This window comes from Opisthocomus hoazin, chromosome 11 (genome assembly GCF_030867145.1).
Source record: "Opisthocomus hoazin isolate bOpiHoa1 chromosome 11, bOpiHoa1.hap1, whole genome shotgun sequence".
Taxonomy (NCBI): Eukaryota; Metazoa; Chordata; class Aves; order Opisthocomiformes; family Opisthocomidae; genus Opisthocomus; species Opisthocomus hoazin.
Window position 1 is genome coordinate 13,661,039 of NC_134424.1, and position 69,954 is coordinate 13,730,992.

General features: G+C 51.6%; 1 protein-coding gene across 3 annotated transcripts; it reads right to left on the bottom strand.

Annotated features, from left to right (window-relative positions):
- Positions 1-28,166: 28,166 nt before the first annotated feature.
- Positions 28,167-45,788, bottom strand: GATA2 (GATA binding protein 2). 3 transcript variants are annotated; one of them, XM_075432929.1, is made up of 6 exons: positions 45,722-45,788; positions 38,693-39,112; positions 37,428-38,027; positions 34,671-34,849; positions 31,597-31,722; positions 28,167-30,754 (listed from the first exon to the last, which is right to left on the bottom strand). In XM_075432929.1, the coding sequence occupies exons 2-6, from the start codon at positions 38,919-38,921 to the stop codon at positions 30,455-30,457; spliced, it is 1,434 nt and encodes a 477-aa protein (XP_075289044.1). In that variant the 5' UTR covers positions 38,922-39,112; positions 45,722-45,788; the 3' UTR covers positions 28,167-30,454. The 3 variants fall into 3 exon arrangements, with proteins under 3 accessions (XP_075289044.1, XP_075289045.1, XP_075289042.1); XM_075432930.1 differs by lacking the exon at positions 45,722-45,788 and adding an exon at positions 39,565-39,760 and having other exon boundaries at positions 34,671-34,816; XM_075432927.1 differs by lacking the exon at positions 45,722-45,788 and adding an exon at positions 39,565-39,760.
- Between the last annotated feature and the right edge of the window lie 24,166 nt (positions 45,789-69,954).

Below are 69,954 nucleotides of genomic sequence, written 5' to 3' on the forward strand. Positions count from 1 at the left end.
GCACTGGCAACACTTGAGATCCCTACCCCAAAAGTGCTGCCCCGCCTCTTGCTGTTCCTGAAAATCACTGGCATCTCTGCAGCACAAGAAATTTGGTGTTGGAGAGGTGACAGACATTGCTAAAGAAGGGCAAGCAAAGGGGAAGCTGTGTCCTTTCCATATTTGGCTGAATCCATCTTCTCTGGAGCTTTAAGACTCTGGTGCAGTTCATGGCAGGGATCTTATTACCTCTGAGGCTTAAAGTCCCTAAGTCCCCATCTGGCATCGACTGATGCTTCTGACAGCCTGTGCATCCCTCAGCTTTGCTGGGATCTGTTCCTTCCAACTCCGTGTCAAAGGGACCAAAATAATTTGGCACATCCTGGAGCTGGAGACTGGTTGGCCTTGCTCACTCCTCTGCAAAGCTGTGCCAGGGTTGTACGCTGCTGGAGGAACCCGAGGCACTCAGGGGTTTGGTGAGGGCCCAGCAGCCCTCTGTGGTTGGTCACAATTTTCTCAGGCCTTTGGGTCTCTCCCTAGAGCAAAATCTCCCTCTCTCGTCTCGGAATCCTGGTCACCAACCCTTTGCTGAGCTGTTTCGTAGAAGAACACAGGGCTGTAACATGGGGTGTCTGTGCCCACACACATTTTTGGCTTGCCAAAATGGTGGCTCTTGCAAGTAGAAGGTCCTGTGCAGTGGGATTTTGCATTGCCCCAGACTACTGTAGCACAGTGACTTCTGCAACTATTAATAGAAGCTTGAAGACGTAAAAAAAGTTACTTCTCTTTCTCCTTCAAGCAGGGGAGCTGGAAGAAGTGGAAAGATCTCTGAAATCTTCTCTGAGCTGTCTCAGAACAGTGACTGGACCAGCCCGAAGGCCCCCGGAGGCATGGCTCACCAGCATAGTTTGGGACCGGAGCATCCCCTACCTACTATGGCCAGCAATGCTGTGGGATGGAGCAGGTAAGCAGCTCAGAGTGAAACCTTGCTTGGTTTACCCTGTTTGTCAGGTGAGAAGGGCTGGATACCCTGGGGAACTGGCAATATTAAGCCAACACCACCTCTCAGTGCTCTGCTTTGGTCAGGAGCCAGCCAAATGCACAGCCACTATGGACCAGGTCTGCTAGTTCACCATGCAAGTGGTCAGAGCAGCACAGGCACAGATCGATCACTCTACCCAGAATTGGCTCTTGTGTGCTCCCAGATCACTAGTGCAGCGCTAAGTGGTATTTCCACTCATACAACTAACTTGTGACCAAACAAAAGGGACCCCTTAGCAAAAAGCACCCCTGCTCTCAAAACGCCCTTCCAGTTCAAAATGGAAACCAAGTCCAGGTGAATGTCCAGGTATTCCAGACCAAGGTGGCACTGAAGGTAAATCACAGCAAGCCAACGAACCCCATATCAGTTTACTTATCACCTAAGATTTGGTTTTTTATAGTTTTGAACAGCTCACACTGAGGCAAAGCATCACAGATGGAAAATTTGATCAGGGTATTAGTTTTTACTTCCTTCTTCACAGTTGATACACATAATGTGTGCAGTTCTGTGATTGCATGTTTGATAAATACAGCAGCAGTTTTACAAGGCTGGTTCCATTAGAACAGCTGATGACATGAGCTAAAATGACTGGGAATTACCATCTAGAAGTGGATGTAAAATTATCAGACTTCAAGAAACTCGGGAGAAAACCTGTCCTGTAAAACACTGGTGCTTTGTTCAAAAAATGCATCTCTCTTCTCACTGCCCTTCATTCTTCACCCCACCCCCTTCTTTCTCTCATTTGAAACTCAAATTTACCTCTGTTCAATTCCCTCTCTGTTGCCCACAGCATCTTTTATTTTCACAGCAGCTTGGCAGTGCAGATTTTGAGACTAAGACCTAGAGAGACACACCTTGCTATAGTAATGTATCTGCATTGTGGCTGCACAGCAGCCTTAAGCCTCTTGCTGCCTCTGGGGCTCACTGGATCCTGCTCTGAGCCTGCTCAGGATGCTGAGCAGCAAAGTCATTTTCGGCTGGGTTAGTTTTATGCCAGCTCAACATGTTGAGGCAATTCTTTACATGGTCAAGTGAGAAAGGGAGTGGGAAAGAGGGAGACGGTGTAGGACAGCAGTGCTCAGCAGAGAGGTTGGCTGGGGATGCTGCAGAGCTGCTGCCTCCAGCCCCATTTTTTAAATGCTGGTAGCTATATATCTTGTGTGGATGTTTGTCCCGGTTCTTGCTCAAGACATTGACCTGAACATACTGTTTAACAGCAGTTCTCCACTTAGTCCCATCTCAGTGAAGACCTATGTGGCTTCTGTATTTTAAAGCCCATGTAATTTAGGTCTTCCATAAGCAAGACTGTTTTGATAGAGCTGGGGAAGTGATGACACAAATAGTTCAGAACACAAATAGTTGTGCTGGCAGATCAGAAAAGGTGGCAACCTCTGGATGGGAGCCATGAAAAGCAGCTGTGGACAGACACCTCTGTACAGAGCTCAGCTGCAGCTGAAGCAGGATGCACAACCTAGGGCTTCACTCACCATTTCACCAGGTCAAAGGAAGGGGCAGGGTCAATCAGTCCAGAGCAAATGAAAACTCTTCTGAATGCCTGCACGTAACACCAAAGGGATTTTTTTTTTTGCTGAGAATTGAAAAGATTTGGCTAATCTTTGGCTAATCCTCCACCATTCTGTTATTTCTGTTGTCAGCCTAGTGCCTGGTTTAAGTCCCATCCCAGACAAAAGCAGAAATGCTGGGATACCACAAGTAGCTGTTGGTCTCTGTAGCTCTTCAGGCCAGGTAGAAGCAGAAGTAGCGGGGATTTCTCATGAATTATCCACCCGGTTTCTAAAAGTGTGTCTGTACAGTCTTGAGTGTCTCAACCTCTTCTAGAGCAGATACTGTAAGGCACTGGCAATAGCAGCTTTTCTGACTAATTGACTCTGATTTGGCTGCAACATCTTAAATGCCTCAGATCCTCTGAGCTCTTGAGAGATATAACCTCTGCGCATTGCTTCAGATCTGACTGAGCATTTATTGGAAAGAGAAGGTAGAGTGAAGGGGAAACACCCTATGTGACACAAGGCAAGGAATGAAGGCAGGACTGAGCAAGACTACAAGATGCTATGTGATGGCAATTCCCAATGACTGTAACAGCCCTCAGGAGAGCTGCTACGAAGTGAAATAGTTTGTAACAGCCCTGAGGGACCAGGGTCAGAGCAAGGGACCTATCAGCCGGCTTTGTCCCCCTCACAGGACTGAAGCTCAGCAGGACTTGGAAAGCAAAGGATCTGTTTTTTCTCTCTGAAAAATGGGGATCTAAGGATGCCAGCTGATTAGGGCTCTTCTGATGGAAAGTGCAAGACAGGAGCATCACGTAAGCCTGTGATCTGCTCACTATTAATCCAGTGATCACTTTTTCTTTTAGACTCTTCTTCTGTCCCTCCTGGATGGAGCCCTCACTTTTGCAGAGCACTAGCGATGTGATACCGTGCTCATGGACGCCTGGAGGAGCCTTGCTCTTTCCAGTGCCACCATCAGGAGGAAAACATGCCCTTTCTCTTCAGCCAGCCCAGCCCTGGAGAAGCCCTCAACCCTCAGGCCACTGGTGACAGCATGCCTGACATCCACCTATGCCTACAAGCATGCGGCGATGATGCAAAGCCCCTGTGGCTGTGTGCTGCTATGTGGGGCATCCTCCATGCTCTTTGCATTTCAATCCCATGCATCTACATTCAATCATCTGGGAATCTTATCGTAAATCGCATAAAGTCCCCTCTGCTCCATAATTACAGGGGCCAAGCTAAGAGGGTCCTTAAACTGTTTGTGAGTCAGGTGATCAGGATGCGGCCTAAGGTATCAAAACTTCCAGCAATAAAGGGGATATCATCATTAGCTAACCCCCTTCAGGGGCTGGTATGTGGCAAGCACCGGAATGCGCCACTTTTCTTAGTCTTGCTCGATATAATTACTTTCAGTGTTATTTAAAGCTCTGACTAATCACATGGCAATGGCAAGGTTTATAATGCAACAGTGTGTAGCCTGGAGCAAATTCTGACATAATTACACTGTATAAATTCCCCCATTAGAAATGACACTGCATTGGCATTGTGTACAAAGCAGCCGTGGTCCAGTCAACAGCCTCTGTGAAAATCTGCCTGACAATTGTTTACCCTGTTGGTATCTTATTGACACTTCCTACAATGATGAAACTGTTACATGACATCGAACGGGAGCCAAAAGCCTGAACATTGTCTCTGTTTCCCCTTGCTCGCTTCAAGTGCAGTGCGAGCGGTCGTTTTCTTGCCTGATTTTCTCCGGACGAGGGCTTGCTCAGTTCTGATCACTCTGGAATGGAAAGAGAAGTATATGGTTATGGTACGAATTGCAAAAGCTCACAGAAATCCTGGCGGGGGTTGCATCATTTGCCACAAGGAGCAATTACTCCCCCAGGCCCTGTCTCTTCACTTCAGTGTGATTATGGGCCATTTTCAGATTTGTTCCAACCTGGCACTGCCTTGCACCATGGCAGGGTTGGCGGGAGCCAGGCTGTGTTCCCAGTGCTTTGTGGCACGTGCCAGCGGAGCGGCAGGGAGTTGCGATGGGCTAATTTGTCAGACCCTGGCGTGTTGCACTGCAAAATGATCGCATGGTGTATTTGTTTCCCACTGCAGCATCAGGGCTGTGGCACGTTTGAATGGCCTGATGAGAGGGAGGATGTCCTCCTTGTTGGGAGGAGGATGAAACTCTCAGGGCTGTCGCCAACGCTATTTGGGCAAAGCAAGCTAAACTCATTTCCAGTTTTGGAGCACTGATTCAGTGTAGAACAAGGAAGGATTTTGTCCTTTTCAGTCATTATCTTGTCTAAGGATAGCAGAAAAAATAATTGGAAAATAGTAATCTAGATAAATTCAATGAATGCTATGAGTATTGATTATGAAAACACAAACTCCTCCAAAGGCAGTTTTGTCACCTCCTTGAGGAAGGTTCAGGAGGAATCCACTAAAAACATGTCTTAGACAACAGGCTTACTAGCAATAGAATAGCAACAAATGGTGATACAGTTCAGGGAACAGAGAAGTGTGATTCCAGTCTTCCTCTAACCTGGGAAACCTGAGATAATTTGAAGTATGGGGGATGGGACCTGAAGCATTTCCAGATTTTCAATTTCAAGCTGGCTTAGGAGATGAGGGGGCCTTCAACACAGGAAAACTTAAGACAGAAATGGAGAGGGTTTTTTGAGTTATAGCTGAAAAAGAGGGAGAAGTTGAATAGCTGCATCCCTACCTGTAGAGGACTGTTCCTTGCAGTATGTTGTCTATACCAGTTAATTTACAAAATCCTGAAAGACTGAGTTTCTTCATTTCCCTATGGAATAGAGTATTCTTTAAAGGAGGTATTGTCATGTCCATTTGGAAATCCTTGGGGTATTGTGCAATACAAGTAACATTGGTAACAGTTGTCCATTTTCACTCAGTAAGAGCTGAAACCCTTAACCCTCCTTAAACCTGTAGAAAACCCCATGTCTTTTTTTAAATTTGTTTTCAGCATCATCAGGAAAGCTGCCACCTGAATGTCGTACACAATCTCCTTCCTAAGCAGTAAGTAAAGCCCCTAAGACAGAGATTTTTCCTGATGGTGTTCAGAGGCTGGAGCAAAGTACTGAGATGCTGTTGCATGTATGGGAACAGCAGTGTGGTCCTCTGCTCATGTTCCCAAATCCCAGTGTCCCCACACTGAGCTGGGTCCCTATGGGAATACAGTGTTTTTCCCCAGTCCCATTAGCGGTTCTGTGGGACCTGAGCAGTCCCCCGCCGCTCTGGGGTGCATGCATGGAAGAAGTTAGCACTGCTGTTCCCTATAGCAAACTAAGCTGTGGCTAAAGGAGTATTTGGATACCCTGGGCTGCCAATTGAGAGCTTTCCTAAAACCAGCAGTAAAATTTTCCTCCGATTCCTTTTTAGGGAAAGAAGGCTGTAGTATAAAGTCACATTTTCTAGGCATTAAAAGTTTACAGCCCTCACCATCAAAATCAGCATTCTATGTCAAACTTAATGTTTAGTCTTCAGGAACAGCTAGGAGGAAAAGGGAAGGTTCCCTGTTTGTTCTACAAAACAGGAAAGTGGTTGCTTTCTATACTGTAAATATGCATTAGAAATCTCTTATAGGCTCGTGCTGGGGATTTGATGTTTTTAACTGACTACATTCCTTACATTTTTGTATAACTGCCAAGAAAGCTAAATAAAATGGCTTTTTTAGTGTTTTCTCTAAGAATAGCCCTGCTTCTTTGTAAATATAGCAAAGGAATTGTTGATAATAATTCTTTGGAAGAATATCTGGTGTTATTGCTGTTAAAAGTAGAAAGATTGCTGTTTCTCTGTCTCAGAAACACAGCTAACCAAGTGGGCTGGGACTTCAGAAAGCCTGAGCATTCCTTAGCCAATTACTGAGATTAGACGGGTTTCATTCCTCTGCCAGAAGGTGTAGAAACAGTGAAGACTGGCACTGAAGCTCAAGTGAAAAAAAAAGATTTGCATTTTCTTTCAGAATGCAAAACTGAACTTTTTCCCTCCTTGTTTGCATTTCTCAGTTTGCAGATGGTTCTGCCCTCTGCCAACTTACCCTGAAAAGCTGGGGGTTAATCTACTCAGTCTGACTCAAATATGCACAATTAACACTTGGGCACCCCTAAACCTCTGCAGCGTTAGGTAAAATCCCGTCCTGCTGAGCTACCAGCAGGCAAAGGCTGTCATTCTCATCTAGCAGTTGACACGTTGGGCCATATTTTAGACTACAGGCCCCTGACTGTTGCTGGTTTGATGCCCTTCATATGCCAAGACTTTAGATGTTTTTTGTAATGCCCTATGATAAACTAGCAGTGAAACCAGGATAGCAGCGTAAGAATTTGAACCAACCTATGCCGTGCTCTGACTGCTAAATATTGCTGTCACCCAGGATTGGTGGAAGGCTCATAACCTATTCATATGTCACTTTCAGGACACAAAAAGGCTAAAAATTATTTTTTAGGGTTGACTGGAAGCATCTGCCTTCCTTACAGTTGAGGCAACCTCCCACAAAAGTTCTCTGTCATTAACCAGACCTGCACTTCAGTTAAGCATGCAGAGATTTGGTGCTTGTTCAGGCACCTTGTCAGGGCTGGTAGCCCTTGTTAGGATTATTTTTCAAAACAGAGACTCAGTGGGGCCAGGCTGTAGCATACACTGCCCAGATGCTGCCTCCTGTTTGTTCTGACTCTGCCTCCTCCTAGTTCCCCCAGTTGCTCCCTACCTCTGACGGAAAAGGTAGCCAACGCCAACGGTTGTTCCTGATTCACCTTTGCCAATGCCACTCAGCAGTTCATAGACCTCTATTGTATTCTTTCATTTCTTTTCTTCCCAGACTGAAACGCCCCAGTCTCTTTAGTTATTCCTCATAGCAATATGGTAGGTACAAATAGGATAATTTTGGGAAAAGAGGTAACTTGTCAGTCCTGTCATGACTTTTTTTCTCTCTGTTGTTGGTTTGGTTACCTGCTCTCCTTGTCAGTGATGCCAGATGGCATTTGAGGCCAAGAATCCTGGCATCTTTTGAGCCAAAGGAATCATTCTGTGTTTCACCTTCAAGCCTGTACTTGTGCCACAGCTTTGATAATATTCTCTACCCAAAGATATGATACATAGAATGACATCAAAATTCATGAAGCATATAAGGGAAAGGGGTGTCATCATCTCTATGAGTGACTTGTGCATGTGAGGTGAAGAAGGCTGGAAAGCAGAGTTCCCACCCTGTAAGGATTTGCAAGATTCAAAAAATTACAACAGCCCCCAGTCATCCCCTTAGCTAACAATATTAAAAAAAAAAAAAAAAGCAGCACCCAAACTAGTTTGTTTTTATCAAGATTGAAAGATGCCACACAGGCTGACTACAGCATTAATGAGCTTGTCTGTGGTGTAGGAAAATCAGATTCAGATCCTTCACCTGTTATCTCCAGTATGCATCTGTGCTGTTGGCTTCTCCGAATGTATTCCTAGATCTCATGTCGTCACTGCTAGTTCCAAATTTAGGTTGAATCTCAAGCAGGCAGGACCTTGTTGAGGTCCAAATAGCAGCCAATTTACCAGGCTCACAGAACTTCAATCCTGAATGTGGACAAAATTATGAAAATTGGTTGTCCTATGAGATTTCCGTCATTCAAAGCCAAATCCACACACTAAACTTGATTTGTCTATTCCTTTTACTGCTCTTTGGAAAAGTCTGAGCACTGTGACAAGTACTGTGTGGAGTACAATGAGAGAAGAATAGGTTAAACGTTGCAGATGTGCTCAAATCAGGATTAAGGGAGAGAACCCAATGGGAGAAGTAGTCTGGGATACAAACCACTTTGTGACTTCTGTGTAACTGGAGAATTGAACTGTAATGGGATGCAGAGCATCTGTGTGTTTGCCCATGACAGCCACAGCTTCTTTTAAATTGCCTGGACCACAGGCCCCAAAAGATCTTGTACTAACTATAGGATAAAATAACTGTTGCTTCCCTGAATCCCTTCAAGCGCCTAAGTAAGAGAGATGTGACTGAGGGCTGCGTTCCCAGAGTGGGTGCTGGGAGCACAGTGTGAGAGCGTGCAATGCTGTGCAGAAACACAGCTTGAGGTCAGACTCAGCTCTAAAGCTTCCCCAGAATCGCAAATCCTCTTTTTATATGAGTTTCACTCAAACACAAACAATTAAAGAATTTCATCTTCTTCTAGTATGGTGGGAAAGCCTGGATGTTCCTCTGGTCTCCAAACTTCATTAAATAGCTCCAAAGTGTTCCCCAGATGAGGGTCCTGCTTTTGGCTTCAGACAACCCATATCTTTGTGTTTGACGCGAATAAATTGGTCACTGATGCCAGTTGGCAGTGGGGAAGAGAAAGAGCACAGCCTGTTGCAAGTAAGGAAAACAAGGGGGAATAAAAAGGGCAGCTATGAGCCTCTTGTCTGCTTGTAGGATTGGAGTCATCGGACAAGGACTCCCATCAATGGCAGCTTGTCAGAGACCTCAGCGTGGACTGTTGCACATCTCCACTATCTGCCTCCTTTTATGTTTCCCCTCCTAAGCACAACGCCCATGCCAGCTTTCCAGCTTAAGCACCATACGTTCTGACACCTGCCTGGAGCACAGGGAGACGCTTTTTGTAGTTTTAATTTTGGAATTTGCCCCATTAATAGCAATGGTCTGGTGGAATGGGGAGAAACTTCCCCCTGGGCTGGATTGCTCCAGACGCCAGCAGCTCTCTCATCGCCAGGGGTTTGTCAAAGCGTGCAGTATGCTAACATCCTGCCAGCTCACCTTTCGCAAGCTGAGTAGAAAGCATTAGGCCCACCAGTGCAAATAAGGCGTCTGCCACATGTCTGCTGGTTTCTTCCTGGTGCACTGAGGCAAAGCAGCCCTTCCTTGTCAGTCATTGACCAAAACTGTTGATTCTGGAACAGCTGACTCTGCTGGTTGTAAAGGATGCCAAGACCTCTTGAAAGCTGGGATGCAAAGGTGTTTTCTTTTTAAATGAATTAAGCTGTAGAAGGAATTTCCCTGAGAGCTTGTTTGATATCTGGAGTAGGAATGGCTTTCCTTCTCCATCTCCAGCTACTCAACACTCAGAGTCACATCCAGAGAGCCTTTAGACACGTTTCTCCTCTCTACACTCCCTGCACTGGAGTTCCTCTGCATTGATTTCCAGACAGCTGACGGATATTCCAGGTGAGTCCAACCTGAATTTGCTTGCTGAGTTAGTGCAATGGACTTAGTTCAGGCTAGGGAGAATATGGCAGTTGTAGAGCACATTATCTGTCATATCAGATATTTCTGGCAGGGCTGAGCTGAAGGAAGTTTGGTCCGGTTTGGTTAAACTGTCTGTTAAAATCACAGCCAGTTCCTGAACTGCTTGTTAAAGCTGGGGCTTGGTACATCCCACTTTACATAGGCGTTCTCTGTTTTCCTGGGAGCCACCCCTGCCCAGTTTAGCCAGCAGTTTCTGCCCCCTTCCCCTCCCCAGCAGCAGGCTGAGAGGGGAATTACGGCGAGCTCCAGGCCCCGGGGTCACCCAGATATGTCCCGACCCCCCTGCCTCCCGTGAGAAGCAGCTGTGCAAAAGGAAAGCACACCCCAAGACCCGCGCACACCCAAAGCAGCATGGCCCTGTCGTCCAGCTAAACGCTGTCACGTGTTGTGTGATTGCGGCAGAACCTTGCAACGCAAAAGGCTTTTTGCAGACACATAGGAGAGCAACCCCACGATAAGAGTGGCTTTTAAAAAACAACTCATATTGAGAGGAGCGGTAAGCCCAGCTCTACCTGTACCTAAAGACACAGATAACACCTGGTGGCACTGATAAAGCAGTGGAACTGTGAGCTTAATGCCCCTTGGCTCCCGTAGCAAACAGGACCTCTACCAGCATCCGTAAATAAAAATCCCCCTGTGTCTTTACACACTTAAATACCTTGGCAAACCTGGCTCCTTGCCTGTTTCCCCGTACTCGGCCGCTGCTTCTTTACTTTTGCACAGCAGCAGGAGCAAGGAGCTGAGCTGTAATTTGGGGTTGTGTTGTGCTAAATGCTGTACAGGCACAGAACAAAAGACTTCTGACCGCTTCCCAGCATCTAGCTCTTGTTGTTTTAAAAACAGCCCTCCCTGGTTCTTTTTTTTTTTTTTTTTTTTTTTTTGTCTTTTATTCATTGTTTTCTTGTTTCCTTTATATTCCTGGTGCCTCCAAGCTACAATACCTTTGCTGAGCTCCCCAGTGAGTCAGGCCAAGCTGGCCACACGGAAAGGACTTCTTACCTGTGTCCCGCTTATCTGCAAGTGGTAAGTGTGGCTGGAGTGAAGCTCCAAGGGTTGAAATGAAGGGTGTTAGGGGTAACGCTGCACAACAGTCTTAGTGCTTCAAGGTTCCCCCTGGGATCAGGGAACATAAGCACTGCTGGGGAAAAAAAACCCAAAAGTTTAGACCACGGAGAACTGAGCAGATGCAAACATGTGACACAAAAGCAAAAAGCAGTGCTCCAAGAGAGGCAAATGTGCCCCAGCTGCACCTGGAATGGGTGAGCCGTGCTTTTCCTGTGCCCAGGCTGTTCATTCGACAGCAACTACCAAGATGAGATTTCCTCCAGGTTTACGTCAAGGAGCTTAATTTCTTGCATCTTGGCCCTTAACTAGGTAAAAGTTGTTGTATTATCAATCAACCTTGGGTTCCTGCTCTGAGTGACAATTTGCATCCGTCCCCAAGTTACATAAATTAAGCCAACATATTTTAAAGAAAAAGTTCTTGAGCTGGTGTTTCTTGTGAAATCCCAGTGGGAGAAGTGTGTTTTCTGGGTGCTTTGATGCATTTCATGTTCCTTTTGGGGCTCTGCAATTCAAGGCAGCTGGTTCTCTGATTATTTTATATTAAGGACCAACTTCCAGTAACATCAGTGTGAGCAGGATTTTAGCTCTAAAGCTATTATTAACTAATGCAGCACAACAATGCCTGGCTTTCGTTCTGTTTTGTTTTCTCCCAGGGTCAGAACGTGTGTGTATCCCATTAACTCTGTCCTCGCTGCTCTCAAGATGTTCCGCACAAATGATTTTATTTTTTTTGTAAGAAAATATATTTTACTAGGCAGTTTTATGAGAGCTGACAAAATGCCTCATAAATAACCCAGCAGGAAATATGGGGTAAATAAAATTTTTACAACTTTATCATAAACTTGAGAAGTCTTTGGTTCCTTTTTGAAAGGAATGAGCAAGGTATTTCATTAAAGGAAAAGACATGCACTCTAAAGACCAACAATTATAGACACAATGCCTTTTTAACCCGCAATTCAGTCAAACAGGTTTGGTGGCAGTGGAAAATGTTAAAGGCCCTGTTTTGGCACTTTGGGTCATGTTCCCCACAGATCAATTTATGCTGTAGGTTCCCTATGCAGGAGAGCTGGAGAACTGGCATGTGCCTGACCTGTCCCCAAAGTATCCAGGACCTCTAGGGAAACACGCACCTGAGGGAACATGCCTCAGACTGGCTGAGGTTTTCTGTTGCCTTTGTACATCTCCTAGCACAGGGGTCTGCGGCTGGGCTCCTAAGTGCAAAGGCAGTACAAACAAACATGGTCCTCAGGTCTTCAGCACAAGCCTGAAACGCGATGAGTTGGTCAAAGACCAGAAGTCTGAAATAGAAACGTTTGGAACAAGCCTCAGTCCTTGAACTTTGCGTGAAGGGGGAATTCAGGTCTCAGCAGGAGAATCTTTGACACGTGATATTTTGGTACAGTGGGAAGATGGGAGGGGGTGTCACTTTTAAGTCCTTTGCACTTGTAAAAATCATATTGACATCCATGACTATTTTCTACTTGCAGTGAAACAGAAATTTGGCAAAATACAACCTGTTCGTGGGTAAGAGGTATGGAAACTACCTCCCAAAGGGAGTGATAAAGTGCCATTGTATGCCTACTTGGTCTGATGAAATACCAGAGGAAATGATCTGTAGTGAAGGTCTTTGCTATTTCTCACACCCCTGGTTCTCTGATCCACCCTATTTGTGTCTCTAGGCTGGCTAAAAAATGAGAGAGAACAGTTGTGGAAAGGCTGAACTTCACAGAGTTGGAGACGTTCAGATATGCATGTTATCTTCTCCGAGAGCAGGGCTCTCAGACTCATCAGAGGAAGACCAGAGTGGACTCCACCACCCAGGCCTCAGCTTGCTGGCACCATAGGTTGTCCTGCACAGCTATGGCCCCCACCCATCCTCCAGGGCATTATTGCATAAAGCCCACCACCCAGGGTGGTATGGGCCCCACCTGCCCTTAGAGGCACTGTTGCATTCCCCTGCCTTCCCTCCCAGTCCCTCCCTGCTAGATAGCCCTTCCTCGCCCACCTACCAGATCACCTAGGTCCTCAGGACATGTATGGCAACTTCCTACAGGAATGTCATGTCAGGAAAGCATTTAAAGCCTTTGTAGCTCTAATGCCATGTAAACAAGGAGGTAAGCCCTCCCCACCCCACCACTCCAAAGCCCTTTTGATGTTGATTTCACCTATGGCCACCAGCTGCACTTTGGGAATAGGTCAGCTACAGGAGAGCTGGTCCCTGCACCTACAGGTCTGCAGTCCTGCAGCGTGATCCTGCATCATGCCGAGTACTCAGAGCCCTAGCTGACTTTCAAGCCAAGTCAGGGTGTCCCTGGGAGCTTTGCCTGTATAAGGGCTCCAACCTCTGGCACGTTGTCTGGAAAGCGCTGTGTAAATAGGAGAGACAATTATTGCAGCCCTTTCCCGAAAGGAAATTCCATATTGGCACCAAACAGCACATTAGTATGGCAGAGCGCAGCCCTGATGGAGCAGGCTGGGCTGCATGCAGGGCTCTGCTCTCCCCCGGCAGCAACTGACAGCGCATCAAAGGAAACTGGCTTTTCGGTGGGACATGCTGCTTTAGTAACAGCCCATATGTTTCTGAGTTATCTGTTCTGAATCCCCTGTATTATCCCTACGCCTCTGCCACCCCCCCCCCGCCTCTACCCTCCCCTCAGGCCCCCACCCCGATGCAGAGGTTAAATAAAATATCATTTCCTTCTGATTTAGTCTTTGTCTTTGGCAATCAAAATGCCCTTCAGGCCCCTGTGGATTCAGCCTTCCAGGTCAGGGTAGGACATGGGAAACCCCTTCCCAGGCATCTCACTGTAGATAATGTCATGGCTGATTCATGAGATCATTCAAAGCTCTGTCTTCCTCCACGGCTGCTGCTTTCGGTGCTGGTGCTTCTTGGCTTGAGCTCTACCTCCTTTTCCCTCCCTGCAACACCACCTCTCCTTTTGGCTGGGTCTTACAAACCATCTCCTGGGTGGTTAGGAGGCACGGAAGGGGTGCTCAGTTCGAGAAGGAAAATAAAGGGCGGGTTAGGTCTGCTGCAGCAAGCCTCGCTGCAGGGGAGGAAGGGTGAGCCGGGAGAGGTTCCCGGAGGGTCTGACCCAGGGATTGCTCCTGCAGTCCTGCCGCTCCTGGGTGAGCCCCCATGCCAGAGTGTGCAGAGGAAGCGTTGAGGGCTCCTGGTGTGATACTGCTGGGCAGATACAGCAAGAGATGGAGGGATATATGAATACCTGCCTATAGAAGCATTACCTGTGTGTCATTCCTCAGGTTGAGGGTGCTGTACAAAACAATGGCACTTATTTTTATTTATTATAGCTCTTCTAATCTCCTGCTAATCTTCCTGGAGATTCCCTCTAACACCCAACAGAGATCATGTGGTAAAAGAACTGATGGTGTAAGGGGAAGACCTACAAAGGACAGTATATCACCTGTCTTTTATTATGGAGTGCTGTTATTTTAACCTCTCCTTCCTTGTGCAGTTCTACATACTTATGTTGAAAGTGCAAAGAGGCAGTAGGGAGTTGGTGAAGTCAGTGCACTCTCTGTGATGTGCAACACAGGTAAAAAGGGAGGAAGCTCGACTGCTTTTCATTATTTGTGTGGTCTCCAGGGCAAGCAGAATGAGCGTGGAAAGAAAGTCTCCAGCACTGGTGTCCTGTGTGTTTTGCTGAGTGGGTTTGCCCATTTCTGAAGCGGTTGAGTGTGCAAATGCATGGCTGGGGAGGAGCATGCTGCTGTCATGGGTGTGCAGCAGGTATACACATGGATGCACTCCAGGTGAAAGCCTCTGTGAGTGCAGGGCTTTCATCCACCTCCCTGTCTGATCAAAACTACACTGGTTCAGCCCCATGCAGGGACACATATTGGTAGAAATCGTGGTAGTGAAAACTGTCCATGAGTTCTCAGCTGTTGTCCCCAAATCAGTGTCTACCGGCACTGCTTGATTAGGGATGTAACTGCCAGGTCTGTCCTAGGACTCGGCCCCAAGCGTCTCCTCACTGTCTGCTCTCTGTAGGAGACCAGGTAGGGATGAAGGAAAAGGCAAGCACCGAGAAAAGGACAAGGTATGGGTTGTGTGTGTGCATCCACTTTACCATTTGTCCATGGGTCAAAGCACCCTGTATCTTTGGTGAATGGAGCTGTAGGGAATTAGAGCACGGGAGTCTGGGCTTTGAGGCTGTTCCCTGCTTTTCCTTGCAGAAATAGAGCCTGTTTACCTATCTATTTATTTCTTTTTAATCAGCAGCCTGCTAAATAACTATCTAGAGCATTCCAAAAAGCCAAGCTGGCAAGACATGAAAATCAGAGGGAGACAGCAGGTAGAGGAAACTGCCTGAGAGCCGGGAACAGAGGACAAATGGCCCCCGCCCCAGCAATGGTCCCAGCCCCCCATTCTCACCCTGCTAACACCCCTCCCTTTGGTAAACAGAGACAGGCAGGTTGGCACCTTGTCTGCTTGGACAAAGGAGCTGACCCTTTGTTTCACTGTGTGACTCCCTGGCAGATGGGGGCTGGAGGGTGCCTGAGGGGTCTTGTTCAAGGAAAGGCTCCAGTATGCAAAACGTGCCCACGGGCAGACAGGAGAGCAATGGGTTTCCTCCTGTGAAAGAGCTGGGCAAAACAGTTTCTTTCTCCTGACAGTTCTTTTTTGACTTTGGGAAAACATAAATAGTCTGTAGTTTTCCTAACTGAGCCTCTTGTTTTTACAGGAACTGAGAGGGAAACCTGGGATTTGGAGCCAAACTTTACTTCTGGAGAGGGAGAAAGCCAAAATCCTGACGGCAGGAATGTGTGCATAACAAATATTTTAAAATTTTTGCACAAAATTTCTTAGGAGGTGAGAATCTGGCCCACAAATCAGTGAGATGCAAGTTTTGCAAAGTCTTAGTACTTGCCAATCCCTGCTTCCAGCCCCAAGGCATTTACCGGGTTTTACTCTTGTTGCTTTCAGGGGGGTAAGCGAGGCAGACAGAGAGGAAATAACCAAGCCAAGGCACAAGAGTTGATGGGAAGCCCATAGCTAGTTGGTCAGTTAGTCTTTCACCCGCTTGTGTGGTTTAAACAGGTCTTCTTCCAAGCCCACTGCACCACTTATGTGGCCTAACCTTGGTGTATGTGCGTTTTCCAGCCTCCTACACCACAAAAATCCAGGCTGAGGCAATTAAATTACTGAAAATATATGTAATTCTTCAGGGAAGGTGTCAGGCACTACATGGAGAGACTCGTGGCACGTTACCATACCCAGCTCTACTGTGATGGCAGCTCAGATCTGTCCTTGCGGATGGGGGGTCTCTCGGTTGAAACCAATCTCAGTCAATGGGCCTTTCGTGCTGGCTTGGAGGTCTTGGACGGGCTGGTAACAGGAAGATGCCAACACTGCTGTTGGCATGATTTGTCCCCTTGTTTCATTATTTTCCTTCCCCACTCTGACCTATTATTAACAGACCCACCTTCTACCTAGTGCTTCTGTTTCCCCTGATATATTTGTAAAAGGCCTCTTATTCTCCTTAATCCCTTTGGCTATAATTAACTCATTCTGCATTTTTGCTGCCCTTATCTTTTCCCTGCAAGCCTTAACTGACTGAATATTCTTGTTTGGTTGCCTCCCTGTTTTCCATTTCTACTAAAGGTTTTCTTTTTAATCCTTAGATCGCTGAGCAGGCTTTGCACACTCTAATTTCTTGCATTCTTCTTCTTTATTTACTCTTCTTTTTCTCTCCCACTTTACTTATTGTGCATGTAAGGGCCCCTACCTGCCTTACACAGGGGTAGATTTCAGGACCACCTCACATGGTACCTTACTTGCTCAATTTCTTAATTCCCTTCAATGCATTCACTTTTTTCCTTTAGCATCATATGATTTTCTTGGCAATGTTGAATTTGTCCTTCCCGCTTGGGAGACTCCCACCTTCTCAGGCAGTTCCTTTCTTTCACCCAATACTTTTTGTTCTACAGAAAACATGCAAAGTAAGAAATATGTCTTTTTAAAAAATTATTATTTGTGCATGGTTTATTTTTGACCCAGAAAACTAGAAGGCTGAATGTGTGCTTAGTACTATTCAGGAAAGTGGATCTTGGCTCTTGGGGTCAAAAATGTCTTTAGAGTTTGGGTCTATTATGACATCCCAGTGTCATTTCCCGATGGGACTCTCTGAACAGCCCTTTCCTTTGTGCCTCTCAGTCCCCAGCTTTTCCACCCTTCCCCTCAGCTGGTTTTGCCTTTACCGTGATGGCTTTGAGCAAATTTTCTTTTCTTCTGATGCATTTGGCCTCTCCGAGGGGGCTGCACTCCTGCTGCTGGGGCTCAGCTGGGGTCTTCCCCCACACTCCGAGGAGAAGACCTGTGGCACATGATGGGGATCCAGTGTGTTTACCTGAGGGGAAGGTGCCAGGGGCTGCAATGACACTGTGTCATTGTGGGCTGGGACAGTGAGAGCCCATGGGGGACAGTGAAGACCCGTTTGCCATTGCGGGGCTGAGGCAGCCTGTCCTGGCCGCCATTTTAGGCATCAGAAGGAGGGGGCCTGGGCCACCCTCTCGCTCCTCGGCCCGCTGCTAACACCCACCTCAGGAGCAAGCATGGTGAAAGGAAACTCTTGCTGCTAACAAAGAGGTGTAAACGGAAGCGGGATGTCCAGCCATGCCTTTCCTCTCCCTCCTGCAAGCACTGCCTGGGGACCCGGAGGAGTGGCCGCTGGGCCGGACAGGTACGCTGTGTAATTCAGTGCATGGGGATGGTGACAGGTAGCCCATTCTTTTGTCCCTGCTATTGTGGAAACAGAGGCTAAAAGAGACCCCCTTGGAGGAGAGTCACTGGTGAACCTGTCCCGTGTGGTGTCAGCGCCCAGGAGGCTGCCAGGGTGGTCGGTCAGGGCTTGGCCTGGCCGCCATCTTCTCTGTGAGAGAACAGAGCCGCCTGAGCCCAGCAGCCCATGCTGCTTGCCCTGCAAAGGGCAATGTTTGAAGACGGGGAAAAGGACGACTAAATTGACCATTTTTACCCCACTGCCAGCTCCCTTTCTCCCTCCCACTATGTTCCCCCAGGGCCTGGGCCCCCATAGAGGCAAGGGCTGCGCTTCTTGGACAGCAGGATGGCAGCAGGGAGGAGGGAGGTTTATGAGGACCAGCGTGCGGCTGCCTTCCCTCCTCAGGTTCTTCCCTGCCTGGTATCAGGCAGGTCCTGCCAGAGCAGGCAGCCAGCTGCCCGCTCTGGCCCATGCTCCAGCCCAAGTGAGGGCAGCAGCAGCTTCAGGCGGCCATGCCCATGGCCAGTTTTGCCGGCCGTGGGCCCCAGCATGGCTCTTTGCAGCAGCCATGGACTTTTTTTGCGCTCTTCGCTCTCCTCCAGTTTCAGGCTCTGCCGCTCCAGCACTGTGGTTCGGAAGGGAGGGGGAGGGAAGGAGGAAGAAGTGGGGGGGGGGTGGCTGTGTTACGTTAAAAAGAAAAAAAAGTGAAAAGGCAGTCATCTGGGGCCTGGGCATGCTGGTGGTTTTGCTGCTTCCGCTGCCTGATCCACCTTTTCAGACACGCATGAGGAGATTTCTGAGAAATGGCCCTGGGCTGGCCCTGAGCGCTGCAGCGTAACCGTGAACACGTGTGTGTGCAAACCCACGGCCCTGCATGCAGGCTTGCATGCTGGGAAAGAGCCAGCGAGGCCGGGCTTCTCCCCAGCATGCACTCACGCATGCACACCTACCATCCTTCCACAAAAGAGGTTTCTTTCATTTCCTGTGAGAGGAGGAGGTGGGAGAGAGGGAACTTGAAGGCTGCAAATTCCTCAGCCACATATCTCGCCTCCCTCTCCTTTCCTATGCCGCCTGCCAGCTCCACGTTCAGGAGCTGCGGCTCTCGCTTCCCATACAAATAGGCAAGGTTGAACAACTGTGCTTTTAAACCTTGTGAGACATTTCTGTTGCTTTGTGGGTTGTTGGGGTTTTTTTCCACAGCATTTGTGTTCTTTGCCTATCAGAGCCACCTCAAGGCTGCTCTAACTCTATGGGGCCAAGCTGCAGTTTAGCTGGTTAGGAGCATAGGCATGCCTTGTGCTGTGGTTGAACCATTTTTTCCCCACCAAGCTGTCCCCTTATTGCCCCCAGCCAACCCCAGGAAGCTTGTCTTCATGCATATTGACAATTACCCTGTGCCAGAGCAAGGCTTTTCCAAACCCTGAGCAGTATACATGGCATTTCAAAGGCATATTGCTGTCAAGCACCCAGCTTCTCACAAAACTGTGAGCTGGAGCCACTAAAGCAGCAGGCGGTACCCAGGTGTGTTAGGTTAATGCTCAGCTCTCCTAAGCCAGAGTTACTTTCTCTCAGGAGTAACTAGAACAAGCACAGGAGCGGCAGAGAGTGTTTCTGTTTCACAGGTATTTGGTACTTCTCCCTTGTTTTCTCCAAGGTAGGTAGTATTGCTTCTCCCTTGTCATGCACAGAGACTTTAAGGATAGCAAGTAAGATCTTATTCTCTCCAAAACTATGGCAAAGCAGCCTATACCAGCCACCCCAAGGCTGCAGCGGCTGTGAGGTGGCGTTTCTTAGCCTGTTTGGAGCATCCTGATTCAGTATTGTGACTCAGAGCTGCCGCTGACGTAGGAGGGAGTCCAGCTGGCTCTCCTGTTTCTTTGCCTGATGCTGCAGGCATACATGAGTAGTATCGATCAGAAAATATGCCTGAAAGGCAAGTAGATTTTGTGTTCATCTAAATAGGTGAAATCCTATGCACGGAGATTTCAGGACCTGGTGGCTGGAGTGCAGAATGCATGGAGAGAAAGTCCGCTTTTGCGGAACATTTCCCAAGGCGTCCAAGGACTCTCTCGCAAACCCACAAAGCCTGCCCTAAAACCACAGTTGCAACAAAAGAGGAAGAGTCCATAGCAGAACTTGGAGCATATTAAACCTTGCAAAATAGGTTTCTGTCTGTGGTGGGGGATACGTATATAAATACATACATGCATGTACATGAAGAGAGAACTGGGTTTGTTCAGCATCGGAGCTAAAAGTGAAAGTAGCCTGCAGGAATGCTGAGCAGGGGCGGTGAATTCAGGCAGGGCTAGCGTGGCAGGGCTGGATCGTGTGGAGGAGCAGCCCGCAGTGGTGGCTTCTCAAGGAGAATGACCAGGCTTCCCAGGCCCTAATGCAGCAGTAGCAAAGGACTCTGGCTGATTTGTGAGCCACAGAGCTAAATTAATCCAGGATGTAAATGGGAGAGTGAAACATTGGAAAGAGAGCACCAAGAAAGAGGTGCAGATGAGAAGACGTCCAACAGATGCAGGTGTGTAGGCCAAAAGGAGAGTAATTTCCACCTGGCACTAGGGGACAACATGGGAAAAGAAACTAAAAAGAGCGTGTTAAAATATAGCTAGCTGTCTTCACATGCCGGTACCATCTCCATTCTTGTTAGCCCTGACACAACCGAGTGCAGCCGCTGTTGAGTTCAGTTGTGCAGACTCTCATGAAGGCAGTGTTCAAGACTGGCCCCAGTGAGACTCCACCTGAGGTGGCTGCATTCCTGTGCATTGAGTCAGGAGCTCAGAGTTAACTCTTTCGAGGATGCAGGGCCTTTGCTGAGCAGGTGTGTGTCCCTCATGGACAGCTTTGCTGGACCTGGAATGACACTGGCCAAAGAGATCTCACCAAAGAAAGCAAATTCAAGGAGCCTGTGTCTGGACACAGTGTCTGTAAGAGCTGTTGCTTTGTTTGGGTAAGCATCTGGCCCACAGTGCTGGTGCATATGTTATGAACGTGCCTATGGTATGGTTTGCAGTCGGAGCTGCATATTTTGGCTGCTGCATGTATCCAGCTTCAAGTTTCCATTTGTGGGACATGACTATGTCCAAGGCCTGCACTAACACAGACTAATGGATTGCCACAACCCTATGTGAGGTAGATAAATCCAGCCTTAACTGAGCGGGCAGAGGCACTAAGCCTCTGAGTTAAGCAGGTGTAAAGCCTATTCCAGATCTCAAGAGTCTGTACCTCCTGGGCACAGTGGACTTGCCTCCTGGATCTCTTTAGAAAGCACAGAAAGAGGAACTGTGCTGGAGATCCCTGCTACTATCTCTGTTCTTCTGAGCACAAGGTCAGCAGAAGAAAAGACACTCCATGCTATGTCTGGACTGCAGGCAGACAGGCTCCACTGGGAAATCCACAACCCTTCTTTGCTGGTCACCTCATCCAGGCTAGGGGTGTGGTTGGAGATCCCTGACCTCCTTTAGCCCATACACCCAGTCCTTCTTCCCAGGGAGTCAGAACAGAGCTGCTGTAACCCTCACGACAGAAGGACAAGGGATGGTTGAGACCAGGGCTTATGGTGGCATTTCCATCTCTGGGATTATCTGTGTCTCACCTTCTATTGGAACAAAATTCACTTCCACATGCCTCAAAGTCAGCCTGTTGTGGAAGTGATGGAAAAAGAGATTAAAGCAAGCAGTTAATGCAGCAGGGGAGCATTTCTTTACAGTTTTCCCAGATAGAAGCATCATCTCCGTTCCCATCGCTTGCAGGACCAGCTGTGGTTTCTGGCAATGCCAGACACAGCCATCACCCTCTGGGTGCCTTTCCTTTTCATTGTCCCTCTGGAGAACAGGACTCCTGTTCAAAATCCCGCAGGTACCACTGGGAGCCAGCTCTATTATTCACCAGCCAGAGAAGCAAGACAGGCATGCTCTCCCACAGCCTAGGGATGCCCCTCTGATCTATTACCAGTGGGGCTGTCTTTAATGGGATCAGAGCCTGGCCTTTTCCACATCCCAGCGGGACAACACCTGCCCACCAGACAACAAAGAAGAAACCTGTTGTGATGGGAAAAAAGACAAGAGTTTTCCCCAGAGAGGCAGCGAGGCCATTTGATTAAGAGCATCTTTCTCCCAGCCAGCTGGTTCGCTAACAAAACAGCCAACTAAACTTCATGTTTATGCAAGAGAAAAAGTCTATGTGAAGCAAATGCCACAAGTCCAGTTTTACTCATCTACATAAACCACACGAAATCTGGGGAAACCACTGCAGAAAAACACTGTAGGAGCAAGAGGGAAAATATTTCTGCCTAAACCCAGAATATTAAATACATTTTTACAAGGTAAATTCAGAGCAGTATTTGAAATGCTGCAGCAAAGAGATCTGACTTGAAGCTTCGTCTCTAACTTGTCCTTCTCAAAAGACCAAATGGTTATCCACTGCCCTCAAGCCCCAGTCTTTGCAGAGGTCCAGCATCCCAGTCAGGCAGGTCTAATTCCAGCGGTGCCTTCTGCGTGAATGTCCTCTGGAGACTGACTGTCCCACGTGTGCACATCTGCCCAGGAGTGCCCTTCATCTGTAGCACTCCCAGATCCGGGGCAAGGAGTCCCAGCCCAGGACAGGACCAACCAACCCATATCTCCTCCACTGTGGCGCCAAACTCCAAATCAGAGTGTGCCTTCTTTTTCTCTGACCATTTCTCAAATCAGAGACCATAGGCTTGCTTGCTGGTGCTTATCCCACAAGATGCTCAGAGCAAAAGTGGCATATGAGCATAGGTGCAGGCTCCAAGGAGGTCAAAAGAAAGTTTCCTATGAAGCAGGGGCCACTTTGTGGTATGTGGTTCGTTAGCCCTGTCCAGAGTCGGGGTGAAAGGACTCAGGCACGCCTGGAGGTATTTGTGCATCCTAGCTTCTCTGGCGGTTTTGTGATTCTGGCAGAAGTGGAATTGTGAGCAAGGCTTTATTCCAATGGATGTGGGATGTAACAAGTTCACCTTCAGTTAGAGAGGATCTTAATATGACCTTCCGTAAAAAAGGGGCATTGTTTTGAGTTGTTAAACAGCTGTTGTGTTCCACCCCAGCAATGGTTGCAATTCAGTAGTGAATAATATGAGCCTTAGATAAACAGCCAATAAAATAATTTGGGATCTTTCCTGGCAGGCGGAAACAGGCAAGATACTCTACAAAAATAAATCATTATTCTCTCTGCCTAGGAAATGAAGTGTTCTCCTTTTCATCACCAAGTGCGCTGTCGCAAAAAATCTCTTCCCGCTCTTGTGTGCTGGAAACCGCCCCGTGCCGTTTGTGGTACTCTCTTGCCATCTTCACCTTCATAGAAAGCAAGAGGCGGTTTTAGTCTGGATTCACACATCTTCTCTGTTTTCTCCTCCGACCCTCGTCTGCTTCTCCATCCCATCCCCAATCTTCTTAAAAACAACCCTCCCAAACTGCGCATCTACTGTTCCGCACAGGCACAAACACCATCTCCTTTCTTGGAGCAGCCGCAACGTGACTGCAAGAGAAGCAAAAGTTTCCCTCAACCACTCCCTCCTGCGAAACGCCCCGCGTCCGTTCAGTACACGCTGTGTCTGCCTGTGCTGGGGCAGGACTGCAAAGCACCGGGCCTTGGGTCTTGGCCTCCATCGGATGAACAATTTCCCGTTGAAGGTTACTCACTTCCTGTTTTCCGTATTTAGACAATCTGGGCCTATGGGGAGGGTTTGATTTGTTGTAAACTTCAGCTGGTTTAAACGTTAAGTCGCGGGAGACCAAGGCGGGGGGGAGGAGGGGAAAGGCCTGGAGACAAATTAGGGCTATTTAATACCCGACTGTGTTCTCTCGCAATTTTCTAGTGACCATTAGAGCATGTGAAAGGAAGGTCAGGGGCTGACAGCATGGGAGATGGAGAAAGGGCTGCTTCACAACAGGGCAGGGCTGGAGGCAGTGCGTGCGTGTGTGTGCGTGGGGCCCTGAGTGTGTGCAGCAGTTGGGAGCAGCCGGGTGATACACTCTGGTGACTAATTTCTCCAGTGTGTCATTTTTGCCACAGACAGCTGTACGGAGAGGCTAAGGGCAGTGCAACAGCTCCGCAGCGAAGGCGGGGAGGAGCCTCTAACCTAGAGAGGAGAGTGCTGTGCCCTTTCCCGGTGCCTATCAGTACACACCACACACTGACATTTGTTCGAACTTGCCCAGAAGTGTGCTAGACTGGAGCAAGTCAACACTTGTACATAGTTGATAGGGCAGGTCACATCTTTTTTTATGCCTGTTTTGCAAGGGGAAACTGAGGCACAGGACGCTGTAACTTCACTTCTTATTAGAGAATGTGAGGGATTGGGGTGACTCCTGGCACCAGTCAGGCAGTGACCTGTCTCCTGAGGTGTGCTTCATCATGAAGAACACCTTCCCTGTGTTGGTGGGAGTTATGCTTGGACAGAGAAAAATAGTGAGCAGCCCAGAGCGCCTATGGGCACAAAGGTTAAATGAATGGTTTTGGTCTGTTCCTTCTTGTTCACATAGTTATCTTCTAACAGATTAACTCTCAAAATGGGGTGCTTTTACTTCCAAATTTTACAAGGGTGTATGAAAAAGAAAAGAAAAAGGACACTAGTGGACAGACTGAAATACAGCAGGAGATGGTAAATTAATCTGAATTTTACAGCAAAATCCAGTAGGCATTTCCAGGAACGCCCTGAAATTACTCTAGCAGTATAACCTGCTACCAGAATGCCAACGTCAGCAGGTGGGAGTGAATGAAAGAACTGGAGATAAAAAATCACAGCGAAAACAGCCAACATAATGCTCTTGTGTTGCAGGTAAAGAAATCTGCCATGTCTTCGCTGCCTGACAGAGAGCAGGCAGAACCTGAATCAAGTGCCAGAGGAAAAAAAAAAGCACCGAGGAAGACTTTGGTGAAGCACTGAAGTGTTTAGGAGAAACAAGGGTCCATGTTCATGCTCTGGCATTGATAGGCCTAACTCCAAATGATCTAGACACGCTCTTGACCCTCCTGAGCCAGAGCCAACTTTCCTCCAAATAACTCCCTGCAGCCCAGAGTGCAGAACCTTAGAGAGAGGCACAGGGGCAGACTGCAGGCAGGTAGCTGTTTTCTACCTGGCATTGCTACATAGGCTGGGTTAACATTATACTTCCCTGATTCAGTTTTTGTAGACCAAACAGTAGCAGTTCCCTCCCTCAGTGGTATGTCGAAGCCTTTCCCTGAAGGAGGGGTTAGTTCTCTATTGTGTTACTACCTGCTGGATATTTTTTCTGCTGTATCTCCTACCCTGCAATGGCATTTTGCTCAGCTGAACTTCTGGTGCTCAGAAATTCAGCTTGGTACTTATTGCAAATGTGGTGTAGTTCTTACTGCCGTGTCTCTCAAAAGTTTCCTCTGATGGGTCCATCGACCTCTCAGCAGCACCTTGGTGCAGTCTGAACCCTGGATTTAGGATGAGCTCTGGATCTGACAGGGACACATCTGACTGAATCAGGATCGACTGCAAAGCTGACACCACGGTGAATTGCACCCAAAGGTGTTCAAGCAAATGGTGTTTCAGAATCGGCACCAGCCGGCTGCCCTGATGTTGAGGTTTGATCTGTTAGATCCAGAGCAGCCTGGTTTGCCCTCATATCACCATGCTTAAAGAACAGTCACTTAATCTCACTTAGAAATGTTTACTTGCGAGGACCAGATGGCCCAGGGACCTGGGCTAAACAAAGCATTTTAATTCTAGGTCACACATTCTAATCTAGTCCAGGTTGGTGATAAATGAACATATTCACCTGATAGCCACTTTTGGCTTCGTTTTTGGTGGTTTTCAGGCTGGTTTCCAAGGCGAGATGTCACACCACAAAATCTCCCTCTGTGCCCTGCCACAGTTGGTACTGATTTGACTGTCTCTGTGGAGAAACCAAGGATCAAATGCTCCATGGCGCCAGACTGTTTTCTTTTGCAGCCTGCAGGTAAGGGGAAGTTGTCCTGTGTCTGGCTGTGTCATGCCTGCTCTGCGGATGGGCAGGATTTCAGTTTGCAAAGCTGCCAGTCCAACCCCCTCCATTGTGAAATTAATGAAAAAAACAGGAAAATGTTTAATTGCAGTTGACATATAGGCACTCTCTGCTATGAACTTTACACGCAATCACAGATAACAGCATCAAAATTAATGCCTGCTTCCCACTTGTCCTGCTATAAGCAATAAACGTTTGGCAAGTCAGTAAATAACAAAATTCTCATGTGGCCATCTACAGGTCACCAGGATACTTAAGAAGTTTGCGTTAATTATACCATGTTTGCCATCAAAGAGGGGATATTAACCCTTTGGAGCTGTTGCAGGAAAGCAGTGGAGTCATTTGGAAGTAAGTAAATGAAATCTTGTCACTAAAAGTGCAACCTTTGCAAAATAATTAAAAAAAAAAAGGTGTTGGGGCAAAACCCTCGCTAGACATCATGGAAAATACAGTACCTTTTCAGCTTTCCTTTTATTTATTTTGTATTTTGACATCAAACACTCCCTGTAACCTAATCTTCTTGGCTTTTGATGTGGCCGTGGAGACATGACAATTAAGCATGGCTTAAAACAATAATCTCGACAACGGGAACCAAAGGCAAGTAATGTCAGGGTTCCCCCCCTCACAAAAGCCTGTCCCCCAGTGTCTGGTGATAGTGAAAGGACCGTAAATCCCAGTTTGTTGCCTTGATATCTTCTCTGTACTTACACTTTGTGTTGAACTTTACACACTTGCTCCATTTCCATTCCCTGCTGTTTGTTTTTCTTCCGCTATGCAAAATGTCTGGAGACAAACACGATACACACGTTGCAGAAAGACGGTTTGATCTTTCACAGATTAGTGCCATCTGACAAACACGGGATTATTTGTTATCTGTGTTGCAGGAACCGCTGAAGACCCCGCTCAGAAGAGGCACGCTCCCCCGGGCGCTGGGGGCTGCAGCACCCCTCCTGACAAGCTGATGGATTAATGCCGTGGTTCTGCGAGCAGATTGAGACCGACCCGGCGAAATGCCTGTAGAGAGGCAGCACCAAGGTAAGCCCTCATCAAAGTCTGAACGGGTGTGTAACATGCAACCAAAGCAAATAGCTTCATTATTCTGAATTATTTTAAAGTGATGTTGCTAGTTCTTCTGTTGTCTCCTCGTATCAGCTATTCAACTACGGAGAGTGGCTGAGTTTACTCACAACTCTGTTTTAAACCTGTCTGAAAATGAACATGTTTCTTCTTAAATGAAGCTTGCATGGTATGCTATAAACTGCTTTTTTTTTTTTAATGGGTGTTTGCACTAAGCCTCGCTAAACAAGTTAGAGAGATGATTAACTTGTCTGAAACGATGCGGGAAGGCCTCGTCCCAGTTGCGTGTGCTTTCTTCGGCACATCTAGAGCTGCTGCGACTCCTCGTCTTTGGGAAACAGGGCTTGCAGACGGGGCTGGGGATGACGCTGCACGGTTAAAGAGAAGCAGTGATAGAAAGGGCTGGAATTTGCACACACACACTGAAAAAGGAACTTGGGTTATTTTTTTTCTTAATGAGTAAGGAGTTATCCCCAAGTTGGTTTCCACAGAAGTGAAACACAGCCCCGCGGGGGGTCAAAGGAGGAAACCCAAAGTTCATTAGCAGGTTTCTTGAAAATATGGTTTTAGTACTAGCAGTACTCACCCCTATACATGACAGGAGGACTTTGCAAGACTTTGCTTCACTTCGTAAGTCCCTAAGGAGTTCCTTGTGTGGGTCAGACGTGACCATGCAATGAAAGCAGCCGCCAGGTTTTGACTGTGGGAGAGCTGCCTGGTAAGCACTCTTCTCCACCCTCATGCGCCAGCCCTCATGCGCGCCCCCTGCACCCACAGCTGCACCCCTTGTCAGCGGCTCCCAGGACAGCCCTGAGCCGCTCAGGGCTGGCTGTTCCCCCTTGCTCCCTTCATGCCGCAGATGACACCGAACGGTAGGAAGCAGGTTTCCACATCGACGGTGTCGCCTGTTACAGCAGCGCAAGAGCCTACGGAGAACTTTGCCCGGTCTAACACAAGCCCTGCCTTGAAACCCATTAGGCAGCTGGCTGCTTTTCCGCATTTATGGAGCTCTTAAAACTTGTTCTTAATTGGAAAGTATTTCTCCAAACACTTCAAAAAAACAACCCCAAAAAAACAACAAAAAAACCTAGAGAACCCACAGTTCATCATCTGCAATGTGGCTGCCGCCTTAGATTTTAAACGGGTTTAGAAACTTTTGCGCACTTAAATAAGTGCGTGACCTCGTCACCCCAAAACAACACCGGAGAATGAGCTTTTTGTACCTGTGCTTTTTATACTAAATCATTCGCCAACTACTTTTTTTGTCCTACCCGGGTAGGTTTTTGAAATATCAATAGACGGCTCTGCATAAAGTTTAAGCTAATAATTCTAACAGGCAACAATGACGACCGTAATTTTTCCTCTTTCCTTATTAAAGGCTGCCTTTATGACATGAAACTCGGCACAAGTACTTTCACAAAAAAAAAGGTATTTTATTATTCTTAGCAATATTCACCTTGAAGGAATATGAGGAAAGCATACACTTTTTACAGACAATATATAAACATGTTGTACATAATTAACAATAACTTAGTTCACTAATCCAAAAATAAGCAAAATAAAAAAATTAAAATAGAAACAAAATACTGCAGATTTTTTTTATGCTGATACAAGTACAAAATAATTTAAATCTCGACTGCTGTTGTCTATGCTGCAGTGACTGACAATATATTGCACTTTGTCAACTGTATCAGTAATCCCTGTCTTCCACCCACATCCTTTCCCCGTCCCCCTGCCCAAATCCTATAGAAATTTGAGTTGGGTACAAATAATCTACAACTGTACCATTGTAAAAGGTAAAAAGTGAAAAGGACCCTATTTTTTTACCTCAGTACATTAAAAATCCTTATGATTTCTCCTGACCAATTTAGTTTCCCGTTTATTTCCACTTCTTTACAAAGTGCACCTATATGCCTATGCAGACCAGAAAAAGGAGGAAAGCAGGATTTTCATGGCTGCTTGGTTCTTAATCGATTATCAAATATTTTAATTAGAAAAAAGTTAACATACATCCATTTTTATTTGTTTTGTTGTGGGTTTTTTCTTTAGAGCAGGGCTTTTGCAGTAAGGATACAATTGTTTTGATCAAAAAAAAAAAAAAAGGAAAAACCCCAACAACAGAAGAAGTTAAAAATTAAAAAAAATAAAATAAAAAGCTTGTCACAGAGTTAAGCTTACGTGGTTTACATTATCAAACCCCTCTGTTCATTGGGGCATTTCATCAGAAGTATAGCTAAATATGTACATTGTATGTTATACTGGAGCTTGTGTTCACGAGAGGCATCAGATCATAACAATCAATAGAATACACTTCACATTGGCAATAGCTTTGTTTTCGGTCATTTACGTACAATATGGTTTAATAATGGGAGATTTAAATTTTTTTCTTTTTTTTTTCATTTTTTTTTTCATATAAAATACGTTACGGAGAACGGACGTTCCCCTTAGAACGATGCTTTCCCTCATCTCATCAGCTGTCGCTGTGTCTGGGATTTGACGGATGTGTGAAGCTCAAACTGATTGTCTCTCTCTTTCCCCTCTCCAGTGATCTCAACCTCGTTTCTGCCCTTCCTCCCTGCGAAGTCCACCGGGGCCTGGATGCCTGAGACAGCACGCGCGCTGGCTGGCTGCGTGTGGACGTGGTGGCCACACTGCTGTGAGTTTACCCAAGCAGCTAATCTGCATTTTTAAGCGACAGCTGCCAACACAACAGAACAAAATGCTTCAACCTCTAAAGTCTGCAATTTGGATGTTTTTATGCCCTGTGATGGTTTTTGCTGTGCTAGAAGTTAGCTGGAACACAGCTGATAAATGCCTGTATCTCACCCCTCGCTAGTGCAGAATTGCCTTCCCAAGAGTTTTTTCCCAACAGTTTGTCTGATCTAGCTGTCCGTTTTGAGGAATAACAGGGGAGTTGGGAGGGGGGGTGGGTTTTTTTAAAGAAATCTTTCACATGAGGGAGAAGAATGAAGAAATTGTGTTAAAATAATCACCATCTTGGGCACATTAAAATCCCATATTAAGGTTACATTTTTACTTTGGTCCCATCCTCCCCCCCCCGGTCTTTTCCCCCTTCGTAGTAGATATTTTGGTATGGAAGATAGATGGAGCTAATCAAAGGGGGCTGCTGAGTATGTTCTCCCCTCTTCCCCTTATTTTGAAGGCAGGTTTTCTTACAGGGTAGCCATTGCAAACAACAGCACAAAAACATGCAATCAAGAGGGTTGAGGCTTTTTGTGGAAAACAAGAGCAAAATAAATACGACTTTGTGTCTGATTTCACTTTAAAAATTATGTTTTTATAAAGATGTCCTTTTTAATTTCTTTTTTTATTTTTATTTGTTCCTCATCCCAAACAAAGTCCGCAATAGAAATCCAGCAAGTCTGGCTTCCAGTGAGCCGATTCCATCCTGGGAGGCTGCTTATATCTCTTTACAATATTCACAGTAATACCAAAGAGAGAAAGGAAAGCCAGTTCCAAGCCTTTTCCTTCAGCTTCTGCCACCATTTGCTTCCTGCTGGACCATTAAGTATCGAACAGGTGAGTTCTTTTTCCTTATACCTGAGGGGGCAAAGTGCATTACAGGCACCACTACACGTTTCTGCAGAAGACCCATCATTGGCAAGGTTTTAGTCCAGCATTAAGAGTTAAACCACATGGGAGCAAAAAGATCCCCTTTTGCCATCCCTACATTCTCCTCTTGACAGAACATTTTCTTACTTGGTGTTATCTTAGGCAAAGCCCCATGTCCTTAATCTCTGGGTGGGTCTCTTGGTCATTGGGTTTTATCCCATGGCTGTAACCATGCTGGATGGGTGTGGATGTCCAAACGAGATGCTGGAAGATGGGTGGATGGGGGTAGGTGTTGGTAGGATGTGTCCAGAGTGGCTGAAAGGTGGCAAATGCCCCATGGGCGCCATGTGACTAGCAAGGGCAGCAGCGCTGAAGGGAGACGATTTCTCCTGCATGCACTTGGACAGTTCCTCAAAACACTCAGACCCTTTCTTGCTTTTCTTTGATTTGTTGGACATTTTCCTATTCCTGGTCTGAATTCCTTCCTTTTTCATGGTCAGAGGCCTGTTCACCTGCAAGAAATGAGAAAATCAGGCTCATGCAGACAAAATGACCTTATTGTGCAAAAATGAAAATATTTGGACAGCCCCCATGTGTTTTTCCTGGATGGAGACCTTTTTCTGGTAAAAAAAAAAATGGTGTTCCTCTCTGCAGAACTTGTTTATAGTGATTTGTTTAATAAAACCACACACACAAAAACCCTCTAGACATGAAAAACAAATTGAAACTGAATTTGGCAGCTGATGACTCTCTTTCCCGTAGGCTTACCCTCAGTCCTCATTCATTTCCTAATAGAAGAGATCAAACTAGGAGGCACATGTTGACCCAAATTCAGTCCTAAGACATGAGCGATCTTGTACCAGTAACCTCTGTTACTGACAATTTAAATAACGTTCCAACATGTCAAATGATTCCGGCTAAGGATTAATTTCTTTTTTATTTTTTTAATATAATAAAACAAAGCCTTAGATATAATTATTTTGAAAAAAATATTCAAAACGAAGATGCCCCACCAGGATTAATTTTTGCACAGAGCCCATTCCGAATGGCGTCTGTGTTTCTGGGGGGAAGCAGCACACAAAACACACTTAGTTAAAACCAAGTGTGGTAGCTCTATTTTGCCTGATCTGCCCAAGCGTTGGAAGCCAAGCTAATACATTGTCATGTCACTGAACTTAGCATCACTATGCCGACAAAGAATGGCTGTCACTTCCCAGGGGAACCTTAGAGACGGGGGAAGGAATAAAACAACAACCAAAACCCTGAAACCAATAAAAGCCTAGTGTACACCATGCAGTTAAGACATCAATCCCAGCTAGGCAAGCAGCGACACATGAGATGAGTAAATACTCACATTGTGCAATTTATAGTAGAGTCCGCAGGCATTACAAACTGGGTCCCCGTTTGCATTACGTCGCCATAAGGTCGTGGTGGTTGTCTGACAGTTGGCACAACAAGTCCCTGCTCTCCTAGCCGCTGACTAACCAAAAGAAAAAGAAAATTAAAAATCTATCGGCAGGAGGAGGGAGATCATGAGAAAGGTCAACTTGGACTGAATATTTAGGTTGGGTAGAGATAGTTACTAGGATTTTCAGCGCATCAGGGCTGAAGGAAAGCTCCCATCAGTTTTGCTTTTTGTGACTGTTAGGTTTTTGCTTAAGTTCAATTATTCTCCTCTGCAGACGCAGCTTCAAGCCCCGTGCACACAGCAGATGTAAGGAGAGAAACAATGCATTTCTAACTCCACAAATAAAAATTTTAGAGAAAACGACATCAGATTTATTCAGGTTTTTCCTTTGCAGAATTCTAGTATGTGCCATGCAAATGCATTTGTCTTTTTTTTTTTTTTTTTTTAATGACCGATTTAGTTTGTACCACTGCTGGGACTGGGTTTGAAAACAGGGAACGATCTTAAAGAATGTGATTTTTACCCCTACTCTGGCCCTTTAAAGATGGATACAAAGGAAAACCAACCGCATTACTTAACTGGGTGCAGTATTTATCAGAGCCATCACTGAAAATTCAGTTTCCATTTACAAGTGAAAGGGAGAAAACAAAACCGGCTCCGACTTTCTTTAAATATTTAGCAAACCAAATTTCATGCCTTGCAGCAATGATTCTGCTGACCCGTCTGCCGCCTCTGTCCCTCCTCAGTTCTCTGGCTGACAAGCCCTCAAACAACTGCCTTTAAAAAAAAAAAAGGGGGGGGGGGAAAGACCAACAACCCCCCAAATCCACCACCCTTTCTAAAACTATTGTTCTGCTGAAACCAAGGTGGGGGGAAAGAAAGATGCCTAAACTTACCCCACCTCCCAAAACAAGAACAGGAAAAGTAGAACAGCAGGCAGCCAGCAATTTTGGTATGGGCCCTTGCCTAGCAGACCCCACAATAATACGTTCTTTGTGCAAGCACGCTACCATACAAAGTGTTATGGACGGACTAATTGCACCCCGTATTTTGGAAAATAACTGTATTAGAAAGCTTCAGCCCTGCCTCTGGAAGCGGTCAAAATACAGTCCATTTTGTGCAATTGGATTAATGCTGAGGACTCAATATTTTCTTTTCTTAAATTAGCAGAGTTTACTTTCTAATGCATATCAACCGTGGTAATTTCCCCAGGGCCTTGCTCCCAGGATATTTTTGCAATTAAGCCACAGAGAGCCACAGGGTGAAGGAGCAGCGAAGCTCACGCTTCTGTGCGGGGGATCTTGGTGAGCAGAAAGCAGTCCCAGCGCCGTGGGTTTCCCAGATGCTTCCCCGCCTGCTGGTGCTGCTGGAAGCACAAACCGACCCAGCTCACAGAAGAGCAGCACCGGGTTCTGTTCTCACTTGCTCCTGATTTACACCATGGCCCTCTGTAATTTTCCTAAAGCTGATGGACGGCTCAGCAGCTTAAGGCAAGAATCAGGCCCTGGGAGACTCACATATTTCAGTCCCTCACTCGCCTGTGAGAACAGGCCAAAGGCAGAAAGAGGGGGTACCCCCTACTGCAAGTACACTCATGCAACCCAAACACAATTAATGCCAGACTTCCAAACGCTGACATTATTAATGTGATCACTTTGCTATTGCGCGTCAGATGAACAAATTCCCAAAGATGCCCATCTCCTCTCCCCCTCAAACAAGCAGACTACAGTGGAAAAAGGGGCAATAAACAAAGCTGTAAATCAATTAAAACAAAACAAAACATTAAAATAACTAAAAGAAAACCTCTCCAGTGCCCCCCAAACCCCTCGCAGTGAGCTAACAGCCTCCCAACACACTGGAAGGTGGAGACCTGTGTTTGCATATTTGAGATGGTTTACTGATACTCAGCTATGCTGCTTAACTCTATGGCCTGTCCCATTCAGACTGGAAAGCACTTGAGCCTGAGAGACGATAATGTTACACTGTTGTCTTAACATTTTTCTATATGTCAGTCACTTTAGAAGGCAAGTCATTAAGAAGCTTGCATAGCTGAAATTCTGACTCACGACAGAGATCTTCTGTATCCCATCCCAGTGTTACAGCAGTAATGCCAGTTTTCAGCTCTCCAAACCTCACTGAAATGTGCCCACGAATATCTGAGACTTAGGCACCATAAATCACAAAGCTTCAAAAAATATATTTATTATTCTTAGCATTTTACGCATTATTTGTGGAGTAGAGTGTATTAGAAATTTCAAAACAGCAAGCATGACTGGCAAGGCTTGCCTATAGAAAGTCTCTAAAGCTTTTAGAGTCAGGAAACAGATACACAAAGTTTCCTTATCTTTAACGTACAGATATCCGGATAGGAAACTACTACCAGGAGCTTAGAAAGGACATTTTTTTTAAATCACTCAAATGAAAATACAAAGTATAGGTGACTCCATGGAAAAATAATAGGTTGTTTTTTTTTTTTTAAACAGTAGGGGATTGTCTGGGGAGGGAACCAATATTAATATTGCCAGAGAATAGAAGAGTGAAAATTACTTCATGGTTTTTATACAAATAATTATTAAGTAGGGAGCAGTAGCTTTGACTCATCTGATTTGTTTTGCTTTTTGGAGCTGGAACTTTTTTAGTACACGGTGGAGGACATTCGCGCTCATAACCCTTTCGTTCCCAGTGTGCACCCAAACCGCCCCAAGAGGCCAAATAAATGAGGAATTAAATTAAAAGCTGTCACCCGAGGATAAACGGGGAGACAGACACACGATATCCCGCCTGTATTTTGCGCGGCAGGGAGGCTCGGTGGGCTGCGGCAGCGCGGTGGTCCGTGCCGGGGCGGCGGGGCTGGGGTCTGCCCCGAGGCATGGCAGTGACCTCGACGTGACTGACCGCACGGACAGTACAACTTGGCTCTGCGCAGGGGCTGAGCACAGATGAGATGCGTTTGACCCGTGCCCGCGTGTGGTCCCTTTGCCTAATTTATCCCCAAACCCAGGAGAAACAGAGACACCTACCAGCCTTCGTTTAGGTTTAATGAGAGGTCGGTTTTGACCGTTCATTTTGTGGTAGAGCCCGCAGGCGTTACACAGGTAATGCCCGGTGCCGTCTCTTCTCCAGAGAGGGGTAGCAGTTGCTCCACAGTTCACACACTCTCTGCCTTCTAAATGGAAACACGAAGAAACCGGATTTCTTTCTTTAAAAACAAATTCACAAAAGCTTTTTGCATTGTCCTTTAGGCATTTTGCAGAAGTCAAAACAGCGTGTTAATTCAAGCACAATCAGACAGCAGAGACATCTACAGCACATGCAGCAAGAAGCTCAGTGTTTCGCGAACACCCAGGCTCTAGTGAGTATTTTATGTCATGATCAGAAATAGGCAGCTCTCTCTGCGAGGTGAGAAAGAGTGACACTCTTATTGTGCCAGATGGAAGATATCGTTTCAGGAAAGAGAACTCCCTTAATTTGCACTTGGGCACCGCTCCCCTCCCGTATCTATTGCACTCCCATGGTTAGGTGCTGTGTTCTCCTGCCACAAATACCCACGTACATGTGCACACAAACACACGCACACACCTGCAAACACAGCACGTTAAAGAAGGAGTCGAAGAAAGAGCTTTTTTAAAATTAAACCTCAGCAAACAGACCTCCCGCTCCATGCTTTCCTTTTTGTTGCAAATGCTATGGTATGAGAAAGTAAAGCCGAGCAGACTGGGAACGGACACAGGATGCCAAAGGCTCAGTTCTGATTTTTGTTCTAAAGGCAGAAAAATGCTGTTAATGCTGATCTTTTGAGAAAGTTGTGTTTCAGCAAGTGGTCTGGAAATTACTCTAAAAAAACAGCCTTTGAGTCCTTTTCCGTTTCTGTGATTTTTCAATAATACAGTTTGGATTTGGTAGGGAGCAGTTTACCTTACTACTGCTTCATTATTAGTTTTAGTAGCACAACGTGGGAAACACAGCATTGTGGAATGGCTGTATTGAAACCCAGCATGTAACTCCTAGATAGCTGTTTGTGCCTCAGACGCTCTCCGCTAAAAGTTCATTTGCCTCTGATGGTTCGAGGGCAGGTCTGCTTAATATAGAAATCTCTCTTAATATAGTTTATGCAAATCCTACAGTATTGAACTGGAGAGGAAATTCTTTTTGCTAATAACTGAAGCAGGCCATGTTAAGTTCAGCGGTGCCTGTGTCTCCTTTAATCTAGGGAGTGCGTGGCTTTTAAACAACACAGTTTACAGTGAAAAATGAGGGGAGCTCTGCAGCGCTGCATTTGTAGCTTTTGTCCCTCCTAGGGCAGGAAGCTGCAGGAGTCATCGTGTCGTGAGTCTTAGCTTTCCTACAAAAACACTGAGTGGTCACGAACTTTCCCCAGTTCCTTGCACAGGGGGCTCCCTTGCAGAAAAAAAAAAACCCGTAAAACAAAACAAAAAACCTCCTTACTTCGCCGGTCTAATAAAATCATCGGCAACTACAGGACAAAAATGAAAAAGCTACTCGAGATCCCTTTATTATCTTCAGAGACCTGGGTCTTGAATCTGTTTCCAAACTCAGGAGGTTTGGGCTGCCAGTTGCGTTTACTTACTACTCTCTGCACTACTAAAAAAAATATATAGACACATAGTAGCAACTGTATTTAAATAATGGCAGAGGGAGAGTGTGTTTTCATCCCCCGAGGAGCCGTTTGAAGGATGAGCTTGTAAAACAGATGATATTTTTGTTGCAAAACTCGCAAGAGATCACATTTCTAAATTATTGTCTACTTTAAAAATAAATGCATGTGGTGTATTCATGAGCACAGATGAGCAGTGACATACAAGAACACACACACACAAAAGCATATACAGCTATTTGTTTTTAAACGGCTGTCTAAATTCAATCCAATACACCGCATTTCATTCCCTTCCATGGCTGAGGGTGTTAAACCAGGAAGGTTGATAGAATTACGCGAATTGTCTGAATTCGCCTGTCTGGTTGTACAATTAGTGTGATTTCAAAGCGGGAACAAAAATTCGGCCATCACCCAATTCGCCGGTTTCGGACCGCGCTTTCAGGAAGAAATGCAAGGAGGGGTTGTGAGCACGGGAACGGTCTGCGGTCGGTCGCTTGGAAGCGGAGATGTGTCTGGTTCGGGGGGGGGGGGGGAAAGGAGTATTTTCTAGTTAAACTTAGGCTGGAGCAACTTAGCGATGACTGGACACCTTAGTCTTTCGCACTGGTATGTAAACTATATTTGAACTTTTGCTCCTGCAAAACGTGAAGGAAATAAGGCCCTCTGCGCCTTGAAGCGGACCGGCCGGGTAAGTTTCGCTTTCATCCTGCGCTGGGGCCTTGGTTCGTACTAGTGAAGAGATGCGGAAATTACCGAGGGAGAAACACCTATCGTTAGAAAGCCCCTGCGCGTAGTCTGTGGGGGTTTTACTAACTCGGGGGAGCAGGGTCGGGCCTGAGCCCCTTGGGTGGCCGAGGCTCCCTCTGCCAGCTGACACCGTACCGGTCCTGCGCCCCTCGGCCCTATCCAAGCCCTGGGGCCGGTGGCCCGATGTGTTGACACCCAGAGAAGCCCGGCGCAAGCTCTATCTCCTAGCTTAAAACCCCGGAGAAGCGGGACCCTGCAGTCACCTGCCCTGGTCCCCAGGAGAGCTGACAAGCCCCCAGCCTCACGGCAGCCTGCAGCCTCCCCCCCAAAGAGCCGACCACTACAGGCACGCACCCCCCGGCCCTTCGCCCCAGGAGCCCGACGAGGCAGGGCAGGCCGCGGCTGCAGCACTCACCCGAACAGGATCTGGCCTTGCTTCGCGGCTTGGGGGTGAAGCTGGACGCGGGGCCCCCCAGGAAGCTGCCGGGGTGGAAGAGGCTGCTGCTGTAGTCGTGGGCGGCCGGCACATAGGAGGGGTAGGTGGGGATGGGGTGGTGGGTGGAGGGCTGGGCCCCCATGCTGGTGAGGCTGCTTCTGAGCGGGCTGGCGCTCTCCATCTTCATCCCCTCCGACAGCGACACTTGGTACTTGATGCTGTCTTTGTCCTCCTGCCGAGCCCCGGCAGAGGAAGAAGGGGAGGCAGCGCTGGTGGAGTTGGGGTCCGGGGACACTTCCTTGGGAGGGGTTGGGGGAAAACCGAAGAGGTGGGAGCCGGAGTGCGAGGCCGGGGTGAGCGAAGACACGGAGGCGGTGCTGGACGTGCTGCTGCCGGGGTACACCGAGATGGCCCCGGGCGCTCCGGCCGCCGAGGGGTGCAGGGGCGTCTTGGTGAAGGGGTTGACGGTCCAGGGGTTGTGGTGGTGGGCAGACAGTGCCGCCTTGCTGCTGTCCAGCCAGGGGATCCCGGGGCTGTGGATGAGGTGAGGCCGGCACATCTGACTCCCGGTCAGGCGGGCTGTGGGAACGCAAGAGCGGCTGGGATCAGCGCGGGGCAGCTCAGCCCGGAGCGGCTCGGGGAAGCCCGGGGGTCTGCGGGCAGCCGGGCACAGGGAGAGGGGTCACAGCCCGGCGCAGAGCAGCCAGGTTGGCGCAGAGACCCCCTTGCCGCGTCCCCTCCGAGGGCCACAGCGGCCAGCCCAGCGAGCAGGAGCGGCGGGCAGCTTGAGGGGCACCCAGACACCCGGGGCAGGAGCAGAGGCACCCCCTTCCTCCCACCCCACCCCGGGGAGTGAGCAGCAAACCCCTTGCTCCTCCGTCCTCCGAGCTGCTGCCACACGCTCCCTTCGGCTCCCAAAAACGCCCGCAAGTAAAACCCATCGCCGGCTGGAATCGGTCGGTATTTCGCATCCGGGAAGTAGCCGGGTCTGAGAAGTTTTAGCCCGTGCGTGCACTATTTCCCCTTCCTCTCTCGCCTCCCCCCCTTCTTTCCCTCCCCTCCGCCAGCCCGTGGTTATCTCTAGGGTTAAAATCCACCCGTGCCTCCCCTTCTATCCCTTCTTCCTCCAGCTCCGTTCCCCCCGGCCCGACGCACCGCAGCCAGCTCGGCTCCGCACGGCGGGGCCCGGGGAGCGGGGCGGGGAGGGGGCCGGGGGGGAAGGAGGGCAGCGGGCGCCCATTTACCGTGTGCCTGGCTGTAGGAGACCCTGGCCCGGGCGTGGGCGGAATTGGCGTAGTAGGGGTTGCCCTGGGAGTCCAGGTGGTTGAAGAAGACGTCGACTTCGTCCGGAGGTAGGAGCTGCGCTGGTTCCATGTAGTTGTGAGCCAGCCCGGGGTGGTGGCTCTCGGGGTGCTGCCCGTTCAGCACGGCGTGGTGGGCCATCCAGCGGGGCTGGTCCGTGGCCACCTCCATGGCCTCGGCGCTGCCCTGCCGCCCACCCCCGGACCAGGAGCCAGCGGCGCTCGGGGCGGCTGCCGGTGGGGTTCGGGAGACGGGGTGGCTGTCCTTAAGGAGAAACCCGGCGGGTGCGCGGTCCGCGGGGCGGGGGAGGACCCCCGCAGTCAGCGCGTCCCTCTGTCAGCGGGCGGCGGCGGGGGCAGCACCTGTGCGGAGACACGGGCGGGTCAGCGGCCGCCGGCCGGCTCTGGCCCCCGGCGGGAAGGGGGAAGCGGAGCCCCTCCCCCCTCCCAAAAATACCCGCTCCCCAAACTCCTCGCCTTGCGCCCTCCCTGCTCGTTGCCCCACAAAATAAACAGAGATCCCATTTCAAACTCTTTACCAAAAAAAAAAGGGCAGAAAGCTTCCTTTTTTTTCCTCCCCCCCCCCCCGCTCTCGCCGCAAACGTCAACGGGAGTTTTTCCAGCTGGCTTCAAAAGAGGAGCAGGAAAGGAAGAACGGCAGATCTGACACCGCGTAGTGCTAGCGAGAGCTGCGACCGACGCGAAAGGGACGGGAGGGGAGACGGGGGGGGAGAGGAGAGGAGAGGAGGGGACAGCAGGGTGTTTAGCGAGAGCAGCGAGCGTCGGGTCCCCCCCCCGCCCCGCCCCGCACTTACCGCGGCGCGTGGTGACGGATGCCGGCGTGGGGGACGCGGAGGGAAAAAAAGAGGGGAAAACAAAACAAAAAATGGGGAAAAAGAAACAGAAAAAGAGAAAAAAAGAAACCCAAAAAAGTGAAAAAATGAAACCAAAACGCGCGGAGGGAGCGGGGGCGCACGAAGCAGCAGCGCTCTGTCCGTCCCGCTCCGCTGCGGCCGCGGCGCGGGTGCCGGCCCCGCTCCCATCCCGCGCTCGCTATATGAGCGCTGGCGCCAGCTGCCCGCGGCGCCGCAGACGGGCCGGGGTGCGCGGGGCCGGCGGCCGGGCCAGCCAATCCCGCCGCCCCACACCGCCCCCGGCCGCACCCCCGGCCCCGCGCGGAGCCGGCACGGGGGGGGGATGGGGGGGAGGGGGTCTGCGCCGTGCTCCCCCTCCCCCCCCGCCCGCAGCGTCCTCGCCCCGGCAGCGCCGTGGGGGCTTTCCCTGCCCGGGCGCTGCACGCCCCTGCGGGGCGGGGACGGGGAAATAGGGGGGTCCCGGCGCGGTGTGCGGGGATGCGCGGGGAGGGGGGAACGAAGATGCAGTGCGGGAAGGGCTCGGCGATGGGGCCGGCCCCGTCGGGCGCTGCCCGGCCGCGGGATGCGAGAACCGGCACCGGGGGGATAAACACGCTCGAATCCCCTAAACCGGGCACGGCAGCGCAGCCGGGAGCGGGACGAGCCCCGGCGGGCCCGTTCCCGTCATCCCAGTTTGAAGTGGCTGTCTGAATCGGGGGGGAAAAAACATAAATAAAAACTAACAAATGCGAGGGTCCCCGCCGGCCCCAGGGAGCCGGCACGGCGGGCAGGGCCCGGGCTGCGGGGCGGCTCCGGGCGGGCTGCGGGACGGGGACGGGGACGGGTCCTACCCGGCTCCTCGCGCTCGGACCGGGCCGGGCCGGGGTTTGCCGGCGGAGCCGAGCCGGGCCGGGCCGGGGCAGGAGCAGGGCTCTGGGACCGGCTGCAGCCTTCCCGCGGGGCTGCCGCGCCGCAACTCTGATTTTTCTTTATCTCCCTTTTTTTTAAATAATTATTATTTTTTAAATGCAAGCCGATTTTAACACTCGCGATGAATGGCGTGCTCCGGGCCGGGAAGGACCCGCGCAGCCCGCACTGACATCGCTGCGGCCGGGCCGCGGGCCGGGCTCTGCCACCCCCGAAGGGGCCGAGAAACCCGTCCGCTTTTGGGGCGGAAAACCCAAAAAAGACAACGGGAAAGTCACAACCGACCCCCCCACCCCTTCCTGAGCGCGGCGGGCGCTGCTGCGGGTCCCGCTCCCAAGGCGCTTCCCTCCCGTCCCTCAGCCGCTGCCTTCGGGGCGAAGCCGAACGCCCGTCGCAACCCCCGGGAGCTCCGCGCCAGACGCGGGGCCCGCAAACCGCCCCCGGCCCGGGGAGAGGGGCGGGGGGCGGCGGGGAGCGGCCCCTCCGCCCGCCGGGCAGCGGCCGCGGCTCCAGCCCGACGGGGCGGCCGGGGCCGGGGGCGCGGGCGGGGCCGGGCGGGGGGATGGCGGGGGGGGTTGGATGGCGGGGGAGGGGGCGGCGGGGCCGCCCCCCCAGACGGGCAGCGCCGGGGGCCGGAGCCGGCCTCCCCCGGCCCGGCCGCCCCAGTCACTGCGACGCCGGGGCTCTGACGTCACCCGCCACTGCCAAATTCGCCAGGAAATGAACTTTTTTTTTTTTTAAATAATAACAATAATAATAATAGTGATGATGACGGTAGTAATAATAAAACTCCCTTTCCTCGCTGCGGAGCCCGTCTGGACGGAGTGACACGGGGCTCCCTCCCTGACAGCTGCCCCCGCCACCACCCGTTGTCCCCCGCAAACCTCCCCGCAGGGTACCCCGGGCGCAGCCCCCCGGGGGGGACCCACAGCACAGCGGGGACGCGGGGGCCGGGCTTGGGGCACCGGAGCCTGGGGCAGGGGGGGAGCCGGCACCGCTCCCTCCCCCTCCCCGCATCTTTTCCGCACCCAAAGCCCGGGTTGCTCCGCTCCCCCCCCGCCGGCCCTCGGGGCTGCGCGGCCGCGCCGGGACCGCGGCCCCCCCGGGGTGGGGGGGGTCGGAGCGGCGCGGGCGGCCGCGGAAGAGGCGGTGGAGCCGGCTGCTCCCGGGCCGGGCAGGCCGGTGACCGGCGCTGAGCCGGGCTCGGCGGGAGCGGGGCCGGGGCTCGGGAGGGCGAGAGCCCCCCGCCGTGCCGAGCTGCTGCCCGAGGCCGGAGGTGCCCGGGAGGAAAGGGAAACAAAGCGGAAAATAAATTTAAAAAAAAAAAAAAGCAAGTTAAAAGGCAGAGAGAGAACCAAGCGAGCTTTCTAAAAATCCGGCTTCTCCCTCCGAAGTGATTTTCTTTCTACACGCACCGAAAAAAAACCCCCACCGAAACCATCCAAATATCCCCCAAAACGGATATATATATTTTTTTTTAATCTTTTCTTTTTTGCTGGCAGGAAGGCTGAGCGTAGAACGCAGGCGGGCGGCTGCAGGTAGGTCCCGCCGCGCTCGCTCTGCCCCAGCCCGGAGGCGGCCGGGGGTCCCTCCCGCTGCGGCGGCGGCCAGGCGGGACCACCCCGGGCCACCGCCGGAACCTCCTCGCTACGCCCTGAGTAATTAATAGGGATGTTTTAATTATTGCACGCCTGCCATCAGCACGGGGCTGCGATATTTTTTTTTGGGGGGGGGGGGGAGGTGGGGTGGGCAGTTTGTTTTAGGCAGGTGATAAAATCGCAGTTAACGAGCTGATAATTCGTTCGTGTTTGTTTTAAAAGACAAATTGTAAAGATTAATCAGGCGGCTTGATTTATGGCGAGGCAGACCCCGGCGCGGCCCGGCCGGGGCTCCCTGAAGCCCCCGTCTCGGGTTACCCGGGGGCCGGCAGCAGAAGCAGAACAAAAGGGGCGAGCGGGCAGCGGCCCCCCCCCACCGCCGCCCCCTCCCCGCCGGGGCCACGGCTCTGCGGCCGGCGCCGCTCCTCGCACCCAGCCCTAGCGGTTTGTGCCCCCCCCCCCCGCCGTTAAGACCCCTTGTAAACCCCCCCCCCCAGCAGGGATGGGCAATTTCTGCCGAGGGAGCCGCTGAATTCCCGTGGCGGAGCTGGGAGCTCTCCCAGGCTCGCGGGGTTTTACTTTACTTTCTATTTTTCGTCCCCGCCGCCTGCGTTCGGCGAACCGGTTGCCGGCTCCGGTCTCGGCCGCTATAATGGCACCGCTGGGGGGGGGGATGTTAATTGAATTAATTCCTCCGCTGGGAGCAGCAGCAGCCCGCGCTGGCGGCGAGCAGCTTAGCCCCTCTCGGCAGCCTACTTCACACGGCCGGTTAGGCAGCTTCCAGCCAAGCCCCCCCCTCAAGCCCCCGGGGAGGGGGGGGGTCTGCCCGCCGCCGGCCGGGCTGTGCTCCCCGCAGACCCCCGTTCGCCCCCTTTTCTCCCTTTTTTCCCCTCTTTTTTTTTTCCCCCAACGCGACGGGCTCCAGTTTATTAACTTTATTTTGTTATTGCCGTTGCATTCCTTTTTAATAAGGGAGCGTTCCCAGATCTGTAAGCACAACTGGTTATTTTAATTTGATTGACAAATGATGTCATATCGTTGGGGGGGGGGGGGGGGGGGAGACGACAGCATGTTTTAGCAACAGTTAGTAGCGCCGTGTGATGGAGTTGACACCTTGTGCCCGGGCAGAAAACAAATAACAAACACCCCCGGCCGTGCACACCGTTTATTTACACGCCCGGAGTGGGTTTTTGTCCTCTCTTTATTTTATTTTTTCTTTTCTTTTTTTCCTGATCCTGAGTGTTTGGATCGGGGGGAAAAAGTGTACCTGGGCGGATGGGGTCCTCCAGACACCCCCCCGCACCCCGGTGCAGCCCGCAAGCCGGGAGGGCAGGGAAAAACTCCGTGAAAAGAAAGAAAAAGCGGGAGCGAAGCGCTCGGCCCCGCGGCGCTGGGGGCCGGCGGGCGCGGGGCGAGCCCCGGGGTGGGGTCTGGAGAGCTGGGGGGGTGCAGGCCGACCCCCCCGCCCCGCCGCAGGTTACGGGAGCAGCCGGGCGGTGCGAGGGGCTCCCGCCCGCCCGCCCGCCCGCAGGAGCCCCGCACCCCCTCCCGGGGCGGCCACCACCGGCCGCGGAGAGCGACACCCCCCCCCCCCCCCCGGGGTTATTTCCTTGGATGTGATTTTTTGGGGAGGGGAAGTGCTGGCTTTCTGCCTTTTTTTTTTTTTTTTTCCCCGCGGTGTTTTCCTCCCTCTGGTCTGGGCGCCGCTTTTCTTTTCTTCTCCCCCGGCCCGCGTTACTAGCGCGTATTAACGCCTGCTAACAGGGTTATAAAATGACACAGTTACCTCTTAACCACAACACCCTGTTTAAGCTGCATTAAAAGGGGGAAAAAAAAAAAAAAAAAAAAAAAGAGGACTGGTCGGGGAATAAATCATGGAATACTTAATCTTTTTTCTTTTCTTTTGTAAATACTGTAGGAGCCTCCTCGCTACCCCCCATCCCGCAGGCGATTTCTGCGGGGCTCGGTCCCAGCCTCCCGCCCGGGCCCTCTCCCGCGCTCGCCTTCACCTGCGCTTCGCCCGCAATTTCCCCGGTGCCCCCGCAGCCCCTCGGCTCGCTCGGCTGCAGAGAGAGGAGAGAAAAAGCCCCGGGTCGACCCCAGCCTGCCCACCACAACGCCTTTTTGTGCGAGTTCCCAAAGAAAAACGCGTGCGGAGCGGTTTCCGCACGCACAGCTTTCTCCAGAAAAAGGTACGAAAATTTTTTCCAGGCTCTGCCAGAAAAGATTTCGTTCGCGGGAGCCCGCATTAATTTTATAATTTGGGGGTTTTTTCCTTGCAAGGTTATTTGGGGCGTGGCTGTTGCAGAAGGGAGTAAAGAGGCCGGTCCCGCAGGTTCGATTTGTTTCTCCGCAGGCAAAACTTCGCTGGGGAGGGACCGAGCCCGGAGCGGGGAGCCCGGAGCGGGGAGCGGGGCTCGCCTTACGCCCGGCACCGGTCCGGTGCCCTGTGAGCTGCGGGGCTCGAGCCAGGCAGTGGTTTAGGCTTCAAAAAAAAACCAAACCCAAACAAAAACAAACAAAAAAAAATACCAAAAAGAAGACTGCGTTTAATAAAGATGCTCCGTGCTCTGGGGGAGAGCAATCCCCGCGACCGAAACCCACACCCAAGCGACAGTGAAATCGCTTTTCTTATTGAAATCGCCTCAAATCCGGGCAGGCTCCGCTCCTGGTTGCTTCTATTTTTTTTTTTCCCCCTCTTGCCTCGCAGCCTCAGCACCCCAAAGCAAAAGGAGGATAAAGAGGGGAACTTTGCACGTACAACAACAACAACAACAATAAAAAAATAAAAAGAAAGGAGAGGAGAGTGAAAGAGCCCGCGGAGCCGCGCGGTCCCCAATGTGGCTGGGTAATTTTAAATCATGCAAAGCCCCGTAAAGCTGCGGCACGGGACTGGGACGGGAGGGCTCCCCGGCAGGCAGGTGCAGGGGGAGCGGGGCCGAGCCCTGCCGGCTCTTCGGGCCGGAACAAACCCTCGCATCTTTCTTTTTTTTTTTTTTCTTTTTCTTTTTTTCTTTTTTTCTTTTTTTTATTAATGCCCAAATCTGCCAACAATGGGAACGAGGAGATCGGACGTGGCTGCGGGGCGGGGGAGCGGGGCTCTGCACCCCCCGGCTGAGGGAAGCGCCTGCCCGGCCGCCCTGGCTGAAACGCAACTTCCCAAGATGGAGATTTAAATAATTACGCCGGTGACAATGGGAAAGGAAAGGAAAAAGAAACCGGAGCTCGGACCCAAGCGCCGGGTGCCGCAAGGTGCCGGTGCGGGGAGAGCTCCGGGTGCCCCCCAGCCCCCGGGCAGATCCGGCTGAGCTCCCCCCTCCCTCCGCACGGTGCCCCCGGGCCGGCGTGCGCTGTACCGGGCTCGGTCCCGCAGTCCCGGCCCCGCAGCCCCGGCAGGGCAGGAGGAGCCGGCCCGGGGCCGTCAGGGCTTGCTGGGGGCATTTTTTTCGTTCTTTACAAAACCCCGCCGGGTTTGTCCCCTGGGAAACCGCCCCGCGCCGCGCTCCGGCGGCGGCACCCGCATCATCCCGCATCCCGCAGCGCTGCGGGGCCGGCACGGCAGCCCCCGGAGCCGCGCACCCGCACCCCCTTACCTCGCCTTTCGCCCGTCCTCGACGTCCTTTCGGTTCTCCGCCCGGTGTCCGCAAAGCGCCCGGTGCTGCGGGAGCGGGGCTGCCCGATCTGCGCGCTGCTCGGCACTGGCGGCAGTTTTCGAGCGGAGCCCTGGTTTGTTTTTTTTTTTTTTTCCCCCTCTCTCTTCCCTCCTTCCCCCTTCCCTTCCTCCCTCCCTCCCTCTTTTCCTCTCTCCCTTCTTTCCCTCCCCTCCTCTCTCTCGCTCTCCTGCATTCGAGGATGGCACAGCGAGCCGCTGTGTATTTATGTACATAATAAGGCAGCTCGTCCCCTCCACTTCATTTGCATCATTACAATATCTGTACAAGCACATCACATTGTCTGTTGCTTGCACCTTTTGTTACGGTTGCTGTCACAGTCTACGCGACTTGACTTTCATATTTTAAATGAATTGATATTATACCAACAACACGCGCTCGCAGCCCCGGCGCTGGGGAACCGCGCTCCGGCGCGCTGGGCTCCGCAGCCCTGGCCTCCCCAGAGCCCCTGCTTCCTCCGGGCAGGTGGGGTGGGGGGAGCCGCTTGGTAGGATCAATTATTCGTATAAATTATTCCCATCCGTATTAATTCTGTTTCCACCTCCAGTGAAGGGAATGTTGGGGGGGGGGGGGGGGGTTGGATTTTTTTAATATTTTTTTTTTTCCGTTGGCCAGCCTGGCTTTTGCACAACCCCGTGTTTCTTCTTCCCCTTCTCCCCCCCAGACTCGGTCCTCCGGGCTGTGCACCTGCCCGTCAGGGGGGCGGCGGGGCGGCTGGAAGGGGCGCGGGCAGTCGTCGTTGTAGCCAGGGAAGAAACGGTAAAAGAGGGATCTCCTCGGCCCCCGGGCCGCTCGCCCCGCACGAACGGGTCTGGGCACGGGTTCGGCTCGGCCGCCCTCACCTGCCGGGTGTTTTCCTCCCGGGGGGGGGACGAGGGGCCAGGGGACCCCTGCGCCCGGTGGCTGGATGGGGTGGGGAGGTGGCGGGGCCGGCCGCGGGGTGCGGCTCGATTCTAGGGGGTGTGGGGGGCGAGACCCCCGCCCGGGGCTGCGGGAAAACCGCATTAACGGGGAGACAAAGGCGGGACGGTGCGGCGGGGGCCCTGCGGGAGCCGGGGAACGGAACGCGGTTCGGGAAGGGAAGGAGAAAAAGTTTCGCGGGAGGGGAATTATCATCATAATGGAGGTAAAAACGTGAGCAGGGGAAAGGGAGGGGGATCCTATTCTGCTGGCATTTTCTGCCTGCCTTTGTGATATGGTCCGGGGGAAAAAGGGTCCTTGATATGCGGCAGATAATTCTTATCAGCCCCACGCAGCCCATTTCCAAAGCAAGTGTTTTAATTACTCCTCCTGTATTACCCTTCATCCTCTGAGAGGAGATACATCGCCAGATTTATGCGGGGGGGGGGGGGGTGTGTAATACAAAAGAATGCGGTATTAAAGTATATACATACATGTGTCTCCCCCTCTTTTTCCCCTGTGACCAGGAAGAGGGAGACGCTGTCGCCAGCCGCCCCCCGGGATCGTCCCTGTGCGGAACTACCCCGAAACGAGAGACCGTGGCTCAGGGGGGAAAATCCAGGGGGAAAGCGGGGGCCGAGGGCTGCGGGGTTTGCCCCGAGCGAGGGCAGGCGGGGGGGTCCCGGCCGGGGGCGCGGGGGTGCCCGCCCCAGGGTCACTGCGCAGCTGCCGGCCCGGCTGTCCCGGGGCCAGGGCCACCCCCCAAGCGCCACCGGAGGCATTTGGGGACGGAGGGGGGGGTGGGGGGGGTGCGCGATTTTCCCCTCATGCCCGCTGGAAGAGAAGGATTTTTTTTTTCCTCCGCCGTTCAGCTTTCGTGCTAAAGAAGTCGTCTGGGAGGAAGGGGGGACGGTGCTCCGCTCTCTTCCACGGTAACAACCATATTCTGCATATTGAAAAATATGATAGACAGTGGGGAAGGCTTCCCACTCCCCCCTTTAAAAAAAAAAAAAAAAGAACCAACCTTTTCAATATTGATTTAACAAAAAAGAGAGGGAGAGAATTTAAAAAGAGAAGAAGCAGCACCAGCAGCAGGGAGAATATAGGCTCAGCAACTCTCCAGGTTCGCTTCCTTATTATTACTATCCAGGGGTAATTTTTCATCTCTGCTAGCTAATCTTTGTTCCTTGTGAAGATAATGAATAGCCCAATCCTTATCTCCTGGGCTCCTGGAGGCTGCTGGAGAATGGGGTTGAACAGGGTTGAAAATTGGTTCCAAAGTGCTGCTGAATAAATGGTGTTCCTTATCTCTCGCTTCCAGATTATCGGAACCCTTTCAAAACTCACACAACAAATACAGCCACCGCATCTAATGCATCATTTACCCGAGCAGATCTCCGCGTTTGATCGGCAGATAGGCAAAATCTATGTATTCCTCTCTTTACTTAGTATGCATGGACGCGGGGCTGCCGTGCGTGCGGGGTGCCCCCGGCCGGGCCCGGGACACCCCCGAGGCTCTGCGCACACGCGGGTCTTTGCCGTGGGCTCTGCGGGGTGAGGACACCGTCCCCTGCCTGCCCGCGGCCCGGGGGAGCAGGGCGGGACAGCAGCCCACCTTGCAGGGTGCTGCCAGCAGCGCGCTTGGGGATTTGGGGTTGCTCCGGCTGGTTTGGAGAGGAAGGGGAAGAGTCGTGAGCATCATACTGGGCACCCCACGCACCCGCTCACGCTCACACTGCACCCACGGTCGCGCTCGCCCGCACCCAGGAGCGGTTGCTGCTCCAGGAGTGCTGAGCCCGGGGTGTGTGGCAGCACCCCAGCTCCCCCCGAGAGCCACCCGTGCGCTCAGCTGTGCCGCGACCTGCCCCAGCCCTCAGGCAGGACAGGGCACCCGGGGCAGCGCGAATTCGGGGAGCAACTGGTGATCCTGGGGGAGAAAAATAAACCCCTCAGAGAGTCCTGCTTCCCTCCTGGAGTTAGTGTGAAGTCTGTCCCTTCCAGCTCTGCGCAGCATCGCACTTTCTTTCTCCCTTTCTCTCTCTCTTTCTCTCTTTCTTTTTCTCTTTTTCTCTCTCCCTTTCTCTCTTTCTCTCTTTCTCTCTTTCTCTCTTTCTCTCTTTCTCTCTTTCTCTCTTTCTTTCTTTCTTTCTTTCTTTCTTTCTTTCTTTCTTTCTTTCTTTCTTTCTTTCTTTCTTTCTTTCTTTTTCTTTCTTTCTCTCTTTCTCTCTTTCTCCCTTTCTCCCTTTCTTTCTCTCTTTCTCTCTTTCTTTCTCTCTTTCTCTCTTTCTTTCTCTCTTTCTCTTTCTCTTTCCTCCCTTCCTCCTTTCCTTCTTTCATTCTCTCTCTCTGTCTCTTTGTCTCTCTTCCCACTAGGTTCTTTGGTTTCTTATTCTCTTTTTTATATAATCTTTTTCCCCCCAAAAAAATCTCCATAATGGTAAATGCTCCCCAGCCCATCTGTGCAGCCCCCAGCTCCAGAGCAGGAGATCCCCCAGCCCCGAGCCCTGGACAGGCGTCCCCTCAGCTCTCACCCACCCCTTCTTTCCCTGGCAGCGCCCAAGCCTGTGCCCAGGTACCAAACAAGGCGACATTTTATTTTGCGCCACCACAGCACACCCCCGCGTCCCCAGCGCTGCCCTGGACGCCCAGGCCAGGGGGCCGGCAGGTTCTGGATTGGGGACAGAACATCCACAGCACCCAGCTCCCCTTTGCCTGTCCGGCAAATCTCGTCTCTCCCCTGCCTGGAAAGGGAGAGAAACTTCTGTGGGAAGTTGCAGGCAAGCAGCAGCCCCAGCCAGCCCCTGCCCGTGCTCAAGAGTTTTGCAAATGTTCAACTTGTACTAATTTTTTTATGGCTGTATTCACAGTTGTTCCCTGTAAAAAATGGACCTGTGTTAGTTTATTAATAACCTAAACATTACGTATTAAAGACCTATGAGTGACACAAGATGACAAAAAGCTGTATTTTTCCAATATACACAAGCACACATTTAATAACCTTCTATTGCATCTCAGCTAGGCCTTCTCTCTGATGGTTCCCATGGCAACTGAGATAAAAATGCAGCCATTTTCCATATCTCTATGAAAGTCTATTATATTGCAGGATTAGTTCATCTTCTGCTAAGGTCAAACACAAAGTCATACAACCTGAAATATTTAGAATCCATGTACATTCATTTTTTTATATGCCCTTTCATTTTCCACAAAAGACTGGGCTCCTCTGAGGTTTTATTCCCCAGAAAATGCTAAGCAAAGCAATAAAAAAATCATGATTAGCAGCTGATGAAAAAGTTCAATTGTTTTCTCCCCCCCCCCCCCTTTTTTTTTTCCTCCCCCCTTTTAAAAGAAACCCCCACCGCTATTGTCGGGCAGATAGTGCCTTTCCCATTTATCTCTATCAGCAGCCGTGATTGCAGCCGATACCGGCCGACTAATTGGGCTGGGAGCAATTTGCGGGCGGACGGCGTCACCTTCTGGCTGCGGCGGGTGAGGCAGCGGCGGTGCGGGGTCAGCCCGGAGCGGGGGGGGTGATGCCGTGGCTGCCCTCTCCCCTCCCCTTTCGCATCCCCCAGCCCGCAAACCGGCGGCCGGGGCCCGAGGAGGAGCCGGGGTCCCACGGCGGGGCGTGGGGTGCCGGGGGGCTCCGGGCTGTTCCCCACGGGGGGGTACCCCAGGGGAGCGCAGCCGCCGGACGGCACCGCTCAGCCCTGAGCCGCTTGCAGCAACGAGCGTCACCTCGCTGCGGGCCTGCGAACGCCCCACGGGGCCGTATCTGCTTCTTCCCGCGGCGGTTAAACATTTTGATTCTTTAGTGTGTCCTGATGAGGTGCTCGAAGCCTTTCACCTGCAAGTTTCAGGTATTGCACACCTGCAAAAAAAAAAAGTACTCAATCCGAGTGTCTCCAGCGAGCCCCAGTCTCCAGCATGGCGTGGAGATGGGAAACAAAGTCACTTTTTCTTTTCTTAATGAAGGAGTTGGCGACGTAATTCAGCTGGGTCTTTGTGACACCTAGAAATGCAATAAAATAAAACCTGGGCAGCCTTCAGACAGTTTGAATGGTGACAAACGTGTTATCGCTCATGTCATGAAGCACTATGGCTCTCTCTTTTTCCAAGGTCACTCCTGAAAACCCGGAAAATCAGGGGAGAGAATTTGTGTACGTGGCTGTCTGCACTTGGGGCTTTGTTCACGGGTACCTGCTGCAATGTGATGTTTATTCTAGCCCCTTTTAACATGGAAAAATAGAGGCTCTGCAAATGTGTGCCAAAGGGGAGAGGCTTGTGGGTGGCAGAAGGAATGAAGAAATATTTTTTTTTCCTTGTTTTTCCCACCCCTCCATCCACAGGGATGTCCTGGTAGCTCCGGCCGTGCCGCTGGAGCAGCCCAGGGTGTGGGGGGTTAGCAGGGATGGTGTATCCCGGGTTATAGCTGGAGAGGACCTGTGCCTGCTGCAGAGAGGTGGAGTGGGAGTGGGGGATAGGAGCCACCGTGGGCAAAGCCCTACCCCAGCCCTGACCCTCCACCCCCTGCTAGCTCTGCTTCCCCAGCCTGGGTGAGGTGGGTGACACGGGGCGCACACCTACACGGTGTTTTAAACACCCAGAGCTGTTTTTAAGACGCTGTTTGCAGGTGGGTGTTGCACAGCAGCAGCCGGAGCGGTGCCCACCTCCCAAAACCAGGCAGCACACCTGGGAGGGGGACGTCCAGGCAGCTTCCCCACCTGGGGACCTGCTCACCTGGGGCACCTGCACACACATAAAAGCTCTCACCTGCACCCTTCCCCTCCCTTTGGGCTCTGCTTCCCTCTGCTCCTTTCGGTGAAGGGCAGAGGGCTGCAATTTTAGGGCTAAATGCAAAGTTACCTGTTTTTAACCATTGGATCCTGGGATCTGGAGGTCTTATCTCTCTTTTTTGACTGTATTTCTAGTGTCAGGGTCTGTACTGAACAGAAGAAGCCTGAAAGTGTGCACTGAGCTGAAAGTTTGAAGGAGGAGTTCAGAGCAGCAGCAAACGTATGTGGATTTCTTGTTTAAGTCTTGTGGTTTCTTTTCTTCCCTGCTTCATCCTTGCCACCCCGAGCAACAGCTGGCATGGTGTTTTTATGTCTGGGGTCTGCAGCCCTGAGAAAACCTCTAGAAATCTTGGGGATAACTGTGTTCCTCAGCTAAAAAGGGGTGTTCCCCTGCCTACAGTGCTCGCACTCTCTTCTTTGGGTGGTGGTGGTCTTCTCATAGCTGGGGCTTTCTTGTGCAATCTGCTGCTGGGGGTAGGTAGAGACTGAGCTGACGCAGTGCTGGCAGCATGGGTGCTGCATGGGGACTGTGACGGAGCTCACTGTGAGGGTCTCTGCTCTCCAGTAAGTGGGGATGTTTGTGTGTGGGTACGCATCAGGGCTGCTGGGGAGCTGTGCTGGGTGCCGTTCAAACCCTGTGAGGAGCAAAAACAGGAAAAAAAAAAACCCAAAACCCAAGTCCCCTTTGGGCTGCAAACATTTAGATTATTTCCAGTGGCTGGTTAGTGCTGGGGGAAGCCCAGAGGAGGGGCTACTGTCATGAGGCTTTTTGCAGGAGCAGGGTGGCTGCTCATGGCTGGGAGGAAGGGGCTCTTTCCAGCCCCGGGGGCTCAGGGGACCAGTGGTGCCACCGAGGGGATGCTCCCAGCTCCCCCTGCTCCCTCTCCTCTGCGAGCCTGGCGCCGCGTGGTTTGGGATTCAGGGTGAAATGCCCTAGTGTGGCCCCCGCTTGTTTTTCTGTCTCTGGGTGACATCTGGTGCGCTGCTGCGAGTTCCCAGAAAGAGGCCCTGATGGAGGATGTCAGGGTAGGAAGAAAGGAGCTGACCTTGCTATTAACAGGCAGCAGAAATGGAAATGTTTCAGGCTGTTTCTAGCAGACATCTCTGGGAAGAAAAATCTCCTTGCGCTGCTCCATCAGGCCCTCGTGGGCAGCTTTTCTCTGCTAATTGTTCACTTGATACCGCACTGGAGATGCTCAAACTATCCTCACCCCCGCTGCTGCGTCTGAAAAGACCTTGTGGAGTTAGAGGGGGATTTAAGTCCTATTGATCCCTCATGACTTCGTACATTCCTGGTCTCATGGTGATGCCAACAGGCCCCGATGATCTCGAATCAAAGATGCTCATCTTAAGTGCAAAGAGTTTGGGGCCAGATCCTGCTCTGAGTCCAGAGCAATCCCACTGAATCCAGCCCAGCATTCCCAGCAGCACCACTTTAAAGAGGGAATTTCTTGCAGATCTCTGATCCCTGCTCTGAGCAGAGTCCTGTGGAGGAAGGAAACCTTGCCATCGCATGGCTGCTCCTCGTGATGGGGGAGAAGTGGAGTAATTATCGAGATTAGTGAGAACAAGCTTTGCTTACAGCTTGAGATGAATGAATGTTTTAAACCCTCTTGGCTTTTTGGCTGAGATCAAATGTGGCATCAGTTTAACATCTGTATCCTTTATCTGGGGAGAGGGAAGACTAACCTTTCTTGACGCAGGGCATGAACTTGATTTAAAAGGGCTCTCCTTCAATTTTTTTTCTCCTGTGCTGTGTGATTCTGCTGGTGATACCATTGCTTTTCTGGCCTGGAAGGCAAAGGGAGGAGGACGAGGACTAGGACAGCATGGCCGGCTGTGCTGGATGTTTGGAGAACATGTTCTGGAGGACAGAACATGTGAAATGCAGCTGGGGGTGGGCCTGTGTGCTTGAGGACAGCGCGGGCGCAGTGACAGCGCGGTGACAGCAGGCAGCCATGGGGATTGAGATGTACGGATAGTCCCTGCTGGCCGCAGAGCCATCGGCTCCCCCGGCTCGGTCTCCTCTGAGCTGTTATCCACTGAGCTGTGGCTGACAGCGTATCTTGGAATACCCGAACAATATATCAGCTTCAAAGGCATAAATCATCCCAGGTGCCATCTACCTGTGTCCCCCTGCTCCTCCTGTGCCGCACACTGCTGCTCCCGCTTTGTCCTGTGACAGCCACGTCCACCCAGCGTGGGTGGTGGAGGGGGCTTGGTAGCAGCCACCGGAGCTAACGATTTAAATGATTAGCGCGAGGAGCACAGACAGCGGCTACTGACTTCAGCCAAGGTGCGCCCGTTGTTGAGGCCGGTGTTTTCCAGCCACTGCCTGTGGAGAGGCCGCTGGTGCTGCCAACAGCCGCCTCGCCGGGGCCATGGCGGTGGGACATGTCAATGAGGCGCTTCCCAGAAGCTGTAGGCACAGAGCAGGGACAGCCAAAGGCTTTCTGAGCTCTGCCTTCAGATGCTTTTTGACGATGAAAGTCGCTGTTTCCTTGAGACGGGAGCACCCAGCTTGGCTTGTTGAACACCATCTCTTCTCGCCCACCCCAGGGTGCCAAGCGCAGGTTGGCTGTGCCTGGGCTAGTGGCCTGTGATGCTGTGGTGGTGGCCAAAGTTGGGCAGTGAGGCTGATGTGCCCCAAATAGGGAAGACTGGCGTGCCTGTGCCCAGCGCGGGAGCTCAGGGATGAGCTTTCCTGCCTGGTTTCTGCACCCTCAGTGCATTTAGTCCATACTGGGCTGCAGGCACCTGCTTCGCCTTTCCTGTTGCTTTCTCTTGGTGTGTTGCTCTTGGTCTGTGCTGAGGAACGGTCCTTAATGGTGACAAGTCCCTGAGCAAAAGAGCACCAAATAACTTTGGTTTGCACCCAACAGAGAGGGAGACAGGATCTAGTAGAGCCCAGGAGCCTTTCACCTTTCAGGGCCAGACCTGGCACTTGTTTGAAAAAATCAGCCTGGGCTGGCTCTGCCCATCCTTGCGAAGTGAACCCCAGGTGTGTTGGAAGGAGGTTTTGTTGGCTGGGCCAGAGAAAGTGAAACACAACCGGAGAGTGGGGCTGGAGCCCAGCTGACCCGCCACACTCTGGCAAGCAGCAGGCGGAGCAGCAGAGCCGGTCCTGTACCCCTGGCCCTCGAAGCTCCGCGCCCCGAGCAGCCCCTCGAAGTCTGCCGCTCTGGCCCCGTGCAGGTGGCTGTCAGGTTATTGGGTGGGTGCCGTGCCCGTACCTGGAGGGTCTCCAGGAAGGTCCTCTCCCTGCAGAGACTACGACAGTAATGCTGGGAGGCAGAGTGGGTCATGTTTGACTACTGCTGGCTCTTAAGACCCGCTGGAGCATCTGGCCCAGACACTGCTGGGGACGGGGCACTGCAGTGGGGGATGTTGGAGCTGGTCCACCAGCCAGTTCCTGTGCCGTGGGGATGTGTAACGCACACCAGCATGGTGTATACTGTGTAGAGTGTGTGCCTGTGGATACAGTGTTTATTTAGGTGTTGAAGGTGAAACAAATCTCTGCCGTTTCCCTCTGGGCTGAATCTTTTTACCTGCCTCCCCAGTTGAAAGCCAATGCTGCTCTGGAGCACGGGAACCTCCTCTCAGCACGGTGGGTGGATGTTTCCCGGATTTCAGGAGAAAAGTCCTTTCCCCCTCCACCCCCTAATGAAACACTCACTCGCCCTTACCCGTCTTCCCCCTCGCTATTGCCTTCATTTCCAAAGGCTGGTGGGGCATCTGTTGCTCTGCCCCGCCCCTTTCTCTTGTTTTTCCCGGCTGTTTTGGAGCCCAGTGGGTGGCTTGGGACAGAAAGCTGCCCAGCCCACAGAAGGCAGAGAAATGCTTTCTATGGGGCTGATAAAAGCAGGGGCTTTTTTTTTTTTTTTCACCAGAACCCAAAATAGCTATTTCCAGTACAACAGGCGCATCACCACTGAGTCAGCTGGGCACAGTAACTGCAAATTCTGCTGGATGGTGACGCTCTGGAGGAGGCAGCCAGGCTGCTGCTCTTCCCCAGTGTGCACAGGTGAACTCTGGAGCAACCACCCTGGGACTGGTGGGGCCGCTGGGAGCATCCCTCAAGGCAGTGTTTTCCTTAACCTGTTGATCTCAACCCTTGCCTGCCAGGCTGTTCTCAAGGCTCCTAAACAAAGTCCATCCTTCATTCGGTGATGTGGCTGCATTTTTTTGATGAATGGATGGATTTCTTCATAAATCACTTTTTTCTCTCCCCCCCCCCCCCCCCCCCCGAATTCAGAGGGAAGAGAAGGGGAGGAAGGGAAACCCCCAGTCCTTGTCTTGGTAGCTTGTCATGCCTGCCTTTAATTGACAGACCTGGTTATTAATGTTTTCCAGCCGCCTCTCTTCCAGGACTCAAACCTCCCTTTTAAAACCCTGTCATGTTAAAAATTGACGTGTGTTGACTTTGGCCTGGGAGAAGCTCGGCCCTGGCTGTAGGTAGGAACTGCACGTGTTTAGTCTGGCTTGCGTTTTATTTTCCCCTTTCATCAGATTAGTTCAGCTGTATTTTTTTTTTCTGAAGGAAAGAAAAGAAAAGAAAAACTGTTTGACAATCCGAGGCTCTGGGTTAGAATTGCAGCATTGCGTTAAAACAACAAAAAATAGCTTACAAATGTGGGCTGCGACGGGTTGGGTGGAGATGGGGCCATTGGAGCAGGGATGGGAAAAGTCTCTGCAAGTAAACACCATCTCCAAGGAGGCACACAGGTTCCTCCTGCAACCCCACAGCCCCAGCTGTTTGTTTGTTTGATTTATTGCAGTTGAGGTAGTTGCATTCAGTCTTGCTAAAATTAGTGCTGTCCTGACTGCATCTGGTTTTCCTCCACCCTCCTCCTAATTCAGCCTGTGCAGCAGCCTTGCAGTGGGTACCCGAGTGCTCCACCCCAAAGCTTGGCCAGGGGTGTGCTGCAAGCCCACTAAGGTGGCCACCAGGCTGAGCTGGAAAGCCAGGGTGATCCTGCTCCTTGACCATTAAGTGCCTGGGCTTAAGAGCTATGTGTTGCGTTTTTTGGGGATTGCAGTGAAGACCCAAGTAGCATCCAGTAGGAATGCTCTTGCCCATGAACTTGGTGAGGAGAAGCTCCCATGCACTGGGGAGAGCATGTCCTGCTCCTGCTGCCCCAGGGTTTTACCAACACCTCAGTGCCTGGCTGTGGGAGGCATCTGCCATCCCCCCAAGTGCATTTTCTCAGGTGTTTCGGGGTCAAACGCACCTGAAAGGTCAGTGGGGTTCATTTAATATACAGGAGGTCTTCCTGGCCCAAAGTCACTGAGGACCAGGGAAACACCAGCTGCTATTTTGGTGCCAAGTGGAAAGAAATAACTGAAACCTCAGGAAGTTACTGATGTGCTCGTGTCACCATCCTGCCTGTGCTGAATCCAGCCCTGCTCTGCCAGGGGTGGATGAGTGACATCTTCCTGGGACTGGAAACAGTGAGAGGGGAGAACACCAGATGGGGCTGCCAGGAGGCTCCATGGGGGTAGAGGGGGTTCTCTACTCCCACCCCCTCAAGAGCATGGCAGTCATATGTCCCCATGTACCCCTCAGCATTTTTCCTGCAGTGCCTGTGGACATGGGAGCAATGGGGCTCAGCATCTGCTGCTTGATCAGTGCTGTGTCCACGTAGAACCAACGCTGCTCCTGTGAGGAATAACCACCCCCTTGCACCCAAACGGTGCAAGTGAAGTGGAAACAGACAGAGAAGGATCCTCGTTTTCCCTGGGGTGCATTGGGTACAACCTGTGCTTGACTTCTGAAAGGTCTCGCAGGTGGGTGCTGGCTTAGCATCTCCCCTTGCAGCAACTCCCGTGCATCCTTTCTTTTCTGCTCCTTGTGACGGTGTTTCTGTGGGCCCTGTGGGATGCCCACAATGCAGCCCTGTATCCTCAGCACCCACCAAGTGCAGTGCCGGACCCCGCCATTCTGGCTGCCCCGGGACCCTCCACCTGGATTAGCCCTGCATTTTTTGGTTGTATGAGGGGTCAAGAACTGGTCCCGTCCATGACACTGGCTGTCCCACAGGTGTCATTGCGAACCGGGGAGGCTGGAGGGGTCCTGGCTCCCTGATGGACCTGTAATGAAATAGTTGCGCCCAGGGAAGCGTGGGGAGAGCTGCCGCTGAGACCTCTTCTCCCTGCAGCCCCAATCCCTTTCTGCAGGGCCCGGCTGGGCAGCGTGCCCATGCACACCAAGGACCCGGCCCCTCACTGAGGGGCTGAAGTATTTTCTAACAGCTACTTCTGCAACATTAGCAAAATCAAAGCAAAACGTGTCAAAATTCCCATTAAGACACATTTAACTTCCCTTGTTTCAAGACAAAGTGTCTTTGCCTGGAGGCAGGTTTCGGGTTTGCTGCAGCGGCCGTGGGAGACTATTGGATTACAGGCAGCACAGAGCCAGATTTCGCTCTCTTCAGGGTAAAGGCTTTTTCTAATCAGGATCAGTTTAATTCTGTCATCTGAATTATTAGCTTGGCTCTGTTTCTGGCCCGTGCAGGAAGGGGTGAGGGAAAGGAGCCAGTTTCTGGAGGAGGGGTGGTGAGAGGGGAGAGGGTCTGAGCCCTGAAGGGCAGAGTCTCTCCCTGCCTGGGACCTGGTCTTTGCACTGCAAGAATCCTGTGTTTGTATTTTCAGTGGTGATGGATGGAGGAAGGTGTGAAGGCCTCCGAGGGCTTGACAGTTACAGATCAAGACTCACGGCATGGCTCTGCCATAGGTGAGCAACAAGTTGATTTACTGCTGGGGAAACTGAGGCACGGGGCAGAGACCGTCTGCCTCCCTCAACGCCTCTTCATAGTGAGGAAAGTGAGGGCCTGCGGAGCCACACTGCTGCCAAGGCTGGGCCGCCCTTGCCTGCAAAGGGGTAAGATTAATTCCTCATTAAATAGAGGAGACAGCAAAATCCCTCCTTTCCTCTAGGAAAAAAACAGCATCTCTGCATCCTGGCTCGTGTGTCAGGGGAGGCTGTTTGGGCCCTTACCACATCCTTGCTTTGAAAGGGATACTTTTTTTCCTTTCCCTTTTATTCTTTCATTTTTTTTTTTTAATCCCTGCAAGAGTGAGGGTGTGTGTGGAAATTTGAAGGCAATGTTTTCCATGTTCTTCCTCCAACATCCTCACTCCCCATGTCATGGGTCCTGTCTGTGGTCACCATTCCCAGGTGGATCAGGAGGCTTGTGCTCTGGACATGCACAGACCTGCTCCCTTCAGCCCAGGCCCCCCAGGCAGTTTTTGCCTGTTTAACCTGCTCAAGGCACCAGTGCACACCAGGCAGCACCAATAGCAAATGATAAGCAACCTGATTAGTGTTGCTGATGGCAGTGCTCATGATGGCAAGGAGAGTGTGATGGGGTGTGTCGCAACAGCAATGCTGAGAAGGGCTGGCCATGGGCAAAGCGGCTGGGCAGCGCACCATGAGTGGCCAGTGACCGAGGTTTGGGTTATCTGCACCTCTGAACAGGATGAAATCAGGCTGGACTGAGGCATCAAAGGAAAGCTGGTGCTTGCTCTCGAGGACAGCAGCCAGCTCTGGTGCTTGCACATTCTCAGTTTGTTCCTGAAAATCAGGGGAAAGAAGCTAGCATGAGGATGACCCTGTTTTTGTTTCATCCATGCAGTTCAAGGGAGAGGGGACCCTCGCTTCAGCCCACGAGCTGGATACTTGCTTGTCCAAGGGTGGCATCACGACACCTAAAATGAGACAACACAGGCACAGGTGGTGTGGTCAGGATTAGCCAAGCCACTGAGGCACCGCTGGGGTGGCTGAGGCTTACAGGAGCATGAAAGGACTTCAGTGCATCCAATTTAAGCTGTTGAGCAAATCCACAGGCAAAGGCATGCAGCACGGGGTGATGCTGGGTCTGAGCTGCACAGGTGAGTGCAGGCAGCACTACAAGGATGGTCCCCGCAAAATAGTGGGAGGCACTGGAGCAGACAAATAAGCGAGTCCACTGCTTGGTGTGAGCATCTGGGAGTCCAGACCCCGTCGGAAAAAGGGAAGAGGGAATTGCTTCAAGCAGCCTCTAAGGAGAGGAGGGTCTGTGAGGAAAGGGGCTGGTCAGGCGATTGCCAGGTTAGCTGGTGGGAGGGCTGGCAGTCCTGCAGCTGGGCAGGCTAGTGGATTCACCTGCAACATGCTGCCTTGGGAGACCCCAAGCTTTCTTCTGGGCTGCTAACATCTGCCTTGCAGCTGGGCTACCGAAGACCACTTTCACAGCAAGCAGCTGAAAAAAGGAGCATAGTGTGTCCTCTCCCTTGTGCCAGCAGGGAATGTGGCTCTTCAGGCGCATTTACCGTACGGCAACGAGACATTCCCCATCCTGTGGCAGTGAGACAACTCTGCTTAATAAACTCCCTGCTCTTTGATTACACTCTGGCCATGGTTTTTCAGAGGTCTGAGCCCAGGTAGGACTGAGCTGTGTTGGCAGAGCTGGGGAAAATGAATGAGTTGCAAAAGACCCAGGGAGTCCTTAGCAGATCTACCCCTGAGTCATATCTTCCTGAGTTTTTATAGGGTTTCCTTAAGACTCATGAAGAATGGGAGACCTAGCTGGTACTTGAAGGGTCTTCAACCCATTAGATTTGGGGACAAAATAGCTGCTTGTTCCCTAGTTGGACCTGGGTAGGAGTAGGGAGATCCATCACAGGGCAGCGGGGTGACATGAGCAGCATGGGGTCTGGCTTATCAGTGATGGGGAACCCACAACTGGACCCATATTGTTCAGCATGTAGGGGTCCCACATGTGGTAGAGCTCAGCTCCAAAGAGACAGAGGCTGACATGATATTTTTGGCTTTGTTCCTTGCTGGCATAATCAATCTTCTGCAAGAGATGCTCTCCGCTCAGCATTTCTGACGTTATCTCATCCCCACTGTCAAGTGCAGGCTGAAAAAGTGTCCCAGCACTTTAATTTTCAGCCACTTAAGCCCCGAACATCTTTGAAGCCTTGGCTCCATGCTTTCCTCGGCACCCACATCTCCTCACTGATGAGCGGCAATTGCACAGGGAAGCCAGCCCTTGTCTTTGGTGTCCTGCCCCTGTAAGGTGCTCCTTTCCCTGTGGCTGATTTGGTCTGTAGAGTCTTTTAGGTGCCCTGTGTCAGAGATTCTCTCTTTCCTCCTAAATCAGGAGCTGATGGTTGCGTGTCTGAGTCCAGGAACACAGCGATCCTGGAGTCATCTTTCCTTGGCTTCCCTAATCTGATGGAGTCAACATGCTGGCTCTTTGGCTGGGCTCAAAACTATTCCCAAGAAGGTAATTTTGTGGGCATACTGCTGTGGGGAGCACTAGTTTGCATTTCGGATTGCACTGTGCATTTTAAGATTGTTGAAAGTTGTGAGATATGATGCCAATATGCAGGTTGATGTTGAGTGTCAATGTTTCCTTGGGTCACTGCTGCGGGCTTCTGCCATGGAGCTGCTGGAGCTGGTGTCCAGGAGGCGTGAGGTACCAAATGGACTAGTGCCTCTTTGAACATCTTCACCAACATCTTCCAGCCCAGTCCATGCATCCTGAGGTCCCTTTCCCTATTCTAGAAAGAGGCCAAGGAGATGGGAGATGGCCTGTGCTCAGGCCATGGGAGCTTTCACGATCCAGGGTGAACCACTGAGCCTGGGTGATGGTTCTTCCCAGGGCTTTCAGCTGGGACAGCCCGCAGCTACCCTTGGCAGCTGGCTGATGCCTCCATCGTGCTTCAGCAGTGCTTCTTCCCTACAGAGGCTGGTGCCACCTCAAGCCCTGTCTTGCAGCTGCTCCTCAATGAGCGCAGGCCGTGTCTGCAGCTCCTGGACAGTAGTTTCACGATGTGCTGTCACCCACCCCTGGGACAGGGACCTTCTCCCAGCTGCTGGGGTGGGCAGAGCTGTGAGCAAGCCCAATGGGCTGCTGTGTGTCTAAAGCTGGTTGGTGCTGGCTCGCCTCACCACAGGGTGCCTCACCAAAATAGCTGCTATGGAAAGGGGTTTGTTGACTTTTTTTCTTTTCCTTTTCTTTTTCTTTCTTTTTTCTTCCTGTACTCAAAGTTCCCCAGACCTCCTCAGAAGGCTCTGGCATATCATCCTACAGATGTGGCATAGAAGCCCTGGTTGCAAAATATATCCGGCATGGCAGTTGGTAGTGTTGTGCAATCTCCATCAACTTACGGAAACCACTGTGAGATACTATTAAAGAGAGACTCCGGCCCCATCCATCACTCCTGCCGCAGTCACGTGCCCTGCTGTCAGGCAGAAGGGCACAGGCAGGCAGCCCAGGGGCTGTAGGCACCAGGAGATATTTCCTTCGCAGTGGGTGCTCTTCTGCGGGGGCGAATGGGATATGACTGCTCTTCCGGCATGCTTTGCTGTTTGGACCAGATCTGTTGCGTTGCCACTTCTGTCCTACCATTAAATATTCCTCTTCAGTGTCTGTCAGTGCTGCTGGTTTCACACCAGTGGTCAAAATCTGGGTGACTGTGAGTGGCCATGCAAAGTGCAACGGGGCAACATGGCAGAGATGATGGTTATAGTAGCTCTAAAGGCCAGACATGGGATGGGAACATGAAAGCCGCTGTTCAGATCTCAATGTGTTTCCTCTTTCTTAACCCAGCAGAGACCTTCCCACGGGCTCTGTAGCCCAGGCTGTCCTCTGCCAGTCAGTGCAGTGTGCTCAGTCAGACTGTCCTAGCGCGGGACAGCCTGTGCCATGACATCTGACACCAGTAAGCACGTGTGAGAAGGAGCTGCAGCAGCTGTAGACCCCAGGTACCTCCCTTGTAAGAGAAGGTTGTTGTGCGGGTCGGAGGATGCTGTAGGGACTCAAAGCCAGATGAAGGAAGGGGATTGGAGGTGTCTGCAGGAACAGTGGCATCCACGCTGTTCCTCTGTGGGTGGTTGGCTTATTCAAGTAAAAGGGAACCCCTCAGATGAGCAAAACCAAATGGGGAGCAGGACTCCACCTGCCCCTGTGCAGAGAGGCTTCTGGAGGCTATGTCTGGGCTGGCAATGGGGCACCCGCCTCCCATGCTGCATCTCTGTTCTCTGGGGCTTTTGCTAGTCTCCCTCCCAAATAAGTGGGCCCTTGGCTGCTAGGGGCCACTTGTGCAACAGCCCGGGTCTCCTGGATTGGTAAGAACATCAAGGGCTGTGAGGATGGACGGCCAACCTCCAACCATGGGCAGACTTGGGCAAATGGCCACAGGACTCAGATTTCGCCACCCCTATCCATCCCTGTCCTTAGGACACCTTCCCCACCAACCCCAACAGCTGGGGCAGTCACCATAGAACACTGGGAAGAGACAGCTCTGGTGCGAGCAGCCATCTCTCACCATCACTGATGAACCCTGCTCGACGTGGCAGGCTCTTTATCACTGCAGCTTTATTGGACCTTATTGCACGGCACCTCCTGGCCCAGCTCACCCTCTCCTCCCGAGTCATCTCTCGCCCATCTCGCTCTCTTGAGGCATATTAAATCCCTGAGGTCTGCCCGGGAGAAATTGCCACTGCTCCATTACCCTGCTGTCAGCATCTGCTGCACTTGTGAGAATCAGGCTCCGCATCAGCAAATAATAAAGGCGATATTATGAACAGAGGGGAGAGGAGATTAAAAAACCTGTTTAACGAGCCTTCTGATCCTCGTGCTGTTTATTGCACATTGTGGCTTTGGGTTATTTTTGTTGTCACTGAAGTTGGACTTTTAATTTTCCTCTGATCGTCAAGTGACTGGCTTGTAATTTCCCTATGGCTCCGAGGATTAAAAAAGGTTGTTTTTTAAAGTACCTGTTGCTCCCCAAGATCAGTTAGTGATACTTTCGCTGCTAGTTGAAGTGACAATTGAATCCTTTATTTAGATAGACCACTGTCATAGCATGTACTGAGTCCAACCCCAAGGCTGAGCCAAACTCACAGTGGCAGAGCTGCTTGGGCAGGACTTCGTGTCCCAGCACTGGGCTAGCTCTGTTCTCCTTGGGACCTACTGTCATACTGACGTTTACCTAGGACTTTTTTTTTTTTTGGACATGATTTACTTTCCAGGGTGTTTTGGTCAATTTTCATCCATAGTGCCTTTGGCTAATGAGCCTGCTGAATTTCACAGAATGGTTTTCATGCACTGACACATTTGTGCTGTGGGTTGACAGCACTAGAAAGGGAAGGCATTTAAGTCCTCCAGCCAAAAATGCAGTCTCCTCCACCCCTGTGCCAAATACTTTATCTGTGATAGGATTTTTTTTGGTGGTGGTGGTTTTCTGATTAATGGCTAACTGCATGCATAAATCCCATGAGCTGCAGAAGCAGTGCTGGGTGTTGGTACCATGGAGCTGTCACAGGTTGGTGCCACAGTGAGGGCTGTATGGGCACGTGGCAGCCCTGGCTCTGGAGAGCGTGCAGTGCCCAGCATGGACTTGGGGCTGCTGGCTGCCCTGCCTGGGTGCTGCTTGCCTTGGCGGCAGTGCCCTTCTCTCTACTGCCGGTGTTGTATTCTACCTCCCCAGCCAAGGCCCTCCAAGCTTCCTGCGGTGACTTAACTCATTTTATTGCAGTGTAGGTCTTTGTCAAGCCTGAAGAGTTTTAGCAATGTGAATCTGGGATCCATCACATAAACAGCTTTGCCTGCAGCTCCAGGGCAGATGTCTCTTCAGCTGGCACTGCAGCAGTGGAGGAGGGTTGGTCTTGGAGACGTTGGCTGGAAGCAGCTCTTGGAGGGCTCCAGGACTGTCACCGGCACTAGAATAGCTCGGCTCTGGCTTTGCCCAGCTGAGTCCTGACAACCTCCAAGGACAGGACTCATCATCCTTCTGAGGAACTGGTCCACTGCTGCACTCTCATCCTGCTGACAGCAAGAAGGAAAGGGTAGGGATGAGCACAATGCTGTGCGTAGCTTTTTTACACGCAAACATTCTGGCACGGGGCTGCAGTAGACATCATCGGTGTGAGGGCCTGGTAGAGAAGGACGGGCCATGACAGATGCAGTTGCTGGCCCCTCTGCACAGCAGAGCTGCTGCAGGCACTGCTGGGATGCTTGATATACGTGTCTGCATCGGGGTTACTTCTCGCCTGAGATGCGAGTGCAGCCATACGTGTGCCACGCATGCACCCATAGGGAACCAGACATGAAAACCCACCTCAGGAGTTACTGCTTTGTTTTGGTTTGCTGTCCTCCCTTTCCCCACCCTGCTGCCTGGGGATTGGTGTGGGCAGAGCTCTCCCGAAGGCAAAGAGGTTGCCTGGCTATGCTGGAGATGAGCCCAGGTCCCGTCCTTGCTCACCACTGCCTGAGCGAGAGAACTCTGCTGCTTCTCTGGTCCATCCCTCTCTCAGACCCAGGCAACTGGGTTTGCGACTCCCCCACCAACAGGTCATGCTGGCACTAAAGATTAAAATTTAAAAAGAATTTAAAAAACCCTCCACTTTTCTAAGGAAAACTCCAGGCTGAACTTTCCCAACTGGAGGGTAGGGGACGGTTGCTTTGTAATCACTCCCGGCTTGCTGTTGAAAACATCTTGGTCAGATTTTTATCAGCGCCTGAACAGGAACAGCCTTGAAGGACTGTCGCAGTGGAGAGTAGGTGGTTGCCAATTACGGCATGAGACGCTCCTGCCCAGCCAGCTGAGGTGTGTTTTAAGTGACACTGATTTGGTGTCTGGCTGGGGACCAGCAGCCCTGGTGTTTAGTGGCAGAGCTGGGTGGCTGCTGTCTGGCCTGAGGAAGACCATTAGCTGTCAGGTGATGTCCATGGCGGGGTGCAAGTGTGCAGCTGAGCCCTGCTTGTGGTGTCAAGGAAGGGCTAGGGATGCCCAGAGGAAGGTGGGATGGGTTTACCCATCCTCAGAGTGAGGCGAAAGGAGAAGAGGGCAAGGAGGCTCAAGGCTGCCCAGCGAGGAGAGAACCAGTATTGGGGATGAGGCTTGAGCTGCAAAGAGGGGACCCTCAGTGCCCCCCAGTGAGGAAACATCTCCACTGCAGAGATGAGGTCGAAGTGACACCAGGTGGTGTGAGGGGAGCTAGGCTGGAAGTGGTGAGATTTGATCTGTGGTGTCTCTCAGCAGCTGTGGGGCTAACATGGGTCTCCAGCAGGTTACAGGGATGGTGACTGGGGCTGGGAGAGGAACCTGCACAAAAGGAGGTGGATGTTGAAGGAGGTGGATGTTGAAGAGCGAGAAACAGTGGGTCTGGTCTAGGATGGATGTACATTGGGCAGGGAGGAGACGGAGCTGGTCCCCTGGGAGTGAGCCTGGGCATGGAGTTTGGGGGATGGGAGGGAGGGCAGGTTGGAAGGCAAGGGGAATGAAGAGCAATGCTCCCACCAGGCAGCCAGCACAGCTCTGGGAGCCCAAACCCTGCAGGGATGAACCCTCTGCTCAGCTGATGCTGCTGCAAACTGGGTTGAAGCATTCTAAATGATTTCCACAGAGAATACGTGCCCCGAAAGCCCACGCATTGAGTGGGATGGGTTGGCTTGAACTCCCTACAGCCTCGAAGGCCGATGTTCTCTTCCACTGCCAGGGCTTACGCCATTCCTTTGCTCTGACTTTGCTGTCCCATTCCCTTTCATATCCCTATGCAAAGAAAACAAGCCCTGTGCTCCAGCAGCAGCACATACCAGCAGGGAAGGGGGAGAGCAAGGCCATGGCTTCCACCAGCACTTTGCCACTTGGATGGTGCTGGTGGCTGGGCTGGAAGCATTGGGCAGTGCTCGGGGTTTCCAGTAAGGCTGGGGCCATGGCGGGGGGCAGGAAGCATGCAGCAGGCAGCAGGAAGCTGGCCGCCGCGCCACCCGGCATTCCTGCGCACTGGAAGCCCAAGTCACATTTCCTGCGGTGTGCCGGGAGCGTCTACGCCCCGAGCAGCGCCTGCCGCCGGGCTGGATGGACCCCCCGCTCTCAGGGGTGGGAGCAAAGTGATGCTTAGTGGCTTCGGTCCTCAGGGTGGGGCGGGATGCAGCCCAGCGGCTGTCCTGAGGATGCTCTGGGCACCGGTCCAAGCTGTGGTACCACTGGTGATGATCGCACCCCAACAGGGAGACAGTTATGCTGAGGTGAGACGACAGCTAACTGCAACAGCAGACAGCACATGTGTGCTTCAGGTGACCTCAGTGTGGAAACGAGAAGTGCCCCATGGCAACGAGTCCCAGAGGGAGTCCGGTGCCCCCATGGCAGAGCCCCACGGCTGCTCTCCCACCCCAGACGCATCCCAGCACGTCTCCTCCATGCCATGCACCCGCGCTGCCCACAGGGATTCTGTCTCCATGTGCACCTCTGCTCTGCATATCCTGGGGTTTGGCCCTGGAGAAATCTGAGCCGCTGTGTGTTAGGACAGTTGGCAACAGACCCATCGCTAAGGGACGGCATTATTTCTCTCCTTCACCCACATGTGGCCCACAGCAGGGCCACGGCCAAGAGGGGGGCTTGTTACCATGTCCCCTCCAGCTGAGGTTTCCCCATTTCCTCCTGCCTAGCCTGCTGCCTGCAATTCAGGCAGGGGGTCGAGACTTTGGACTCTTCTCCCAAAACCTCTTCCACGCCTATACTTTGGGTTATTTCCTTAGTTAAGGTGCTTGTGCTTTAGCTGGAAAGTCCTCAGCCAACTAATAATTGTTGTGATTCTCTTTGCTTTCCTCCTAGATCTCTGCCATTCTCCCTTGCTTAAGCCCATAGCTGGTTCCGTTAATCAATGTGCCATTCAAATAAGCCTGGGCTCTGTGCTGGCACAACAGTGTGTCTCCGAGGGGGTTATGAGCTTTGCTCTGCTCTGACAGCCCGCAGGTGAGTTCATCCCTCTGCAAGGTGTTAATGTCCCAGTTTACTCTTGCACGAGAAAGTCCATCCAGTGGTTGTGTCCTGGCTGCATTTCATCTGGCATCTTGCAGCCATGCAAAACCATGTCTGCCCTTGGTTGCAACCTTGCTGCTCTGTTGCCCTGTGCTTTCTCTCGGTGTGCGGGTGAGATTTCCCTCCCGGGGTGCTTGGAGGTGTTTTTTGGATAGACAGAGGATTCTGGTGTTCTTGTTTGAAGCTGACGCATGCCGACACAACTCAGGAGTGTAAACCGGAGCAACTGAAGCCCCACGGTTCACGGCAGGGGAAAATATCATGTTCCCAACCAACACTGCGAGGCCAGTGCCGTGTGTTCTCTAGGACCAGAAAACTTACTTTTCTGTTGCCTCTCATTCTATTACTAGTCTGCCCTGGCGAATAGGGCAAGCCTCTTCTCCGCAGGGTTTCTCCAGCGCAGCTCTGCCATGGAGGGGGTCAGTCAGGCTCAGCCTGAAAACCTCCCATGCTTTAATTTGGCAGTCCTTGCCCCGGGAGGGTAAGCCTGCCAGTTTAAGCCTGGCACACCAGCAACCTCTCTGCTGCCTTGGCTGCCTTTCACAGCACACCTGGAAGTAGGCTGATCCCTGTTCAAAAGCCAGGCTCTACCTGTGAGCTCCACCAAGCCCCCCAAGCGCAGCCCAGACCACTGGCTTTGAAGGCTCCGAAGCGGCTTGCAGCGAGCCCCCGTGAGCGCGGTCCCTGTGTTCCTGTCTCCTCAGCCCAGCAGCGAGCCACCCGTGCTGGAAAAGCCCCCCAAACCCCACCGCCATCTTCGCTCCGGCCGATCCCCCGCTGCGGAGGGCTCAGCCCTCTGCCAACCTGCCGCCGCAGGAAGCGGGACCACGGCTGGCGGCTGCGGTTTCCCACGTGACTGCTTTCCCGGCCGAGATTGCAGGGCTGGAGTGATGAGTTACCCAGCCCTCCGAGGAGAGGAGAGGGGAGCACAGCGGAGCCGGCCGCGTTTCCAGGGAAGGAAATCCCAGCGCTTCGTGAGCTCCACATAATCGTGGGCAGCAAGGAGCAGGAAGCGCTTGTTAGGAAGGAGCAAGGAAACGGAGCCGCTGCCTCGACCCAAGCACACTTTTTAGGACCGGAAAGTGGGAGTAGGAAGGCATAGAATTGCTTTGAGCTTTTGCAGAGGATTGCAAAGGGCAAAGGGTGAGGGGAGAGGGAGCAAATACCGGCACGGTGCTCGAGGAGGGGGGAGCCAGCGTGTGCGTGCCATGGAGGGGACTTCACGGTGGAGCTGCTAATTAAATAAGAAAGGCCCGTCTCCATGCTTGTTAGGTTAGCTCAGCAGGGATATTGCAAAAGCAAATTCCTCCCAGCAAGTGTAATTAGGGGGCCGGAATTCCTCCGGTTCCTCGTCCTCCCTGCGAATCCTGCTAAAGCCATCAGGTGAGGACACGGGGTGAGGGGGGAACACGCAAGTCCTGTGCAATAACAACCCCCCTCCCAGCATGGCAAGGATTTCACATCAAGGCTTGACATTTTTCTCCCTGATTATTCCAGGGTGGAAAATACAGGTTCAACAAAACAGGCTCCCTCTCCGGGCTGGGTCGCAGGGCTGCTTCCCCCAGGCCAGCACGCTCACGCTGGAAGTGGAAAGAGGACCGCGAGGGGTCCGGGCAGGGCACCAGCAGCTCCCAGCCCACAGGATTTGGGAGGCGTCCGCACACAGCACGGCGGTCCTGGATGGTACTACTGACCCGTCAGCGGTCTGCTTCACCTTCCTCGCCAAGGGGCGCGTGGCTCTAACCCAGCACATCACTGCAGCGGGACTTCTTGGGGCTCACCTGGCACATCGTGGCACGTGTTGCTGTGTTTGCACCAGCGCTGTCTTTGCAGGCAAAGGAGGATGCTCATGGGGGGCAGCACATGAAGATGTGTCTCGCCTGGCACTGGGGGACACCAGGTACCTCTGGAAACGTGGGGACAAAGGTGTGTGTGTGGCATGGGTGGAAGGGGAGAGCCTGGGGCTGGCTGGAGGGGCTGGAGGGTGAGGGGTTGGGAGAGGAAACATGGGGGGAGGAGAAAGGGTGAGCCTGGGACCTTAAAGAGCAATTAGTCAAAGCTGAATTGTTTTTCTAAACTCTTATTGAAAACAAAGAGTGGGGCATGGCCCAGATGGTGCCAGGGGATCAAATAAATGTCGCACTCAGGAAGCAGCTGCTACTGGGAATGTTTCCTGCCAGCCCTGCTGCTGCTCACAGCCACTTTTATTATTTGTTATTTTTCAGGACTGTAGCTGGGATTTCCCTCCAGCTGTGTGGAAATACACTTCAGGCTGGTCCACGCTGAGAGGTGAGGGACTGCTAGGGCTCGTCCCTGGCCCGTGGCAGCAGGCAGCCTCGGGTCATGCAGGCTCCCTGCCCAGCATCTGCAGCCACCCTTCTCCATTGCAAGCCCTCTGACGGAGCGGTCTTGTCCTCCCAGCTCCCACCCACCCTAGTGCAGCACCATCCCAGGCTCGTACAGTTTGTGCCTTTATGTTGTGTAGGGGTTTATCCAAGGGCAGTGTCCTGTTTCCCCACCCAGCCCAAGCATCCGCCAGTGGGGATTCAGCCTGTCCCTGCTCCATGTTGTTGGTGTGAATGACCAGAAATCAAGATATTTGACAATACTGAATGTTTTGGATGTTGTTTTCATCTGCTTGCTGCT

Excerpts from the sequence above, each read along its gene's own strand:
- GATA2 (XM_075432929.1), bottom strand. The coding sequence starts at position 38,921 with ATGGAGGTGGCCACGGACCAGCCCCGCTGGATGGCCCACCACGCCGTG. Across the intron at positions 34,850-37,427 it reads CAAGGCCAGATCCTGTTCGG|AAAGAAATCCGGTTTCTTCG; the intron begins GTGAGTGCTGCA and ends TTGTTTTTAAAG. Across the intron at positions 31,723-34,670 it reads TTAAACCTAAACGAAGGCTG|TCAGCGGCTAGGAGAGCAGG; the intron begins GTAGGTGTCTCT and ends TCTTTTGGTTAG.